The sequence below is a fragment of the Prionailurus bengalensis genome, chromosome B4 (assembly GCF_016509475.1).
Source record: "Prionailurus bengalensis isolate Pbe53 chromosome B4, Fcat_Pben_1.1_paternal_pri, whole genome shotgun sequence".
Taxonomy (NCBI): Eukaryota; Metazoa; Chordata; class Mammalia; order Carnivora; family Felidae; genus Prionailurus; species Prionailurus bengalensis.
In genome coordinates this window covers 92,587,512-92,654,236 of record NC_057358.1, presented here as the reverse complement: position 1 = coordinate 92,654,236, position 66,725 = coordinate 92,587,512, and the positions used below count along the sequence as shown (strand labels likewise).

General features: G+C 43.0%; 1 protein-coding gene across 2 annotated transcripts; it reads right to left on the bottom strand.

Annotated features, from left to right (window-relative positions):
• Positions 1 to 28,219: 28,219 nt before the first annotated feature.
• On the bottom strand, positions 28,220 to 41,908 carry DYRK2 (dual specificity tyrosine phosphorylation regulated kinase 2). Of its 2 annotated transcripts, none has more exons than XM_043564844.1 (3): positions 41,521 to 41,908; positions 40,756 to 40,904; positions 28,220 to 33,750 (listed from the first exon to the last, which is right to left on the bottom strand). In XM_043564844.1, the coding sequence occupies exons 1-3, from the start codon at positions 41,567 to 41,569 to the stop codon at positions 32,143 to 32,145; spliced, it is 1,806 nt and encodes a 601-aa protein (XP_043420779.1). In that variant the 5' UTR covers positions 41,570 to 41,908; the 3' UTR covers positions 28,220 to 32,142. The 2 variants fall into 2 exon arrangements, with proteins under 2 accessions (XP_043420779.1, XP_043420780.1); XM_043564845.1 differs by lacking the exon at positions 41,521 to 41,908 and adding an exon at positions 37,170 to 37,219 and having other exon boundaries at positions 40,756 to 40,868.
• Positions 41,909 to 66,725: the final 24,817 nt, after the last annotated feature.

The window sequence follows — 66,725 nt, the reverse complement described above, 5'->3', positions numbered from 1 at the left end:
GAATTTTTAGATTTACAAGTACTTGGATGTTGATTGTTGAGGTTCAAGTCAGCCTTGTCTGGCATCTAAATTGCTTTAGTAACTTACAAATGTTTTGAAAAGTTTGGGGGTCTTTGGTTGATGACTTACTAATATGACTAATTGTATAGAGGATTTTAACCTGCTAGAATTGTATTAATCAAATAAGTGGAGGAATTGTTTTAAATTTTATGAAAATTGCTTGGCTTACAAGTAAAATCAGAATTGCAAAGTGAATGTAAGGTCCTAAGAAAATTATAGATTCAAACTCATATGTTAATTAAATATTATTTAATTACTCAAATATTATATTCCTTTCTGCGGACAAAAGCCCTCATTTCCCAAACACTGGAAAAAAAAAAACACATCGACACACATGGTAAGGAAGATCATTATAGACGCAAAAGCCCAAGATACAACAGTGCTTCCTGTAGAGAATGAGAAATATGTGGCTTGCAAGGGGCATGAGGTCAGGCAAACTGTAAAAATCTTCATAATAAACAATGATGAACTAACTGGACCAGCTTCCAGGAACTAAAATCAAAGCAAGAATCACAAATGGAAGTATAATAACCAAATGTTCACCCATTCATTCATTTATTCTTTCATTCAACAAATGTTTAGTCAATATGTACTACATATCAGGCTCTGTTCTAGCAGTTCTAATATATAGATGAAGAAAGAAAAATATAGATTGTAGTTTGGGTGTAAAAAAGGCAAAGAGAGTAAAGCAATTGGAAATGAAGGAGAGATGCCAACAGCAGATTGCTTTGATAAGGCAAAGCCCAAGTTGTCTTATCTCAGATTCCTTAGCTTTGCCTGATGTCAGCAAGCAGGGAAAATAAGGAGCGAGAGCATCTCAAGACATCCATAGAAGAAAAAGAACAACTAAAAGGAAAATGGAATAACACAATCAGTAATAATAGACTACAGACACAAAAGAAGAAAGGCTGGAGGGGAAAGTAATAGAGCCTAAGAGAAGTAGAGGAGGCATCCAGTACAGCCATCAATAGAAAGTAATGGGGTTGGTGTTCAAAAGAAGTCTTATAGGACTAACTAATTAAAATGACACAAATATGGTAAAGTACAGCATAAAGTAGGAACAAGCAGTACAATTAACAAGAATGAGGAAAAAAAAGAAGGGGTAAGTCTGTAGGATCCTGAGAAGAAAATCTGCACATGAGTTGAGGCACAGGAAATAAGACTGAACACCCGAATCCAAAGGACTGGTGTTGGGCTCCTCCTGTCCATCCAGAGAGGAAGAGAGACACATGGTACAGCGATAGCTCAAGAAGAGAAGCAACTAATCATGCTTTAGAGAAAGGAAGGTGAGCTTGATCCTGGGGCCTTAGTGCCCACTAAAGTACAAGCTTTTGCAAGCCCTGTTGACTACACCTCCGGCCATGCCTTCCAGCAACCCATGGACAGACAGCCAGAAAAGTGGAATAAGTAATATAAACGATGATTGGGGGGGGGGGGGGGGGAAGGTATAATTTTGTTCTGATTATTTCAAAAATATTCCCAATAAATATATTCATTCTAGAAAAATTAGAAAATACAGATAACCAAATCAAACATGAAAAGAGAAAAATCACCACTATAACCAGTGATATTTCTGAGGGATAAAGAGCCATTGATTTTTCAAATGAGTCAAAGGTTTTTGGACCTTACCTACCCTGAAAGTTGGTAGCAATGGTCCATATATAGGAAAGGTAAAAAATAGAATTGCCAGATCCCAATCAAGAAAAAAGCTTTTATTAATTAATTAATTAATTTTGAGAATGAGAGAGAGGGGCAGAGGGAAGGAGAGAGAATCCCAAGCAGGCTACACACTCAGCACAGAGCCCAACATAGGTCTCGATCCCATGACCCTGGGATCATTACCTGCACCAAAATCAAGAGTTGGTGCTCAACCGACTGGGCCACACAGGCACCCCAACAAAAAAAGCTTTTAATCAGCTAATCTAAGATATTTCCTTCAAGTGAATTCAAAGATATGGTGGCAAGATCTGTAAAGTGTTCTCTCAAGTGTTTGTCAGACTACTGGTTAGCACATGTTCATGAGGAAGCAACCCAAGACCAGGGAAAGAGCCATCCTAGAGGATTAGAAAGTATCAAATGCTCACATATGGCTGGGCATAATGCCTAGTCCCACCAGCTAGACTGGAAAATCTCATAATTTATGGATCATTGGGTAGAGTGTTCAGAAGGGTCTTGCCTCAGAAATGGGGCAAAATTAGCCCTAGACTAAACACGCTCTGGCCCTACCTAACAAATCTTAAAGGTATGACCAGAAAGAATCAAACTGTTTCCAAGTAATTTAGCTGCATCGCAAAACAAAGCTCAAGAATGTTTATAGGAGTAAAAAAATCCAACACTCAGCAGGGAAAAGCACCCGCTGTCTGGCATATAGTAAAAAAACAAAAACCAATAAAAAAGCAAAACAAAACAAAAAAACAAGGATGCAAAGAACCATGATGAGGAAAAAAAAGTCAGTCAATTGAAACCAAACCAGAACAAAGGCAGACGTTAAAATTAACAGCTGAGGATATTAAAACAGCTATTATAGCTATATATCCTATGTTTACAAAGTTAAATAGAGACATGGAAGATATTAAGATACAAATCAAACTTCTAGAGATGGAAAAAATATGTTTGAGATGAAAAAATAACACTGGGGTGCCTGGGTTTCAGTCAATTAAGCATCTGACTTCGGCTCAGATCATGATCTTGCAGTTCATGAGTTCAAGCCCTGCATTGGGCTCTCTGTTGTCAGTGCAGAGCTCACTTTGGCTCCTGTGTCTCCCTCTCTCTCTGCCCCTCCCCCACTTGCATGCTTGTGCTCTGTCCAAAATAAACATTAAAAAAAATACTGGATGGGATTAACATCAGATTAAACATTGCAGAAGACAAGATTAGTGAACCTGAAGACATAGCAATAGAAACTATCCAAAATGAAATATATAGCATATTATAAAATGTATCTCTTGGAGGTAGACTATGATAAGTTAAAATGTATAAACACACAACTGATATATACATTTTTTTTAAAAAAAGAGCTCTTTTCAAAAAGAGCTAACAAACCAAAGGAGATAAAATTGAATCATAAAAATAATTCAGTTAATCCAAAAGAAGGTAGAAACAGGAAAAAAGAGAATAATGGATGGAGTAAATAGAATGCAGATAGCTGTTGTCTGAAGTATTTTATACATGTCAATTAGGTCATATTGGTGGATAATTTTGTTCAGGTCTTCTATATCTTTACTCATGTTTTATTCTATTGATTATTGAGAGAGGAACATTGATACTTTGATCTTTGTAGATTTTTCTGTTTTCTTTGTGCAGTTCTATGAGTTTTTGCTTCACATATTTTGAATTACTTCTGTTAAGAATATAAACATTTAGGGGGTGCCTGCATAGCTTCCGTTGGTTAAGTGTCCAACTGTTGATCTTGGTTCAGGTCATGATCTCACGGTTCTTTTGGTTTACCTGAAAGTAGAGGGGTGGTTGCAAAGGTCTTCAGGGAAGGGAAAGAGGGAGTTGCTATTCAATGGTATAAAGTTTCAGTTACGTGAGATAAGTAAGTTCTAGAGATCTGCTGTACAACATTGTGCCTGTAGTTAATCATACCATATTATGCATTTAAAAATTTGTTAAGAGGGTAGATCTCATGTTAAGTGTTCTTACCACAACGATCTTTTAAGAAAGCTGAGGAAAAGGTGAAAGATAGAACCTGAATAGCCCTATATCAGTTAATGAAATGGCATTGATAGATAAAAATCTTTCTACAAAGAAAACTCCATACTTACAGCCTTGGTGGAAAATTTTGTCAAATCTACACAAGCTCTTCCAAAAAAACAAATATATAAAGACAAAGGAATAATTCTCAACTCATTCTAAGTGAGCAGCATTACTCTGATACCAAAACTAGACAAAGACATTAAAAGAAAAGAAAACTACAGGTCAATATCTTTCATTAACATAGATACAGAAATTCAAAACAATGTTTTAAGAAATCAAATCCAAAAATACATAAAAAGGTTAATACATAGTGACTAAAAGTGGTTTATCCTAAGAATGCAATATTGGCTTAACATTCAAAAATCAATGTAACTCATCATATTAACAAGTTAAAAAGAAAAACCATATGATTATATTAGTAGTTTCAGAAAAAAAGCATTTGACACAATTTAACATCCATTCCTGAGGAAAACTCTTACCAAATTAGGAATAGAAGGAAAACTCCTCAACTTGATAAGGGGCATATACAAAATACTACAGCTAATACCATGTGTAATGGTAAAAGTCTGAATGCTTTCCTTCTAAGAAATAGGAACAAGACAGGGATGTTCACTCTATTTAACCACTTCTGTTCAGTGCTGCAGTTGAAACTCTACCCAGCAAAGTCAGAAAAGAAAAAGAAATAAAATGTACCTAAGTTGAATAAGAAAAAGGAAAACTGTCTTTATATGCCAACAACTTGATTGTCTAATTAGGAAAACTGATGGAACCTATAAAAAAGCTAGTAGAACTAATAAATGAGTTTAGCAAGTTTACAGAATACATGATCGATATGCAAAAATCAATTTTATCTCTTTTATACTAGCTACAAATAATTGGAAATGTAATACCATTTATAATATGGTCAAAAATATGAATTAGGGATAAATCTAACAAATATGTGCAAGACCTATTCACTGAAAATTACAAACTGCTGAGAAAAATTAAAGAAGACCTAAATAAATGGAAGAGAATTACAGATATACCTTGTTCAGGGGTCAGAAGATTTCAGTGTTAACATGAATAGATCTGAAGATCTAATGCAACCCCAAACGAAACCCGAGGAGAGTTTTTGGTAGAAATTGACAAGTTGATTCTACAATTTACATGGAAATGTATAATAGCCAAAACCTATAATAATAGCCAAAAACCTATAATAGCCAAAACAACATTGAATAACAAGAATACAATTAGAGGACCAACACTACTGTTTTCAAGTGCTATGGAGTGAATTATGTCCCCTTCCCTAAATTCATGTGTTGAAGCCCTAGCCCCCAATGTGACAGTATTTGGAGATGGAGTCTTTGGGAGGTAATTAGGTTTTAGTCATGAAGGTACAAACCAGGAAGAGGACTTTCAACAGAATCTGAACATGTTAGCACCCTGATCTCGGACTTTCAGCCACTAGAACTAGAGAAAATAAATTTCAGATGTTTAAACCACCAGTCTATGGCATTTTGTTATGGTAGCCCAAACAGACTAATACATCAAGACTTCTTATAAGAGTACCCAAGGAGTGTCTGTGTGGCTCAGTCAGTTAAACGTCCAGTTCTTGATTTCAACCCAGGTCATGATTTTATGGTTTGTGAGATCAAGTCCCACATGGAGCTCTGTGCTGACAGCACAGGACTTGTTTGGGATTCTCTCTCTCTCCTTCTCTCCCTGCCCCTTCCCCACTCACACACGTGTGCTCACTCTCTCTCACTCTCTCTCTCTCAAGATAAATAAACAATAAAAAAAAAAAAGAGTAACCAGGATAGTTTGGTATTGGAATCAAGATAAACAAATAGATCAGTAGAACAGAATAGAGAGTCCATAAATAGACCCACACTTACTTGGACAATTCATATCTGATGAAAGTGCCAAGGTAATTAAAAGAAGAAGGGACAGTCTTTTCAACAAATAGCGTTGGAACACTTGAGTATATACGCAAAAAAAATTAAGCTTGTTCTATACGTCTCACCCTGTACTCACCATAAGGATTAACTAAAGATTGATCAAAGACCTAAATATTAAGCCTAAAACTATACAACACAAGGGAAAATCACAAATATTTCATAAACAACACCAAAAGCATAATCCATAAAATGGAAAAAGGTAAAGATTGACCTTCATTAAAATTAAAAATGTTCTTTATTTTTTTAATGTTTATTTTTGAGAGAGAGAGAATGAGAATGTGTGGGGGAGGGGTAGAGAGAGAGGGAGACATAAAATCTGAAGCAGGCTCCAGGATCTGAGCTGTCAGCACAGAGCCTGATGTAGGACTCGAATTCACAGGTTGCAAGATCATGATCTGAGCCGAAGTCAGACGCTTAACTGACTAAGCCACCCAGGTGCCCCAAAATGTCCGTTCTTTAGAAGACACTGTTAAGAAAATGAAAATAACACTCAGAGACTTGGAGAAAATATTTGTAAATCATATATTTGATCAAGACTTTGTATCCAGAATATATAAAGAACTCTCAAATGTCAATAATAAGAAACCACCTCAATATTTTTTAAATGACCAAAATGTTTGAATAGATACTTTTCCAATGAAGATATAGATAATAAGTGAGAAGATGCTCAATATCAGTAGTCACCAGGGAAATGCAAATTAAAACCCACAATATGATGTCACTATACTTCTATTAGAATGGCTGTAAAAAGACTCTGCTGAGACAAGAATGTGGAGGAACCGGAACTCTCATACACTGCTGATGGGAATGTTGGACACTTTGGAAAACGGTTTGGCAATTTCTTAAAAATGTAAACTTATGCCTGCCATGTGATCTAGCCATTCCACATTTATTATCTATCCAAGAGAAATGAAAGCCTGTATCCCATACAAAGACTTGTATGTGAATATTCACAGCAGCTCTATTTGTAATAGTTGAAAATTAGGGGGAAAATCAACACATTTCCATCAACAGTAAGTTTGTTCATCGTGGTTTATCTACACAAGGAATGAACTGTGGATACACACTTTAATGTGGGTGAATCTCCAAATAATTATGCTGAATTAAAGAAGTTGGACAAATGAGTACATAGTATATGATTTCACTTATATAAAATTCTAAAAAGTGTAAACTACATTATTCTCACAGAGAGTAGAACAGCAGTTGCCTGAGATCAGGGGAGTGGGGAGAAATGGGAAGAGGGGATTCCCAAGGGGCATGAGGCCCCTCGTAGGCATGATGCATATGTTCCTTGTCTTGATTACAATGATAGTTCCAAGAGCATGCACATATGTCCAAAATTACCTAGTTATACCCTTTAAATATGTGTAGCTGATTTTATGTCAATTATACCTCAATAAAGGTAAAAAAAACTAAATAAAATTAGTATATGCATATGGTAGAAAAAAAAAAAACTCAAATAGGACAAAACAGAAAGAAAAGTCACTCTCCCTGCCCTTCCTGCAGAATTCCACTCACCAGTGATAACTGCTTTAACTATATCTCTTTTGTAGTTCTTCTGAGGATTGCCTCCATAACTCTGATTATGGGTATGCCTCTTTCTAGATTTGTCCACTTAACATATCTATTTTTTTTTAATATATCTCATTTTAAAAATATGAGAAAATAAACTTTCTCAGACCGCATCTTCTCCTTTCAGTCTCTGCCCAGTGAAATGTTAACTTTTAGCTCTTTGTTGTTTTTTCTTCATCATTATCATCTCATTGAAAACTTTCACTTTCAATGTGCCAGACTAATATAAACACCAGATAGGTAGACAGATAGATAATTGATAGCATGTATCAGCAATTTTCCCAATTGAAGTATGGAGGAACTTACAAGCCCAGGTGTTTTAGCTCCAGGGTCTGTGCTCTTAACAGCTATGCTATCCTGCATTCATGTGATGTCAATATAATAAACAAATTGAAACAATATGTTTAAAACCATGACTTCCCATAGATACAATATCTCTTAGTTCACTTTATGTTTGATGAAGAAATCCAAAATCACTACATTTTCCTCCACCTCTGTACCCCCTCTCTAAACCTCCATTCTAGCATACTATTGTTTTTACATTTGTTCTGCAACTACAATTAAATTTTGATGCGTCGTCTATAAATTGATTCTTTTAATTGAAAACTAAAAGGTAGTATTCACAATAATATTTCTACGGAAATATCCACTGCAGAACCAAGTAGTACCATTAAACCTATAGAGGAGGTGTAACTCTTATCAATAAACCTTTGATATTAGAAGTAGAAAGGAACTTTAAAGTTGGGAGAGGGTTAGGGTGGCACCGTAGCATAATGACCCAGTATGCTTTTGCCTTGTCACAAGATTACTCAGCTTCTTAACCACTCTGTTTGTTAGAAGAAATCCATATTCTCCTGAGAAACATTCTTCACAGAGCTTCTGACTTTTTAACGTTTTACTATTTATTTTTGAGACAGAGAGAGACAGAGCATGAACAGGGGAGGGGCAGAGAGAGAGGGAGACACAGAATCTGAAACAGGCTCCAGGCTCCGAGCTGTCAGCACAGAGCCTGACGCGGGGCTCGAACTCACGGACCGTGAGATCATGACCTGAGCCGAAGTCAGCCGCTTAACCCACTGAGCCACCCAGGCGCCCCAGAGCTTCTGACTTCTAATTAGTACTGATGGCTGTCTAGGCCAGCCTCAAAGTTCTCATCCCGGAATTACTTTTCACTACAATCCTGGGTTTTGTTTTGCTTGAGTAATTCTTTCAGAAATAGTCTATGGGTGGTAAATGGTTCGAGGTCTTGCTTGTTTGAAAATGCTTCGGTCTTGATTGATAGTTTGGCCAGGTAGGGAATTGTAGGTTCAAAAACATTTTTCCCTCAACATTTTGTAGTCATGCTTCTTAATTTTTTTGACTAATGTCTAGGATTGCTGATGATCTACCTAATGTCAGTTGGACTCTCATTTATTTTTGAGTGACGTACTCTTTTAGCTTTTAAAATCTTCCCTCTCTTGTCGGTGTCTAAAAGAACATGTCTTGGGGTAGGTTTGTTTACTCATCCCGTTCTGCATTTTCTAGGCCCTTACAAACTAAAGTCCTGTTTCTTCATATCTAGAAAATTCTCTCTTGTTCTTTTTTTTTGTCTGTTTACTTATTCTAAACATCCTTTCAGGTATTAGATCTTTTGGACCATTCTCTAATCTTTTAATTTGTCTCCCATATTTTCCATCCCTTTAAAAAAACGTTCTGCTCTATATTGAGAGAATTTCTTCCATCTTTTTTCCATTGAATTTTTAACTTTGATCATTTTTTTTTTAATTTTGGTTTTGATTGTTCTTTTGGCCTTGATTGTTCTTTTTCTTAGCAACCTATTTTTGCTCTACGAATGGTTTTTCTTGAAATTTTATTCTGTGAAGAAACTAAATAGAATAACTTTAAAGATAATTTCTACTTCCTGAATTTCCATTTCTTCCAGGGTCCGTTTATTTCAACCTTCACTTTTGTCCTTACTTTTCCCCAGATTTTTATGATCCTTGGCCATCAGTTCATACTTATGACTGAGGCAGACCAGCTTGTTTAATACAGAGAGCACTCCTTGCCTAGGTCCCATCTTCTATCCACATGGGTGGGCCTTTTGACTAGCAGGCTTTACCTTAGACCTTGAGGTGAAAGAGGAGGAAGCAGGTTGCCCCCCTTCCTGCCTCCCCCATTTGCCAGCCCAAAGGAGGAGAATTTTATTTAGAGTGGGCATCACCCCTTTTAGGGCTCCTTCTCGTGCAGGCTAGTCTCGATTATTTTAAAGATTAGTCCTCTGGTTTTAGCCTGAGCATGTGACACAGGGAAGGGGAATGTGGGCTGTGACTCACAGTTATTCCACAGTTGATTTCCTTCCAACTTCCCTCTCACACTCCACAGAGCCTCTGTGGGTCTGCTGCCAGGAAAAATAGCTCCAGCCCCTACTTCAGCCTTCTCCTGTGAATATGATTTAATCTGTTAATATATTTCCAAGTATTTTTTACTTTCAAGAAATTTGTCTGTATCTCTAGTTTCCAGATGCCTCTTCTCCGGCTCTGAGGGCTGTCTTTAATTTATTATTCTCTGTTCCTCTTTACTGACATTTCTATGTTTAGAGCAGAAAAGAGATATATGTATGTGCTCTGTCTGCCATCTTGAACCAGAATCCCTATTGCATCTTTGGACATCTTTGTGATTTCTTCTTTATTTGGGGGCACAAGACTCCATATAGCTTCCACATAGGGCCATAGGACCATACAAGCAAGGCAAATTTCCCTTCTCCTTGTCAGCTGTCCAGATACTTGAAGCTCCTTTTGTATCCTCCTATCCTCCTCAGGTCAAATATTTCTAGTTCCATTAGCCATGCCTCATTGAATTTTTACTCCTCCTATCATTCTCATCATTTTCTTCTGAACTTCCTCCATCTCTAAACTAACCCAGTGCAATGCCCAGGGTACTAATGCTGGAAGCTATTTCATAGTGATCTAATCTTCCCTACCATATCACACATCCACATTGTCCAGTTTTTCTTTCTTTGCCCCGACACCTGCTGGGAGGCGCTCTACACAATAGCGATATTATTTAAAAGCCATAAAATTTGGGGAAGATAGCCGGAGGAATTTCTATCCAAGAATTTCCAGGCTGTCTACCACAGCTTCCAACTTATACACAATTACTTTATCACTTAAATAAAGGTTATTTAAAGGCTCTTAATTTTAGTCATTTTGTAAAGAATAGTACTATGTACTGAAGAAGACATTTGGGATAAATTGTACCTAAACCGACTGAATCACACAACTGAACTCACTATACACACACACACACACACACACACATATACATACATAAATACATATATATATGCACACACATTTTTTTTCAAGTATGTGGAATGCAACTTCAGAACTCCAACACATTTCCCATTTCTCATTAGCAAAAGTGAACATTTTTTCTAAGAGCCTCAGACTGTGGTAAAACCACTACTAATTAAAATATGTACAACACTTAAAAATCAATAAAAAGAAGATAAAGGCAAGCATTATACCATCTAAAACATCACAGCTATGGTGACATCACCTTATAGCAGACAGTTTTAAAATTTAAATACAATGTTGTCTGATGAAATTACACGGTATAGTTCTCAGCTAACACAAAGGTTTTTCTGATATGTGCAACTTGCTTGAATATTTCCTGCCTCTGGTTCCTTGAAGAGCATATTTAAAAACTGTAAAAGAAAAAAAATGTTTCTGACTATATATTAATATATAAGGAAAGATTTATAAATTAGATGTATTAAATGAACAAAAATCTTATAGGAACGTTATAGAAGTTTTCAAAATCTAGAATTATTTAAGAAACTGCTGTGTGCTAGGCAGTAGTGGTTCAATAATACACTACAAATCTACAGTCTCTATTTTCATGGAGCTTAGTTGAGTGAAAGATGCTCAAATTTGTTAAAGCACCTTCTTTCTACAACTTTGGTGATGGAGGATAGATTCAGTTGTACATGAAATGATGCCACAGCCTCTAGAAAGCAAGAAGCCTAGCATCTTTTCCATTGTCTGAGCCAAGTGGACCCTGTCAGTGACACGGAATGCTGACTATGAGAAATCAAAGCTGAAAAGTTAGCTGGAAATTAAGACGCCATCTCAGGAAACATCCATTGGTTATTCCACCCGATCAATGTGATCAATTGGTTATTTCCTCTGATCAGTGGGAACTTGAGAGAGGGCATTGCAGTTTGTACAGGTGTTTCTGCACCTGCTGTACCTGGTATTGGTGGGCCTTTGGGATCTCCTGCCTTTACAACTGAACCTCCTGCAAGCCTCATAAAACACACAGTGCTCTTGCCTGCAGAGCTATTTTTAGTTCTCCACGCACACCATGCTCTTTCACACTTCCTTTCCTTTGCCTGAAATGCCCTTGCTCTCCTCGTTCAGCTGGAGTCTTCCTCCTCAGGTTGCAAGGCTCTGCTCAAACTCTGCTTCCTCTGGGAAGCCCTCACTGACCCCCCGGGCTGGTTAGTCCACTTGTGAGGTTGTAGCAACAACTGTGAAAAAAGACCAGGGAATAGATCTTGATTCTAGCTTTTACCAGATGTGGAGTTATGTAAACATTCTGAATCTTACTTTTTCCCATGTATAAAATACAGATATTTGCCTTCCAGGGCTGTTTTGAGGATTAAGTAAAATGGTAAAGGTCAAGTCCCTAACCAGAGAGCTTGGCATACAGCACTCAATAAATGCTGCTTTCCATCCCTTTCTCTCTAGTCACATCTTGGAGTTGTCATGGACTTAAGTATGCTTAGATCACCCATGGTCCTTACAAAAATCAATAGGGCTACAATAATATATAGTTTCAAGTTAAAAACAGCATTAGAAATCAAAGCTTATTAAAGAGTTCCCAATTACTTACAAAGATGCTTTGTGTGAAGAATGACTATAAAGTCCTTAGAATGATCTTCTACTTGAAGTGCATGTGTGCAATAACTTTGAAAGATTCTGATCAAAAACCTCAGCACTGTGTGTTCCAGGCCTATAAATTTTACATAGAGGTCAATGCTATATTCTTAGCAACCACATCTGCTCTTGTAACTATTTTACAAACTCAGACTTAGGCGAAGAGCACAGTAAATCCATAGCAAAGATCTCAAAAAATACAATAATGTTATAAAAGCAATGATTTAATACGAATTTCCCTTTCTTCTGAGTCTTTCACCCATGCCTCAAACATTCTACACATATTCATTACCTCTCACAACATCCTCTGTGGCAGCTCAGTGGTGCTGGAATCACTCGGTTGTCCCAGTGTCCGAGGCTGTGTGCAGATGCCCTTCCACATCAGTGGAGCAGAGTGACAGAGAAGATGGAGTAGTCCTAAATAGGCCACAGAGTTTCATTTTGGGGTCTAGTTCTCCCTCTGTTTTTAAAAATCTGGCAAAATTTGAAAAATTTGCCTTGCTCAGTCACTCACTCAGCAACTGTTTGTAAACATAGTGGTTAAAAGCACAGAATCTGGAGTGAGTTGTCTGGGTTCAGATTCCAGCTCTTACCACCTGTAGCTATGAGGCCTTGGGTGAGTAACTTCCTCCTCCTGTGGTTTAGCTTCCCCATCTATAAAACGGTGATAACAATAGTAACTACATCATAGGACTATATGGAGCGGGGCCCGGCACATACTTAATGTTCCTAATGATTTGGAACTATTAGTGTTAACTTTTATGCCTATCCTAGGGACTGAGATGCAATGGTGAACAAAGGCACTCAATAAATATTTAGTGGATGAATAATGTACAGCCATAATAGAATGAAGCCATAAATACAGATTTTTGGATACCCAGGTGGTTTCCATGAATGGCTGATGTCAGAGGACAAAAATGTAAACATGCATGATTAAGTCTCAAGAACATGCTCATTTGCCCGGTGGCAGAAATAAAAAGATATAATGAAATTATCACCTGATGTCACAACAGGCAAACCAATGACAGTAAGCCAAGTAGCTCTGTGCACAGTATTCTTTTTTAACTTGGCTGTGGTAGGAATCTTTTTTTTTTTTTTTTTTTTTTTTTTTAATGAGCTTGTAAACCTTGTTTAATTGTTAGCCAAAAACACTGGCTCTCCAGTGAGGTCACATTTGGAAATATATGTATCAATATTTAAACAACTCAAAACCATAAGAAAATCTTAAATACCTCAACCAAATTGTGTCTTAAAATTGAAATAAGATGTAAAAATTAGAGGAAGACATATTCTCAATTGGATCGTTGCTTTTTTGCTACCCTTTACATATAATAATTATGTCCAGAGTAAAGGCACTTCAGGATACCATTAAAACCGTTTGCAGCATAAGCCCCTTCTAACCACTGCTAAAACTTCTAGCACTGCTTGAAAATACTCAGGAGAGAAGCACTACAATATTTACATCTGCCTACATGCACATAATCATCTTAAGTCTTGATTTTAAAGACTGATATTTTCTTTTAGAGTCTTTCAAAACGTATGTTCTGTGAAAAGGCAACTTTAAAAAGCATTAATGTCTAAAGCTGCAGGAAAGAGCAGGGGCTGTTAAGGAAGGTGTTGAAAGAGTAAATGGAAGCAATTGATACAAATCTAAAATGGCAGGACCAGAGAGGACCAGAGAACAGAAAGGGCCTGAGGAAGAGATTCACCTCCTTTCAACTGCAAAAAGGAGAATGTGTACACATGACCAGAAACACTCTCATTTATTATTTTCCCAGAGATAATGAAGTATTAGGATCCAGGAGAACTCAGAAAGTTGATCAGTTCTAAGACAGGCCTTTTCAGAGGTAGGCACAGATTTAACGGTTGTTTTAACAATGAATGAAAACAGAGTACTGACAAGAGAGACTAGAAAAGCCAGAAAGAAGGGTGGAGCCATTCTTCAAGATACAGTAATGGGAAGCTGCCTTCAGTAGCTGGGCATCCTGAAACCACAAATGATCCCAGATTCGTTTTCTCTCTCTCTCTCTCTCTCTCTCTCTCTCACACACACACACACACACACACACTCCAAAGTAATGATTGATAAAGGAGGAAATTATCTGTTATTCAGAAGTTCCTTTGCAGGCAGGTATTATGTTGCCTTAAATTTTGCTTTGTTCAGATAGTGAATTGCATTTACATACAGAGTCCTTTCATATTTTTGCCTCTGGTGAGTTGGTTCGGTTGTGGCAAAGAAAACAAAAGAACGCGGAAGTGCAAGTTATATGCTCTTTGGTTCTAGTGTTCTAGCAGCAGTATATTCGGGTTATAGATGGAATATAATTTGTCACCTTATTGTTCTCTACATCAATTTTTCTTTCACGAGGAAATGAATCCCAAAGATATGTGCATATCCAAAATACTATTTTAAAAGTGTTAATAGATGTTATGCCTTAACATGCTAATATTGATTTTTCTCTTGGTGGCCAAATACCGCAAACTTCATGGCCTAAAATAATACAGATTTGTTGTCTTACAGTTCTGTTAGAAGTACAGGTCTCACTGTACTAAAATCATGTCAGCAGGACTGTGTTACTTGTTGGGAGGTTTTAGGGGAGAATACATTTTTTTACCCTTTCCAGCTTCTAGATCTCACCTGTATTCCTTGGCGCATGGCCCCTTCCTCCATCTTTAAACCCAGCCTGCATCTCTCTAAATTCATAAATAATCATTATATCTCCTTCTGACTCCTCCTGCTTCTTTCTTCCACTTCCAAGGACCCTTGTGATCACACTGGGCCTACCTGGATAGGCCAAAATACTCTCCCCATCGAAAGGTCTGTTGAGTAACACTGAATTCCATCTCTAGTTTTAATTCATCTTTATCATGTGTATTAGTCTGCTCTGGCTGCCTTAACAAAATACTATAGACTGGGTAGCCTAAACAACAGAAATGTATTTTCGAATAGTTCTGGAAGTTCAAAGCTTAAAGTGTAAGATCCAGGTGCTGGCAGGGTTGGTGTCCTGTGAGGCTTCTCTCTTTGGTTTGCAGATGACCTGCCACCTTCTCACTGTCTCCTCTCCCGACCTCTCCTCTGAGTCTGTGGGCAGACAGAGCGCTGGTGTCCCTTCTTATAAGGACACTGGTCCTATGGGAGTAGGGCCCCACCCTTATGACCTCATTTAGTCTTAATGACTTTTTTGAAGGCCCTGTCTCCAAAATCAGTCACATTGAAAGTTAGGGCTTGCTAAAGAAAACTGTTTCCCCACTTATAATACTTCTGACACCAAAAGCATGGGGGTTTCCCTCAGCAACAACCAATTCTCCAAACTCTCCAGATACCAGTGAGGTGTCCTAGAATTTAATTCAATTCTGACACTAACTGTTAGTATTAGTGCAGACTTATTAACAACATAGGTTAAGAGCTCAATCCCACAAGACTGTTCCCATTTCCGATGTCAGTCACATGTCCCAGATTGTCACCTATGCTTCTGACCAAGCAGCTGTAAGGGTTTCCCACAACACCCTCTTCAGGTTCAATACTTTGCTGTAAACATGCACAAAAGTCAGGGAAACACTTCCCTTACATTTACCAATTTATTATAAAGGATATTAATGAACAGCCAGCTGAAGAAGTACATAGGGCAAGCTCCAGAAGTGTCCCAAGTGTACAAGCTTTCGTTCCTGTGGAGTGGGGATGCACTAACCTGCCTGCACATGGGTATCCATCTTCGCCAACCTGGAAACTCTGAACCCTGCACTTTAGGAACTTCTAATGGAGTCTCCATCATGTAGGCATGACTGATTACTAACTCAGTTTCCGGCCACTCTTCCTTTCCCAGGGGTCAGCGTGTGGGTGATGGTGGGGAGAGGGGCTGCAAGTTCATGCCTTGGTCTCCCTGGGGACCAGCCCCCATCCTGACACTATCTATGGGCCCCCAGCCACCAGACATCTCATTAGCATACCAAAAGATGTTCTTACCTGTGTGAGGACTCTAGGGTCTTAGTAGCTCTTGTTCTCAGGCACTGGGGACTAAGACCAAATGTTATAACAAAAGATGTTGCTATCGCCCTTATCACTTGGGAAATTACAAGAGTTTTGGGAGTTCTGTGTCAGGAACTAGGGACAAAGACCAACCATATATTTCTTATTATATCACAAGCTTCTACATAGGAATTTATTTTGGTGGGCGCACATTTCAGTCTGTAACGTCATATAATCTATATTCACAGGTTCTGGCAATTAGGATGTGGATATCTTTGATAGAGCTTTTATTCTGCCTGCCACAGTGCTGCACTTTGTTGGTTTTTTGTTTTTATTTTTTGTTTTGTTTTCTGTTGAAAGATTGTTCAGATTGGCTAAAAAAGGACATTCTGTGCTATACTCTAATTTTTTTCTTTATCTGATGCTTTTTTTTAATATAATGTATTGTCAAGTTAGCTAATATGCCGTGTATACAGTGTGCTCCTGGCTTCAAGAGTAGATTCCCATGATTCATCTCTTACATACAACACCCAGTGCTCATCCCAACAAGTGTCCTCCTCAATGCCCGTCACCCATTTCCCCCTCTCCTCGTGCCCCCCCCCCCATCAACCCTCAGTTTGTTGTCTGTATTTAAGAGTCTTTTATGGTTTCCCTCCCTCTCTGTTTGAAACTGTTATTTCCCCATCCTTCCCACATGGTCTTCTGTTAAGTTTCTCAAATTCCACATATGAGTAAAAACATATTGATATCTGTCTTTCTCTGACTGACTTATTTCACTTAGCATAATAACCTCCAGTTCCATCCACATTATTGCAAATGGCAGGATTTCATTCTTTCTCATTGCCAAGTAGTATTCCATTGTATATATAAACCACATCTTCTTTATCCATTCATCAGTTGATGGACATTTGGGCCCTTTCCATATTTGGCTATTGTTGATAGTGCTGCTATAAACATTGGGGTACATGTGCCCCTACAAATCAGCACTCCTATATCCTTTCGGTAAATTCCTAGTAGTGCTATTGCTGGGTCGTAGGGTAGTTCTATTTTTAATTTTTTGAGGAACCTCCACAGTTTTCCAGAGTGGCTGCATCAGTTTGCATTCCCACCAACAGTGCAAGAGGGTTCCCATTTCTCCACATCCTTGTCAACATCTGTTGTTTAATGAGTTGTTAATTTTAGCCACTCTGACCGGTGTGAGGTGGTATCTCAGTGTGCTTTTTGATTTGTATTTCCCTGATGACAAGTGATGTTGAGCATCTTTTCATGCCTCTGTTGGCCATCTGGATGTCTTCTTTGGAAAAGTGTCTATTCATATCTTCCGCCCATTTCTTCACTGGATTATTTGTTTTTCAAGACACGGTGCTGCACTTTGAACTGTAGACCCATTGTGGTGATATGCTCCTGAGGTCAAATGAGGGATCAACAGTGAGCCTGATCCTAGATAGGGCCAGGAAGAAGGAGGAAAGATACTGCATTGCACAGTGGATTTGGGGCCGTTTTTCCTAAAGTGGTTGTAATTGCTGCCTGAGCCACTTCCAAACAGAGAACCAGTCTTCCTTCTTCTCTGGCACTGGTTCAGGGGAAGATCAATGCGAGCACTTACTCAGAGTAAAAGGTGGAAGTGGCAGGAGTGGCAGGCCCTCTAAACCTAGGGGCTAGGACACTTGCAACACAGTGGCCACTCACGGTGCCCAGAGGTTAATCTGAACACTATTAAATGGCCTGCGCTGATCAGATCCTGGTGTAGAGCCTGTGGGTCAAGCACTCCATACTGGGTTTTAAAATCACATTTCGAGATAGCATGATGCATGAAAGAGGCAAGACATAAGTGCAGAGCACGAGTTGTCATAAAGGAGTATGCCTCTGGAAAGTCCAGAGAGAAGCTGATTCTCAGAGAGCAGGCAAAACCTCACGTCTTTATATTCTCCTTTTATCATTCATGAAGGTCACTGGGTTAATCAGCCCCATTATTCATCATTTGTGTGCCAGGACACACAGGGATGTGGCCATCTTGATAAAAGGCCTTACCGTTCTCAAGAGGAAATAATTAGCCCAGGGAGTAAGAGATTTGCAGATTCCAAGCCTAAAAGGAGACGGCAAGTATCAGAACAAAAACAACTCACCTGCAGCTTCCCCTCTACTTTCATCTGGTACTGTTATCATCTCTACTTTCTGCTGGCCTGAGGCTTGCCAATGAATTTTTACTCAGAATTAGCTACCATTCTGACATCAACCAAAAGATCGAGCAATGAAAGTTGCAAGAAAGGAGATTACGATAACAAGGAAGTACTTTCTTGTCCTCCTCTCATCTACTGAACACACACATACATCCAAATGTCTTAGTAAAGAACAAATAAGGGATGCCTGGGCGGCTCAGTTGGTTAAGCACCTGACTTCGGTTCAGGTCATGATCTTGCGGTTCGTGGGTTCAAGCCCCACATCGGGCTCTCTGCTGACAGCTCAGAGCCTGGAGCCTGCTTCGGATTCTGTGTCTTCCTCTCTCTCTGACCCTCACCTGTTCATCCTCTCTCTCTCGAAAATAAATGAACATTAAAAATAAATTAAGGGGGGCGCCTGGGTGGCGCAGTCGGTTAAGCGTCCGACTTCAACCAGGTCACGATCTCGCGGTCCGTGAGTTCAAGCCCCGCGTCAGGCTCTGGGCTGATGGCTCGGAGCCTGGAGCCTGTTTCCGATTCTGTGTCTGCCTCTCTCTCTGCCCCTCCCCCGTTCATGCTCTGTCTCTCTCTGTCCCAAAAATAAATAAACGTTGAAAAAAATTTTTTTAATTAAAAAAAAATTAATTAATTAATTAATTAAGGAATAAATTAATAAGCTGCAAGTAAGATATGAAAAACTCTAAGATATAAAAAGCATTTATGCTCTTCGTGTTATATTGGTTCCTAAAGCCACACACGTACACACCCAAACCCAAACCCCTGTATATTAACTAAGTCGCAGCCATATCCTGAGCACAGTGTCCATGTGTGAGACTAGAATTGAAGCGGTACACACTGGAATACAGAAAAGTCTATTAAACCACTGAACTGCCCCTTCTTATACCCATGGCAGACCTTGCTAATCAATGATAGCATTATTTCCTACGGAACCCAGAGGAAACTTCATAATCCCAGGACAGGGTTCTAGTTAGTCACTCTAAAGCATTCGGGGTTGATACCTATTTGCCTTCTGGCATATAACATTTCTAATGTCCTCCTCCCTACTAGTTTCTTCCTCACTTCCTCCAAATATACATAGGCCTTACTCTCAACAGCAAATATTTGCGTGCCAAACAAATACTATGTGCCAAGTGCTGTTTAAGGCAATAGGAAATACAGCGGTAACAAGAATTTACATGATCCCTGTTCTAATGGAGGTTATACTTACTGGGGGACACAGACAATAAGTAATCATTAAACAAATAAACAGGATAGTTCAGATGCTGATAAGTACTTTAAAGGAATAAAACAGGGTGATGTGATGGAGAGAGACGGGGAGCGGAGAAAACCACCGGTAGGGAAGTGCTGTGTGAGCTGTGAGTGGGTCTGTACCCACATTTCCTCATTGCCAGCCTCCTTAGCCACTTAATGTTCCGTTCCATTTCCTTTACTCTCTTGAAGCCTCTTTCTGAAAGGACACTGATGGCCTCTTTTGTGCACATCTTTTTCTGACCCTTTCCACATACTCAGTCAGAAGTCTTTATTGAGGCTCCGTTTTGTCCCAAACTCTATACTGGTCACTGGGGATACCATAGCAAGCAAGAAAGACAGTCCACTGCCCTCATGGTACACAAAGGTTAACAATTACACCAGTTCTAACAATGAAGTTTAAGGTCTATGAAGGCAGGCTTTGCGGTCATTATGGGAGACCACAGCAGGGGCATCTCCACTAGTCCAAGGAAGGGTGACTGAGGTGGGGGACAGGGAGGACAGAGGAAGCACAGTGGGAATTAGCCAGGCCAAGAAGAGAACACATTCCAGGTGGTGGAAACTGGAGATAAGAGAGAGCTCAGCAACTAGTAGGAGTGGAAATGGTTCAGCAATAGGTAATGAATACAGGAAGTCACTTTCCTCATTATTAAAGTGTTCTGCTCACCTAGTCCATAGCCGTCTTCTTTTAGTTTTATCCCTTGCAAATATTTTTCTGTTTAATGACATATTGTTTTTTTTTAATATTAAAATGTAAGTGCTCATGAAAATTGATGAAAAATAGCTAAAGAAAATGAAAATGAAAATCAACTCCCTCTTAACATATTGGTCTATTTCCTCCTGGTAGTTTATCCTGTGCTGTCTCTCTGTCTCTGCCTCTTTTGAAGGGGACAGAATTCAGTTGTATGTCCTATTTTCTTTTGAGGAAGAGCTTTCTGCTTACTATTACACTGTGAACATTTTGTCCATGAAAACATAAATTTATCATAAGCTATTAAGTAATCCTCTGTTGAGGGATACAAGTTGTTTTTTTTTCCCCCCTGTGTTTGTGATACTAGATATGATTATCCTTATACATAAATCTTTGTTTACATCCTGGATTATTGTGAGATAGATTCCTGGAGGGAGATTTGTCAGGTAAAAGCAAATGAGCATTTCTGAAGCTCTTAGTGCTGATTGCCAAGTTACCCTCCGTTAATTACACCCCCCTTGCAGTGAATGGGCGTTTTGTGCCACCACACACCCTTGCTGTCATGGCACATCATTGTTTTATTCATTGTGGATACCCCTTGGGTTAAAAATAAACTCATTGTTTGGATTTACATTACTTTGATTCACATTTATAAATTGTTTTTTGGGGTCAATTTATGGTTCTCATATAAAACTTTTTTTAAGTTTTTAAAAAAAATTTTTTAAGTTTATTTACTTTTGAGAGAGAGAGAGAGAGAGAGAAAGAGTGAGCGAGCATGAGTGGGAGAGGGGCAGAGAGAGAGGAAGAGAGAGAATCCCAAGCAGGCTCTGCACTGTCAGCATGGAGCCCAATGTGGGGCTCGAACTCACAAACTGTGAGATCGTGACCTGAGACGAAACCAAGAGTCAGACGCTTAACCGACTGAGCCACCCAGATGTCCCTCTCATATAAATTTTTTAAACATGTCATTTACCCATTTATTTCACTGACTTCTTAGTGCTTTTCTTACTGATTTAAGAAGTCCGTAATAGATTTATTAAATGAATCCATAAATCTTAAGATTTTGTAGGGAAATAGTCCTCTCAATTTGTCAGGTAAAACCTTTCAATACTTGTTGATTTTTTTTTTTTTTTTTTTGAGAGAGAAAGAGTGAGCGAGCCTGGGGGAGGGGCAACGGGAGAGAGAGAATCTTAAGCAGGCTCCGTGCCCAGTGTGGAGCCCAATGCCAGGCTCAGTCTCACAACTGTGAGATCATGACCTGAGCCAAAATCAAGTCAGACGCTTCACCAACTGAGCCACCCAGGTTCCCCATTTGTAATTTTTATATGGTCACATTTATTTATTTTTTTTTTTTTAATTTTTTTTTTCAACGTTTTGTATTTATTTTTGGGACAGAGAGAGACAGAGCATGAACGGGGGAGGGGCAGAGAGAGAGGGAGACACAGAATCGGAAGCAGGCTCCAGGCTCCGAGCCATCAGCCCAGAGCCTAACGCGGGGCTCGAACTCACGGACCGCGAGATCGTGACCTGGCTGAAGTCGGACGCTTAACCGACTGCGCCACCCAGGCGCCCCTATATGGTCACATTTAAAACACACATTTTTTCAGCCTATTCTACTTGAGTTTTATAACAATGCAAATGGCGTCTTCAGAATCATGCATGGTCTTATCCCCCCCTCACCTCACCTGAAACAGAACACAGGGTCTGGGACCATTATTAATCCTATCAAATGATCTCTCCCTAACTTCTTGGAGCCAGTTAGGGCTTCTCTGTCTCATGAAATCTCACCATTTCCGCTTGGTCCCCTCAGTTTTTCTCCACAGGAAACCAGAATGACTGTTTCAAAATCTACTTTAAATGCTTCAGCGGCTTCCTGGTGTAATCAGACCCCTCAACATGGTCTGTGCTGCCTTCTCCTGGGCTGGTCTTGCTTTCTTCTCCCTCCTCATCTTGTGCCACCGTTTCCCTGGCTCACCAAATTCCAGACACACAGGCCTTCTCTCTGTCCTCAAACTCATGTTCTGGGTTGTTCTTCCCGGGGCTTTTGAGCTGCCCTCATCCTTACAAACACCACATAAATGGCACTGTACCAGATGAGGTATTTGCTGACTGCCCAGTCTATTGTTCTTTCTCACAAAATCTAGCTACCTTTCCTTCCTGACACTTCTCATAATTTAAAACTAACATTTTTGTGGTTATCTGCTTAATATCTATCTCCCCTACTAATGTGCTATCTCTGGACACCACTCTGTTTTATTCGCAGTATATGTCCAACGCGAAAGATGGAGGGAAACAGGGGAAAGGATCCCACTGCTTTCCTCCATTCAGTTCCACTCACCTTCTCATTGGAATTCCTTCCAGATGCGAAGAAAAGCTTGCCAGGGTCAGCTTTTGGTAAGGGCCACTTTGCCCAACCTCAGGTAAACGATGGCTTTGTAGAGGAAGTGACGTCTGGTCTGAGTCGAGTTCCACATGAAGAGGCGGAGATTGGAAAGGGCATTCTTGACAAAGCACCTGTGCTGTGAGAACATGGTGAGAACACGGCACATTTGAGGAAACCGTAAGACAAAAGCCTTTACCTTTCCAAAGGAATTATCTCCAGTTCTTCACTCTGCAAAAGCCTGTCTCTTTGCCTTATGCCAAAAATCATATACATAAGTGCTCAGTAAATATTAGATGACCAGATGAATGAATGATACGAGTTGTCTTGATTAGGGAAATTCCCTTCTCATAGAATGCTCTTTTTCTCTCTACCAGTCTGAATTCCATCAAGATCTGGCTAGACCCGAAAAACAAATAACCCAGTGAAGAAATGGGCAGAAAACATGAATAGACACTTCTCTAAAGAAGACATCCGGATGGCCAACAGGCACATGAAAAGATGTTCAGCGTCGCTCCTTATCAGGGAAATACAAATCAAAACCACACTCAGGTATCACCTCACGCCAGTCAGAGTGGCCAAAATGAACAAATCAGGAGACTATAGATGCTGGAGAGGATGTGGAGAAACGGGAACCCTCTTGCACTGTTGGTGGGAATGCAAACTGGTGCAGCTGCTCTGGAAAGCAGTGTGGAGGTTCCTCAGAAAATTAAAAATAGACCTACCCTATGACCCAGCAGTAGCACTGCTAGGAATTTATCCAAGGGATACAGGAGTACTGATGCATAGGGCCACTTGTACCCCAATGTTCATAGCAGCACTCTCAACAATAGCCAAATTATGGAAAGAGCCTAAATGTCCATCAACTGATGAATGGATAAAGAAATTGTGGTTTATATACACAATGGAGTACTATGAGGCAATGAGAAAAAAATGAAATATGGCCTTTTGTAGCAACGTGGATGGAACTGGAGAGTGTGATGCTAAGTGAAATAAGCCATACAGAGAAAGACAGATACCATATGGTTTCACTCTTATGTGGATCCTGACAAACTTAACAGGAACCCATGGGGGAGGGGAAGGAAAAAAAAAAAAAAGAGGTTAGAGTGGGAGAGAGCCAAAGCATAAGAGACTGTTAAAAACTGAGAACAAACTGAGGGTTGATGGGGGGTGGGAGGGAGGAGAGGGTGGGTGATGGGTATTGAGGAGGGCACCTTTTGGGATGAGCACTGGGGGTTGTATGGAAACCAATTTGTCAATAAATTTCATAAAAAAAAAAAAAAAAAAGATCTGGCTAGAGACATACCTCCCTGAAGCTTTTCTTATCCACAGTGACCTTTACTTGCTCTGAATTTTGTCTTTTGCCATTCTCACATTGTTTAATGTTTCCTGCTAATCTCATCTTCCCAATGAAACATAAAGTCCTCAAAGTAGAGACTCATCTCCTTCTCCTTCTCCGTCTTTTTTTGAAAAAAAAAAAAAAAAAAAAAAAAAAGTCACTTTGTTTTGGTTTTTGCTTTGGCATACCCAAATGCCCTACAGAGCACATGTTTGATTTCTATGGAAGGAAAGAGGGAGCAGAGCCCAAGAGAGTAGCTGTCCTCATGGAGTATTTGGCTTAGTCATGACCTGTACAGTCCCCCTTCTCCCTCATTACTTATTTATTTTATAATCTCTTTTAAATCTAAATAATTTCCTGACTTCACAAATGAGATTTTACTCCAAGGCTTCAAATTTCAGCAAAAGATAAATAGCTTACTAAGATGTCACATTCTGTAACCAAAGGCATTAATTTTCACCTTCTCTTTTCTAGAACAAATGAGATACTATAATTCCCTTTGATGCAGTGTAGCAAATCAGACACTAAAATAGCACTAGCTACTTTTCATATACAAAGAAACACCGCTGTTGTTTCTACCTTAATATTTCTGCATCTTAAAGAGCCTTTCAGCCCATCTTGTGTAAATCTCCATCCCTGTTCTCTGGTCTGCTCTATTCTGCCATCTTTTGCAAACACTTCCAATTTGTCTTCCTTCGTCTATTCTTGCCCTTCTAAATACATTCTCCTGAAGACATTCAGGGAGAGCCAGGCTGTTCACAGCATTTCCCTAAAACCCCTTGGTTGCTGCCCTTGCAAACAGGATAAAGACCAGAATCATTAACAGCATCTACAAGACTTGGCACAGTCTGGGGCCAAACCACTTTGCCAGCTTCATTTCTCACCAAGTTCTCTCATTCTTGTGGTTCTAGTGGGCTCCAGCCACAAGGACCTTCCTTTAATTGCTCGTGGACACCTTGCTTCCTCCAGCTCCAGGATTTCAGTCCATACTCTCCTTCCTCAGCTCAAGCTATTTCTTTCCTAAGGAAGCCATTCTTAATTCACACAAGACAACACAACCTGTACTCTTCCATTATATACACACACACTCAGCAACACATGCTTTTTTTTACTTCATAGAACTTATCACATTTCCAATTATGATTTGTTCGTATAATGACTTAAGTAACACCTTGTGTTCCCAGCTAGTCTAAAAACTCGGTAAGGATAGGAACTACATCTGTTTTGTTCACTATTCTATATCTGTAGTACATAAATGGTACCTGGCAGATAGTAGGCATTTAATAAATATTTGACAAATGAATGCCATCTGCAATAGATGTTATTAAGATGGAGTCTGTCTCTTTTTGTCTTTTTCCTTTTTCCTTCTTTTCCTTCCTTCTCTTCCTTTCTTTCTCTCTTTTCCCTTCCTTTCCCTCCCTCCTTCCCTTCCTTCCTTCCTTCCTTCCTTTCCTTTCTTTCTAATTTAAACGTATCTAAGCCACAATTCCAGTGATTTGAATTCTAGGGAAAGGGAAAATAGGTTGGGTATTCCTGTTAGGACAAAAGGTTAACAAATTAACTCAAACTTACCCATACACTTATTTCCTATGTATACACAAATTACTGGTAAACTAATCACATTTTCCCACAAACAGCTAAAAGCAACTCCATAAGCTCTTATTTAAATGATCTGGGCCTGTTCATGGGTTTTTGTTTTGTAAATAAACACTATTTTTACCACTTAAGAGTCTGGATATTTAAAACTCCTCAAACTTAGGAGGGGAAATAATTTGGGATAAAAAGCAAGGAAAGACACAATATTTTAGTTTGTAAAATTGGTTTATTTACAATTTGGTATTTTTAAATTGTATTTGGAATTTTAATTTTTATATATTTGCCCGGTAGGCATCCTATGTTCTCTTAAATATGGAGGCAAAGAAATAGGAAACCTGAGTAAGTTTGAATTTAAGAGGTTTACCTGTTGCTTCAGTCAGTAAATTTTAACTTTTAATCCCTGAGAATTAGTAGAGTCAAAAATATTTTCATACATTCAAATGTAAAAAGCGTATTTTAAGAACAGAAAATAATAAAGCTACTATAATTAACCATACTCCCCGAATATGGCAATATAAGGAGTCCCTCTTTCACCAATTAACTGAGAGGTGTGTGCACAGTGCCTTTTAGTTATCAGGTGCACCAATGAGACAAAGATGCTCTAGTCCTCAGTTTTTTGCAGTTTCTCCCCTTTTAAAAAATATTCCTGGGAACTGATACACAATTTATTCAAGTATTAGACATGCTCACTGCTCAGAGCCCTCCCCTCACCCCTGCTTCTAAATTTTTCTGTGTGGTGTATAGTTAGGGGTTTTCCTTTACTGTCCGAGACCAAAATTCCTTATTGGATTGCAACCTGAGGCCCAAACTGTTTTTGCAAAGTCACTTTGGAACAAGCCACTTCAGTTTCCTCAAATATCAGGTGAGGGATAATTATAGCTTACAGGAACGTATAAGGCTGCACTGATGTTCCTACAACGCCACGAGACCTGCTAAGTCTTTGTAGGGAACAATGCTCTATAACATTATTATAGTTATACCCTGCTGCTCCTTATTATAGATGACTAGTTAATGCTCCTAAAATGTCAGCTTTCTTTGGAGGAGTAAATATTAATTCATTAGTTTGCTCATTAAACTTCCTTGAGAAGCAAAGAAATGGCAGTTTATGCCCTCCCCAATACATATGAACTGTAGCACAGATATTAAGGATGTGACCACAGCACAACAGTAAGTCAAAGTCAAACCAAATAAACCAAAAGTTTTGCAGTAAGATGCAATCTTCTTCTGTATGTGTATCACACTGGCAGTCGCTTTCCATTTTGGACAGTGTTAAGCATCACTGACAAGTGTTTATTTGCCTAATGACTAAAAAAGAAGCAACGTAAGTAATTCAAACTTTTAAAAAACAACGAAACAAAGTCACAGATACCCTTTCTTCAAATCTCTTAATGCTCTCTTTCCGAAAGAAAATAAACGAATTTCCCTTTCTTTAAAAGGCCAATACCAATGCCAGCTAAGAACATTCTCTAGTGCTAGTTTAAAGGCAACTTTGAAGTTCCCAAAATAGTTACTTGTATAGGTGTTGATTCCCAAAGCAAAAAGATTACAGAAATTCAAACAGAATATAGTATTACTCAGTTTAAGAAAGAGCTTTAAAAAGACCTGATAAAAGAGAATGAGTGGGAATTCTAATCTGCTCTAAGTCAGATCTGGACAATTTTAAATTTAAATTGCTGCTTTAGCATCAACCTTCAATTTTATACGTAATGCACGTCTTAAATTTTTTTTTTCTATAGATATTGAGTTTCTTGGTCAGTTGGTATGTTTTTCAATTGGTAAGAACTCTGATTAGCAAGAGAAGCAGTAATGGGCAATTATGGCATAGGATATGGCAAGCCTGAGTCTGGATTTGGGAATAGTGTCCCCTTGTTTTAGCAAATCCCACTTTTGTTGAAGGAAGCCACACTAAGTAATTTTTTGGCTGCTGGTGGCAAGAGGGGTGTAAATAAAAATGTGCGGTAGTTCTTTCCACAAGAGGGAAATCTTTGTCTACATAACATCCCTACGTCTGACAAATTACTAGGGCATCTGCTCGCTGTCTTCTGTAAGCAAACTCTTGGCTTGGTATTAACCAAACCTGACAAATCATGAGCTAGGTGCTGTTTCCGATCAAGCCATGGAAGAACGAAGACACTAACACCCAAAAGACATGAACCGTAGAGACCACCAAGTAAAATAACTACAAAAGCATAAGCATTAAGAAGCACGACGTGGGGGAGCTGGTGAGAGCACATATGAAGAATTTGCCAGAACTTGCGCACAGAAAAGAATAAAGACCGGTGGGGAATAATTTACAGACTCTGCTCCCACAACTTGTTACCTTGAAGATTTAAAAGAAAAAAAAAAAAAAAAGATTTGAAATTCTAGCAGGATACAGAACCTGGCCGCAGAGGCTATATAAAGGAAAAGTAACATAGAAACATTACAGGTGAAGGAATAGGGTATCCTGAGAAAAGCAAGAGTTGCCTGTTAAAACTTTATTCTTAAGATTTGCAAATTTATATTGAACTAACAAAAAAAGCCAACTGTAGCTGACAATGTTTGCCTTCTAAACTCTCTCCAGGCCACCAGACCAAGAATATCACCAGAAAAAATCAGGAGTTAAATTATAGTTAGAAAAGGGGAGAAAAGTAAGGTAGGACATTAAATTTTTATTCTGAAATTATCTCTGGCCACGACAATAAAATGTAACAAATATTCACTGAACAGTCTTACTCCTGTCTTCAGCTGTACAATACATACAGTATCATAGAACTGGCCACTAGGATTAAAATCCACCAGAACATATTTCATGTTAAGTGGCGACAGCAGCATCTCACAGAAATGTTTACATACATATGTACACAGTCCACATTCAACCATTTTCACATATTTTCAGTACACACAGTTGCAGCATATTTCAGTCACGTGTCTAAGATGTTGCTCGATAAAAACCCAAGCCACTGCCTAGACAGAACTGTAGCAGTTGAGCTGAGTATAATTACAATTAATTTTATATATGTCCATAGCAGAGAGATGTACAAGCCCCTAAGAAACAGAGTTGACAAATACTTTTTTTTTAAATGCTACCACAGCATTATGTTGGGCGATATTAAAACCTTTACCAACCAAATCAGTTTTTTTTTTTTTAAGTCTTCTGCTTACCAGAAATATTCTTGATGAGAAAAATTACAAAAATGAATGCTCTCTTTAAAATAATTCACACTTTGAAGATTCCAATATGGCCCAATGCTACTGATGCCTAAAGTGTTGCCTAACCTCCTGATGGAGTCCTTTAACACGACTCCAAACCACCCATTAAGTTTAAAAGTGGCTTAAGTGCCTTGCACCCAAATTGTAAAAATCCCTGGCCATCCGTACTAGAGCCAGGCACATATAAAAGGAATGCACTTTGGTTCATACCAAATGCCCTGGGATTAATCACACTATAAAATTAAATGGTTTGAGGTAAATTTTTACAAATACAGTTGATTTTTGTCTAGTGTTACCATAACAAAAAAATATCATTTAAAAAATCAGTCTGATGTTAAGATACAACAAAGACCATCTTTAACCCCTTAAACATAGGAATTTCCTGTGTAACTAACCAAATGGTTACCTTTTTCAATGCCTGATGACGATTCACGCCTTATGGTTTCTATTAAGGCCTGTAAGTAACTGGATATTTAAGACAGATGTATCTGTGCAGAGCTGGGTTCCATCCTTACTGCCGGGTATTCAAAGAGTTAAAGAGGCCAAAAAATGCATGCCCTACAACATGGCATTCAGAACAAAAGGCACATTGTTAACACTAAGGGCACAACTTCTCCTCTACTGTTGATCTGCACTGTCCTGCATCACGGTGCTGTTCCCCTGTCGTAGCAACGCACTTAAGAGGTGATGCGCACTGTGGAGGTGCCAGAAACGGAGCCAGATGAGACTGCAACCAAAGACAAGACACTGTGCTAGTCTGAAATCTGAAAACAGCTCAGACATCCCTAGACACTGGTAACCTGTGAGACCAAGGACTGTTTCCAGGCCAACTCCTAGTAGCCTATTAGAGCCCTTCATTTGTTTTCAAATCACAGAGATGCAACGTTTTTCTTTTTTTGATATAAATAAGCCAGAATTTTTTAAAAGCAGCCCTACCACTGAACACTGAACCTAGTGGCTCTTATGAATGAAGTAAATCTCACCGTATTTGGAGGGCGGGGGCATAGCGCTGCCCATTATAGTTTGGCTTCAAAGTTTCCGGTTGCATTTGTGAATATCATCACAAATGCACTGTTGGCATCTTAAGTACCAGTTTTATGTGGTGGGGAAAAGACAAGCAGTACTAGTCCATTTATAAATTTTCACATGTATTTTATAGGGAAATCGCTATCAATGGCAGGCTCAGGTTCACGTAAACCTAAATGTGAAAATGAGGGTGGATATGGAAGAGGAGAACTGCGAGGGAAAAACAGCCTTTATGTTTTTGTTTTAAAGAAGCTAACCATCATTCAGAGGCTTATGGTTTTACAAAGCCACCATACCAAGTCTTACACTTCTTATGCCTTTTAAGTCAAAATTTTAATAATAAATACACAATCTTTAAATTCTATAAGCCACTGATTGGGGGTATCGTCACATGAGCATCATTTAAAAAGCAACTTACTAACATATTATTGCACTTCCACAGATTACACAGAAATGTGTACAACAGGCTAAAGAATCTGACTAGGGGAAAGAAGCTATAATCTCTAAGTACAGAAGTACAAATTAATTTATCAGTGACACCCTTAAATAGTAAAGCAAATATCAACATCACTATCTTATTAATAAGCTAATCTTATTACTGTTTTTTGGCAAATATCTGTAATATTTCCTGAGCGTTTTCTCCATCAAACGACAAAGCCTCAAGATAAGAGTTTTGTTCAAAACTACTTTCTTTTTTCTTTTTTCCTAAGTAAGAGAAACTGTAGGACTAATATTAAAAGAACTTAAACCGGAAACTTTCCTGGCCTCGCTGGGGACCATGCTTTAAGTACTTGTAAATCAATTTACAGGCAATACAATAATATCTGTGCATATAAAAGAGTATTTATCCTAATTTATACTACCCAAAACCTATTGTCCAAACAGGCAAAAAAATCTTTCTATATTAAATTGCACATACTAAAAAATTTCTTCCACGTGCCTTGAAATTGATAAATATCACTGCTCATACATTAGTGATAAAATACTTAATTTTTCACTTTGAAAATAATTATTATTCAGAGACGAAAATATTCTTTTACCTCTCAGTTAACTTTTCCAGGTAAAGTGTCATTCCCACAAATACAGTCAGTGCAATCCAAAAGAAAGTAAACTAGAGGAATGCGATCCGTGATTTTCCTAATGATGCAAGTAAGTCAAACCATTTAACTTGAGATTGAACTTTTCCTCCTTTAACTACGTTGTTTAAATTGACCTCACTGAAAAGTCACAATGACTTCTGTTCAGCAAGAGGATTTTCAAGCATCTTTCTTTTTAAAGAAAGAGTTGATGCTTTCCCAGGCGAAGAGAACCTTACAGTGGCACCTGAAAAGTGTGAACTCACTCTAACTTGCTAAACCTTCTTTGGAACTATGGAAATCCCCACCTTAAGTAGCTAGGCTGCTGTTCTTTTTTAAACTGGGATATGAAAACAATGGTCATAATCACAGCTGAAATGTCTCTCTTCTGTATTAACAGTCTGGGATATCTATGTGAAGGAAGGAAAAAAAAAACCTGAATGCAAGCAACAGATGTGTAGTGAAAGAGGAACAGAGAGGAGAAAAGCAAAGAGGAGGAACAGTTTATGGAATACATTTTTGTATTTAGGTGCAAAACCAATTCCGTACTATGAGGCTTCTTTACAAACAGGTCGCTGATCATATTAGAAAATTTGGAGGAACGCACACGTCTCCATTTATCCACCCAGGTCTGCTTGGCCAGCTTTTAGGAAGTCAGAATGCTAAGTGGGCATGTCAACTTGGGGACTTTGTGTTTGTCTGACCACTAGTTTAGGAAAAAATTCTCTGAGGTCATGTCTGCTCATTAATCATTTTTGTCCTGGCCATTCTTCTCCCACCCTCACTACCACCCACGTCACTTATGGGAAACGGAAGCAGGACGTGCTACACCTGTGCGTGAACCAGGAGCATGGCGAGGGAAGGGGGACCTTCCGGGGGGGCAACTGCCTGGGGGAGAATATACTATGAACCATAGAAACAGTGAATGTCTTTGACACCAATCTGTAAATGCGCAGCAGTCACGAAGTAATCAATGGCCTGCCACTGATGTTTATTACTCTGCCACACTAAATACAGTAAGGCTCATCATACTTTTAGAACACAAAAACAGTTTCAGGAAGTATAAAAACTTAAAGCATTGTCCCCATGTATTTTATAAAAACAAAATGAACAACTTTCTTACGTTAAAATAAGTGCTGAAAAGATACAAATGAGTTGAGTTATTGAGCAAATAAAAACAGGTCTGAGCTACTCCTTTTCAACCCAGTAAGGCTCAGCAACGTCGTATCTTTCAGATTACCCAGCATCAGGGGACTCAGCTCAGCTAACCAGTTTTGGCAACACTGTCCTCTGCTGAATATTCCCATTGGCATCTGTCATCTGTGCCAAATTAGTCCTCAGTTTGGAAGCTGAGCTGGAAGGTGGAGGTAACTTGGAAATGGATGTGATAGCACCAGTGCTCTCGGTTATCCTTTTCACTGACGTCTTCTCCCCAGTGGGAGGCTTTGGCAACCGCCTCCTCAGCCAGGGATGCCGTAAAGCCTGGCCAGGGGTCATGCGAACCGCAGGATCCCATTCTAAACACTGTTTCAAGAAGTCAAGGAAAAGGGGATCGTCACACCCCTTCAGTGCATTCCCCCACTCTCTGCTCTCCGGTGGGCCCCTCAGTTTCCCCCTCCTGGAACGGCCTCCATTGAGAACCACAGAGCCATCTGAGAGTGTCGTGACAGTGCAGTAACGGGGATAACCCTTGGAGCTCACAAAATTTTTGGCTCGTTTGGATGCATCCAGCAGTTTCTGGGAGGGCATGCCCAACAGTTCAATCATACAAGCCAGCTGGTCCCCTTCATCTTCCCCAGGCAAGAGGGGGTAACCGGTCAGGAGCTCTGCTAAAATGCAACCCAGGCTCCACATATCAATGGGCATGCCGTATCTGGCGCCAAGGATCACTTCCGGAGCCCGGTAAAAACGGGACTGAATGTACGTGTAGACGCGCTGATGCTCATAACAACTGGAGCCAAAATCGATCACTTTAATACCACTTCTACCCTGCTGCTTTAATAAAATGTTCTCGGGCTTAAGGTCACAGTGAATTATTCTGTTTTTGTGCAAAGCATCCAAGCACTGCAGAATCGAGTGGGCAAACTTGCGAACCAAAGGCAGGCTGAAGCCCTGGAACTTATTCTTCTTGATGAGCTCATAGAGGTTCATGCTCAGCAGCTCGAACGTCATGCAGATGTGGTTTCGGAAGGTGAAATTCTCCAGCATGTGGATGACATTCATGGTGTTGTCCTTGTCCTGCTTCCGCAGGTGTTCCAGGATCCGAATCTCCTCTGCTGCCTGCCGGTGGAAACGCTTCTCGTTCCGCACCATCTTCAGGGCCACGTGCTGGTGGACCTTGTGGTCATAGGCCTTGACCACCTGCCCAAAGCTTCCCTTCCCAATGACCTTGAGGACCTCGTACCTGTAAGCCACGTGATCGTGGGGCACCTGCACGTATGATCCCTGGTCATCATCATAGCCACCATTGTTGGGCCCACCTGTCATGCCCTGGCGCTTCTTTGCGTTTGGACCCAAGAAGTATATTTCAGGGTAGCTGAAAATCTCGTGGTGTTCAAAGGTGGTTAGTTTTTGCATGTATTGCTTCATTGCTTGTTCGGGTGTCATGGGGGTGGCTTTCACCTTCCCCATGCCTTCCATAGACTTCAGAGAGGTGGAGCTCCCCTGCCGCCTATGGATGCTCTCCAGCTGCCGCTCCGGCACTACCGGCAAGCCCGTCTTACCCACTGTCGTAAGCCCGTTTGGTTGTGTCGTGAGCACTGTCCGCTTGTTACTATTATCCTCAAACAGCTGCTGAACCTGGATCTGTCCGTGGCTGTGGCTGCCGACATGTAAGTGATCGTTCATTGTGTGCTTACTGCCGCCAATCTGGAATTCAGAAAGCAAACGTGAATACAACGGAAGAGGTCTGTCTGTTCAAATGGGGTATTTTTTAAGTCAGCCCCCACCCCACCTTTACAGTCCAAATCAGGTTCGCTAAATGGAAAGAGCTGTACGCCCAGGAGGGACCTCATGAACACCCCGACAGGGAGAGTGGATATGGTGCTGACAGTCTCTGATTAAATAAAGGAAAAAGACTAGTAGACTTGGGAAGGCTAGGAAACTTGGGATCCTGAAAAAAGGGACCCCATAAATGCCATACCTACCACACCCCGGATCTTTACAGTAGGTTCCCTGTGGAGGCAGAGGCATCTGTCTTGTTCATTGGTCTACACCTAACACTTAGCACAGGGCCCGGCACACCCCAGGTGTTCCACTCAACCCGTAGGTAAAATGAAACAGGATACAGAAAAAGCTGGAACATGTCATCTTTGTGCTGGCTCCACCTCCTCCAGATCACAGCCCCTTTCACACTTCATTTATTCTCTATTACCACGAGGGCAGAGACCATAGCTGTCTTGTTCACTACTCTCTCTCCCATGTCTAGCTAGTTCGATTCTGAAAACACTAGTGTCTTCCATTCTTGATCTTCTCCACTACTTGGAAAACCGACTACACCTAGGAAGATGTATGATCCACTGACAAAAAAATGTGCACTTTTAGGCTTGAAAGATTCCCATGTGGATATGCATTGTAGAATCTTGTAAACTCCTAATCTATTTTTAAAAAATTTCTGGGCTTCATAGACTGTGATGACCATTTAAGGCCATTCAGCCCAACAAACCAACCACCACAGTTTGGGGCCTTCCTTTGGTCAATGGCTCCACTCTCTTAACAGTGTATTTCTGTGGGCTGCTGGGATACTCAGCTTTCCAACAAGGAACACAAAGTAGCGACTTCTATTTCAGGCACACATACCATCCCTGAACATTCTTGTCTAAACAAAACTGATGGTGCAAGCCAAGGGGCCCCCAGTCTTCTACCAAGAATCTGCTTGGGATTTCCTTCAAGTATTATTATTGCAAAGATGTGAGGGGTGGGAGAGCACTAGCAGCCAGGATCCCCTGGGTTAGGAATTCTTCCCAGCCTCAGGCAACCACTCAGAAGTCTTAATGCATCCTGCTTGGTGATTTCTGTGTAAATCTTAAAGATCAATTTGTCATTCACAACCCATCTCATTCACTCGACCGGTATTAGCTAAGGTCTAGGCACAGAAGTGGCAGAGTCCCTGCCCTTTAGGAGCTTATAATCCATTAGCTGAAATCACATGCCAACAGTATTTTTTCTGTTAGTTTCTTTCTGAATCCTACCTTTTGGGCTCTATATACTACCAAAGAATAAAAACAGTCTGTATAGGTAACACAGCAATTCAAAAAATGGCTCAGAATCACCCGGATTATAAACTGAAATTTCAAGTCCTCCTTAGCAGCCGACCAAGACCTTTGAATTTTCTTTAACTGACATGTAGCCTGCACAGTGACTATATAAGGAGTGGGCTTTCTCTCTGCTTGCTTCTAATAAAACAGAGTAGAATACTGTATAGTACCTGGGCCTGTCTGAAGTGTGATTTCCTAGATTGAGAGATTTTACTACTCAGGCCAATTTTTTGAAGACTTCTGATCAAACCCTTTTATTAAAGTCATTGATGATATTTCATGCTAAGTGATCTTTTGTCGGGTAGCTGGACAGGTTATTTTATGCCCATTCTATGCCAAAAGCAGAACAGTCCATAAAAATGAATTAGGAACTCATGAGTATATAGAAAAGTAGAACAGGCCTGTCCACAGCTTTCGTTCCCAAGTCCTACTCTCTGTACCCCTCCTCCCCACTGTGATCTTTCAAGCACCAGGAAATAGAAAGATCTGAAATTTGAAATACCTCTCTTCTAGAGAACCATTCTCTTCAGGGTGGGAAAGAGTGATTCAAAAGAAAAACCCCGCTACAAAAAGCATGAGGCTTCACTAGGGACAAAATTAACCTTGAGGCTTTAGGAACTCCTACAAGATAGCAACGCAAAGCATTTTGAGCATCAGAAATTCACTCCAATTATTCCAACAGCAATCTTAATGTTTTGCACAATTAAAATACAATCACACAAATTTAATTACTAGAGCCAAAGAGGGCTTGACAATTAACTATCAACTCCTGTCTCTCCGACTGCCTTCTCTCGGTCTTCTCAGCTGTCTCGACTATTAGCTCACTTACCCTTGGATGGGTTCAGGGGTTCCTCAGCATTCAAGCCTCAACTCCCCTGGCCTCTTAATTCCCATAATTCTCCTTAGTTGATCCTGACCACAGCCAGGGCTTCAGCAAGCACCCAAGGACTGACGAGTTCACAGCTCCACTTCCAGCTCAGGCCTGCCTGATCTGGTCTCCTGAGCCCAGGACCCTTGTGTCCAACGACAGATCAGCCGCCTTCCCCACAGGCAATTCAAACTGAACTCATGATTTTCCTTCCCAAACCGCTTCCTCCTCCCATACCCTCAATTTCTGATAAACAAAAGGCTTCTCTTCCACATAGTCACTCAAGCTTGAACATCTGGAAATCCTTCTGAGTGTCTCCCTCACCTTCTGAGTCCCCAATAAGCGTTGCTGTCTCTCTATCCTACTCCCTCTCCGCTGACCGGGCCTCACCGCCCGCCCACTCCTGAGGTCTCTCACTGGGACAACCCAAGCAGACTCCTCACATGGCCCTGTGCTTCTCAGTCTAGAATTCCTCAAATCACCTTCTCCAAAGTACTTAGAGAGTTGTCATTGAAAAGTGTCAATCTGACACTGACCTCCCTTTTGCTCAAGGCCCACATCTGCACCCCATTTCCACAATTAACCCAAGAATTTACAGGCCAGGACACCAGGTTCTAAAATGTAGCACATAAATGTCCTCAGTCCTTCCTTCCAATGTCATCTACCACTGTTACAATTCTGAGAGTAACAAAGCTGGGTTCCCCAAGACCTGTGGAAACACCATGTCCTCTTATGCTCCTCTGCTTTTGGTGAGGTCATGTTTCACAATGGTTACAAGTCGAGGCCTATTCAATTAAACACACGGGGGATGAAGCCTAGCTCTGTCACTTACTAGAAGTGCGACCTTGGGCAATTCATCTCTCGGAACCTCAGTAGGCTTGTCTGTAAAAAGGCAACAGAGCTCCTCATCAGAGCTATAGGATTAAATACGTTAAATAAAATGTATAAAGTGCTTAGTAAAGAAGAGCTGTTATCATCCTTCCCAAAGGCTGCTTGGAATCTCCTTCCTCACTATGTCTCCATGGCAAACTCCCACTCAGCCTTCAGGGTCCAGTTCAACTCTCACCTCTTCTGTGAAACTTCCCCTTTCCTTGCTCTCTTGCAGACCACTGTTAACACCTATTTCATCTTATTGCAAGTGTTTTAACACCTAATGTACCCACCTGGCTGTGAGCAATTCCAGGGCAGGGTCACCTCTTATCTTTGTAAGTCCCTATTAACATAAACCCAGACATACAGTAAGCACTCGGTAAATATCTGTTGAATGGAAGAACACAGGTCAATAAATCCTTGTTAACTGATACCTCTCTGAATTGTATTTGGGAACTACTCTTGTACCTTCATAAGAACACAGGAAGTTAATGCCCAGGGAATTAGGGATGGCCCTAGCGACCCAAGTCACAAGACCTTAGGTTAGGCTCACAGTGCATCAGCAGAGACTTAAAGGCAAATGATAGCCAGTTAAAAGGTACCTGTAGCAGGTCAGTTAAACACCTAAAAGCAATGTGTGGAATCTTAACAACTTTCCAGCGTTAAGGAGATTCTGTTGAGAGGCTATAGAAAAGAAGGTCTTTGATCTCAAATACTGTAGGACTCGAAAATCACAATGAAATACAGAAGCGCAATTAGCTGATTTATTAAAAACAAAAGGTGGGGGGAGATTTAGAGGAGCCACGGTATTTCCAGAACACGTATGCCAGGCCTACATAACCGTAAGAATATTAAAAGCCCCTTACTCTCAGCCTCTTGAGGTCTGAGCACGTGGCTTATTCCTGTTTGCCACTGCTCATCTAGCATGGTTGTCACATTTAAAAATATACACAGAGCGAATGCAATTGTTAGATATGTACAACGTAGGGGTTAAAACAGAGACCTACAAAAGCCTTCTCTGACCATGAAATAGTTCAGTATTAAAAATTATATAAGAACAATAGTCTAACCAGCTTAATCTCTTCCAACAATAAAGTAGAAAATAGGAGACTGTGTTAACATTTTGGAGCATTTGAAAACTTCCCTGAGGTCATCTTAGAAATGCTGTACAGTGTTATGGGAACAGAATTGAGTGCAAAAAGGTTGGAATTTTGGCTCCTCCTCAAACACAGAGAGCCTGTGTGGCTCTGAGTCAAATATCTACTTTTTCTTCTTCAAAATATTACTATTTTTTTAAATGAGAATACTCATTCTTCTTTTTTTAATCCCAATTATTTTATAAAGGTAAAGCTGGTAACTAGAGACTGCTGTAAACATTAGAACAGTTATGAAAGTGATAAAATACTAATATTTGGGAATTAAGTATATTATTATTTCCAATACAACATCAAAAGAAAAAAAAATCTTAATAGGAATCCACACAGTGACTGGGTACACTATTCAGACAAACAGAAATAAACAGAACAACTACATATACAATAATATATCCATGGAGACAGGGAACAAAAGGGCAATGGACTAAATAAATTCCAAAGTTCATCCTCTTTATAATCATATATTTACCCTCCTGTATATACTTTACAAGCGGAAATGTGGACAAGCTCCTGTGACAAGATCATTCTTCTCTCCTTAATACCCTTTTCCCCCTTATTCTAAACCCAAGTGTAATTGCTGTGGAAGAAACAACTAAAAACTTACAAGCACCTGAAAGACACACGGGACTATGGCTCTGCAAAAGTTCCTGCATTTGTAATGAAATGAACACAACTTCCTAGGAGAAGTGATGTCAAGCAAGAGGTAGAAGCTAGGCTCAGGAAGGCCTGGCTTTAGCTCCAGCCTTGATAGGAACTGCCTAGGGAATCTTGACCAAACCAGTTAACCTGTCAGACTGTTTCCTCATCTGAAAAATGAAGGAGTAGCACCAGAAAAATACTGTGTTGTTTTTTTTTTAAAAACTTCCCTTTTCTACAAAATCTGCAATGTTGTGCAAATAAAATCAAAACTAACCACAATCAAAATCTAACTTTACGCTTTCCAAACCAAGTTTCCAACGATCAATAACAGCACGGGGATTTCAACTGGAAGTTTAAAACAGGTAAATCAGCCAGATACCACAGCAAAACACAAGCATCCATTGCTGGGAGTCCTGAGAAGGAACGTCACATTTTTTTCATCTCTGGTGCACCACGGCCTGTTCCTGCAGTGGACACCTTTTGTTTTCTCTAATCTGATTACATATTTCTATTGGAGAAAGGCTCTGATCTAAGAAAGCCCACTCTTGGAATCCAGATGAAAAACCTAGTACTTCCTTCCCAGGGCACATCAGGTCACGTGATTACATCCACACACACGGAAAAAAGTGGATGCTGTATTTTAAAATTCTCAGATGATTCCAAACCAAACAAACCAACCAACCCAAACCCCTAAAACTAATGGCAATTCCTCAACTAAAACGTCACCATAACAGGAACGTTCAACCATAAGGTATCAACCAGCCTACTTGACAAATTCTCTTCCACCATCAACAGTGCAACACAGATCAGTTAACTTCTGTGTAATGAATTCTCAGCCCCTGGTCACATGTTTGGAGGGGGGAGGGTAGGGAGAAGGAAGAGAGAGAAGGGAGGGAGGGAGAGAATGAATATCTAACAGAACGGTTTCCTATAAAACTGGTACCCATCTGTCCAGGTCTAAGGGGAGATACCCCACTGGAGCCATCCTCTCACAAAGTCTCCTCTAATAAAGAAGTTTCCCCATAACACATGACCCTCAGAGCTGCATCTCTGTAGGCTGGAAATGGCCTTTTTCTACAAGAACTCAACTTTCGCTAGGCAAATGAAGCCATATCCCTACCAAGCATCCCTCACACAGAACCACCTTAGGCCATTCCTATGGAGGATCCAATCGGAAATAAGACCTGGGAAACCGTCAGCTCCTCCAGAAGTGCACACCTTCTCTAAGCTGGCAGTCACCTTCCAAGGGCGATCTCTGGGAGCTGAGAAAAGGTACATGCTGAAGTCAAATCCAGTTTGCCAATCGGCAGCCACTAGTCCCGCGATGGGCTGTCCCCTCCCTCTCCACCTACAGAGGGACCGCAGCACCTGCCGGGTGCCCTTCCCTTCTCACTTCCAAAGCAAAGCCAGCTCTTTCCTTTTGAATAATATCCAAATGCAGAATCCTACAGGGGTGGCTGGTTGTTTTGACTGCTGCTGTGGCTCTTATTTTTGTTAATGTTAATTACAATTTCTGTTGTGCTCAAACCTGTAGCACTCATAAAACATGCTTCCACACGCGGGGGACAATTGGCGGTGCTCCCTGCTGGCTGGAGCCAGGCCTGGGAGGCTCTTTGGGGGATCGATTTTCCGGGCAGGACAGCCTGACTGTCCCCTAACACATATCTGTTCTATAAATACCCACTACCCAGTGGTTGGGGGGAGGGGAGGGGAGGGGCTGGGGGATGTTTACCCGGTCAAGGAAAGGAGCTCTGGAAAGCAACGACGAAAAAGGAGGGAAAAAAGAAGGAAAGCAGCAAGGAGGAAGTTCCGAGGAAGAGGAGCGCAGGGGTGGGCGGGCTTCGGAGGGGAAGTGAGGGGCCCACGCCACGAATCTTCCTTTGTGGCTGCAGCTCTCGGTTCGCCCAAGTTGCATAGGGTGGCGTCCAGGAGAGGCCACTAGCCAGGGGCGTGGAGATACTCGCACTTCGACCTCTCTTCTCCCGGCGTCAGAACCCCACAAGTCCGGGTGTTTATGCCCCGGGCCCCTCCCGCACCCCTGCCCCCCCCCCCCCCCACCGCGGCCTCCCGCGGGGCTGGGTCTCACCGTGTGGGCTGCGGCGGCCGCGTTGCTGGCCCGGAGAGGCGGCAGGGCGATCGGGGAGGGCGGGCCGGTCCCCACTCCGCTCCGGGGAGCCCCCGCACCGAGCCCCGGGGAAGCCTGAAGCTGACGAACGGCGCTGTCCCCTCCTCTGCCTGGGAGCCACGCACGGGAGGAGACAAAAGAGGGTCAGGGGGGAGAAAGTCACCCAGAACCCGTCGCCCCGCCCCACCCCTCTGGGTAGCTAACCCCGCTCTCCCTGAGAGAGAGACGGGACGGTAAAAACGGGCGTCCGGGGAAATGAAAGGGCGCCCGGGTCACGGATCCCCGGCGCGCACCCCCAGGCGGGGCTCGGGCAGCTGCAAAGTTAAGTCGGGCGCCGGCGCTCGAGTTCGCGACCCCGCGGCGGGGCCGGGCTGGGCCGGGGCCGGGCGGCCCACGTTGCAAGCGGCCACAGGCCGGGAAAGGGGTTGGACCGCCGACAAGGGCGCGACGGCCTGCCTCGCCGGGCCCCGGGCGGGGGCAGGCCCGGGACGGCCCTCGCCGGCCGGGTCGGAGGGCTCCACTCGCAGGAGCCCCGGGGCCGGGGTGCAACAATGAGCGGAGCCGAGGCGAGGGCGCGCCGTCCGCCCCGGGGCCCCGCCACCGCGCAGACTTTGTTCGAGGTCCCGCAGGCAGCGGGCGCCCGCGCCACGAGGGCTGGACCCGGGGCGCGCGGGGTGCCGCCGGGGGCGGGCGCCGGGGGCGGCGTGGCGGCCAGGCCCTGCTTACCGGTCGGGTAGGCGGCGGGAGCGGCGGCCGAAGGTTTCCTGGTTAACATGGCCGCTGGAGAAGAAAATGCATTTCAGGGCTGCCGTCTCCGCCGCCGCCGCCCGTCCTGCTGCTACTTCTCGCGGCCGCCGCCGCCTCCGGGTCGCCCCTCTCGCGGGTCTCCGGCGCTTCCTCGCCGCCTCGCGTCAGCTACAGCCAGACACACACAGTCCGCTGCATCCCCGCGGCCCGGGCCCGCCGCCGCGAGTCCCCCGCTCTCCTCCTCGCCGCCGCCGCCGCCGCCGCCGTCCTCCTCTTCCTCGGGCGGCTGCAGCACCCCCCGGCCCGTGCACATGCCTCGCCCTCCCCTGCGCGCCGCTGGCCTCCCCGAGTCCCTCACATAGGGCGCGGGGGAGCGGGCTGCGCCGCCAGGACCGACTCGCTCGGGAGCCTCCTCCCGGGCTCGCGCGCGCGCGCCCCCGCGCACACTCGCACTGGCGCCCGCGCGCGGCGCGGCCCGGGAGGGCAGCCCCGCCCCCGCTCCCCTCCGCCGCGGGTGCAGGCCCCGCCCCCGGGCTCCCCCCCGGCTGAGCCACACACGCTCACGTACACCCCACCCCCACCCAGCCACCCTCCGGAGTCCCTACCCCACCCAGTCATCTGCATAGCCACCCCTCCACTCCCCGGAAAAGTCTGCAGTCTCCGCTCGGCCTCCGCCTCCCCCTCCGGCCATCTGCGCGGCTCCCCTCGGCTCCCCTCGGCCCCGCTCGGCTCCCCTCCCAACGACCTTTTCCCCTCCGCGGCCTCCAGCCCCTGCAGCACCCCGCCTTTTTTCCCCCCAGCGCAACCTACCACTGCTTCCCTCCACCGAAATCTCTGCAGAGACCCCTCCCCTTCCACGAGCGCCCCGAAACACATACATTTGCAGCTTCCTGAACCCAATGGCTGCTCACAGACAATACTGTCCCCTCCTTCCTGGTCCCAGTGGCTTAACCACCCCGTCTCCCCATTTTATCATGTAAAAAAACTTAGTTGTGCGAGGGTCACCTCGGTAAGTCAAGCCCGAAGGAGGGCCGCAGCTTAGCTTGGTGAACCCCCCCCCGAGCGTGGGCGAGGGAGGGGGCTGCCCTCCCACCTCCACCTCCACGACACACACCCTCCCCGATTTACTGACACCAAGTGACCGCTTGCCAGTCTCTAGGACAGGGGAGGCAGAGAGGCGCTCGTGGATGGCTGCTGGGGAAGCAGTTGTCTGTAGGTTGCTAGGCAAAAATAAACATCAGAGACACCTCCCATTTCCTTACAACTCCGAGCCTTTTCCCGGCGCGGCCACTGGGAGAGACACACCTTCCTTTCTGCTCTCCGCCGTCCGGAGGGACACCTTTAATTCTTCTCATTCCCAGGGCCGAGTCTCTCTCCGCTTCCCTTCCAAGACACGTGGAGAATTTCCCTGCCCTTTTCACTTGCCATCTACAGCCTCTCATTCCCTTGCAGACTGAAAAACTGCTTGCCCGTCACACACCTGCGTCCTGTAGTGTGTGGAACATCCTTTGTACAGAGGTCACAGGTTTTGTCACCTCAACAGTTAGGAAGGAGGAAAGAGCCAGGCAATCTCGGACGACAGGCCAGAAAGCTATGGGGGCGGGGGGAGGGCATTTCCTTACGGAGTAGTACCCAGTCTCTGAAGTTCGGGGAGACCTGGGTCCATTATGCTCTGCCTCCAGTATCCTGCAGGGCCTCTGGCTGGACCCAGTTTGCAGGCCTGAACTAGCGCAGACTCAAATCCGAAAGAGGCCACCTCCTGCGGAGTCCCATCGCCCCTACTGTTTGCAAATTGTCATAGCAACCTCCCAGAGAGATCACACTCACTTTATACAAATGCCAAAACCATGGAGTGTTTCAAAGATACAATGTGACCCTGTAAGAGTCTCCAGGGCATTAAAGATAGGGAGCATTGGCAGAGGGAACAGGTGGCAGAGTGGAATTTTGCCTAATGGTATGTCCCTCCAAAAAAAAAAAAAATCTTGGTGCCTTTGCCTAATCAAGTAGAATCACAGTGAAATAATCAATTTAATAATATGCTTAATCTGACCCCAGCAAGAACTGTTCCCTTTCGCCTACCTTCCCATTCAGATTCACTTAGGGAAACATGTAGTGTTCAGAATTAACTAAAAGAGGGGTGCCTGGGTGGCTCAGTCTGTTGGGCCTCCGACTTCGCTGGGGTCATGATCTCACGGTTGGCTGGCTCTAGGGTTCGAACCCCCAGACGGGCTCCGGGCTTCCCGCTCCGAGCCTGGAGCCCACCTTGGATTCTGTGTCTCCCTCTCTCTTGCTCCTCTTCTGCTCACACTCTGTCTCTCTCTCTCTCTCAAAAAGAAATAAACATTTTTTAAAAAGTTAAAAAAAGAATCAACTGAAAGAAAAGGGGCTACTTAGTAGCAGAGAGGAAGCCAGAACCCATTCCCAGGCTCCTGGTCTAATTTCGCTATGCTTTCTATTACCACCGTGGATTTTTAAGAAACTCACACCTCCTTCCTTCTTTCCATTTCAAAACGATTATTTTCATACTGTATTCCTTTTTTTTCTGTAAATGAGTACTCCATATAACTCATATTCAAATAAAAAATTTGAAGCAAAAAATCAATTTTAATATAACCTGACACCCTTTCACTTAAATCATTCTTGCAATACTTGAATAGGAAATAGGCACTGCTTTTTCATGAAGAAGGAAAATGCTAACTACTCGAAGTCATGGTTTGTAAAATCCAAGTTAGTAATATTAATCTACACATTAAACATGAGGAAAGGGAGGATTTTTTTTTTAATTTTTTTTTCAATGTTTATTTATTTTTGGGACAGAGAGAGACAGAGCATGAACGGGGGAGGGGCAGAGAGAGAGGGAGACACAGAATCCAGGCTCCAGGCTCCGAGCTATCAGCCCAGAGCCCGACGCGGGGCTCGAACTCACGGACCGTGAGATCGTGACCTGGCTGAAGTCCGACGCCTAACCGACTGTGCCACCGAGGCGCCCCATTTTTTTAATAGAAGGACACAAAGAATCATTAACTTTAATCAAAGAAAGAAAAAGATACATGTTTGGGGAACTTTTCCTAGTAAATTGTTTTATGACAGATCAGGTATAATTTCAATTTTATATTTTTGTTGTTTCTTGTCTTAGGGAAAATTTGCAATTAGTCCAATCATTGGCTGTTTTAATTATAAATGGTACACCTTTCAAACTTACATTCTTACTTAGCTCAACATGAGTATTTGCAGTTTCTTGGATTTCTCTCATTATGTTAAATATTGATGAGTTCAGCCTGAATTAACGTCAAATACACGTGCAAACGTATTTGACAAACTCCTTGAGCTTTCAAGAAGAATGAACTGGGTTAATGCTAGGAGTTATCACCCTCAAGCTTATTAATTATCCTGAATATTTACCTCTTTATAAAATTCTTTCACAAATATCCTCGTGTTTCATCTTCACAACTCACAACCTGACCAGAGTTGTGTTGATGTTAATAGTAATCTCCTCCGGGGGCTCAAGTCCCTCAGTTAATTAATAGTAATCTCCTCCGGGGGCTCAAGTCCCTTCGTTAAGTGTGTCTGTCTGCTCTTTGATTCTTGTCTGTTGCAAAAATTCCATCTGTTTTGTATGTTGGTCAAATCCAGATTCAAATAACAAGTAGGTAGGCAGGATGGGGCTGGATTAGAAAGAAGGAAACTTTGGGGAACTCAGAATGGAGCCGTGTGGAAGGAAGTTGTTTTCAGTGGGAAAAATAGTGATGGATCACAGAGAAACTGGAAATGAACAAGAAAATTGCTGGTTCTGAAACACATTCCTTCCTTGAATCCCTTTGTCCCAGAAACATTTACAAAGAATTTAGTATGTGTAAGGCCTGCAGGATATGATGAATCATCAGATGTGGTGCGCTGGGCTTCGGTCTGGCAATCTATTAGGATCTCGTTCTTTTATCTAATTAAGCAAGAAACAGTAAGCACCTAACATATTTTTGACACTATTAGTTCTGGGGTCACAAAGTTAAATAAATAGTCTCTGATTCTGGTCATTGTTATTAAGAAGCTCCCAGCCCAGGAGAGGCGACAAGACATTTAATGACGTGATGGGGCAGAAATCGAGGTGGGTAGGAGGTACAATGGAGGCACATGGAGGGAATGATGATCTGTACCTAAGTGGTGACTGGAATCCAAGAGTCTGTGCTTCAGTGAAGGTTTAAAATTTTTTTTGCTGTTTATTTATTTTGAGAGAGAGAAAGAGAGAGAGAGAAAAAAAAAGCATGAGACGGGAAGGGACAGAGAGAGAGGGAGAGCGAGAATCCCAGGCAAGCTGCTCGCTGTCAGCACAGAGCCCAATGAGGGGCTCGAACTCATGAACCATGAGATCATGACCCGAGCCAAAACCAAGAGTCGGAGGCCTAACAGACTGAGTCAGCTAGCGCCCCGTCATCCAGGCTTTAAAGATGCTTAGGAGTTTGCCAGTCAAACGGGGCTAGGACATTCTAGGCAGAAGGAATAGGGTGTGCACAGGTACCAAGGTATAAGAAAGCATAGCATATTCTGGGAGAAGGGTCAGCAATTCAAAATAGAGGAAGTCTGGAGTGGCAGGGAAAGGGTTGGTACTGTCACCTTTGTGAGGTCACGGTTATGGATGGTAGAGGCAGGTTCAGAATTATCTGAAGTTTTACCAGCTGTGGAAATGTGAAAACAAGGTACAAGGTCTTTTAAAGCAATCAGGTAAATCACCAAGGAACTGACTCATTTTGGAGAAGATAGGCTTGCGGGTTAGTCAGGCCTAACTCCCCTCAGTAGAACGCTTTTTGCTGATGGTTACCTTCCATATGTCCATCACCAAGGTCCAGGACCACTTAGAGAAAAGCATGACCTTTATCACCCAAAGTCCATGATGTAACGTCCTCAGATGTAGGAGGCATGGATGTCATAAGCTAATGGTCACTGGGTATTTCCACTTAACTCTGTGGCCATGGCCAGTGTGGAAACAAGAAGAGATTTCCACACCAATGGAAAGTTGGTGACCCAAAGTGTTTGGGCAGGCTGGTCATGTTTTGTTTAGTGTCCTCACAGAGCCAATTTCCTTAACCCTAAGTTGGGGAGAGAGCCCCGAAAGCAAGCTAGGTATCTAGAAAGGCTGAGGATATTGTTCAGCATTTCTTGGGGACAGTTCATCTGCTTTTCCCAACTATACCCTAAGGACAGAGTTAACGTGAAAACCAGTAAGCAAAGGAAAGAGAAAGCTACATCCTGGAAGTGGGGAGTAACTCCATCTTCGGCACCAACAGGACAAATGCAAGCAGAGTGGTGGCGAGTGTGTCCAGGAGCTTCGAGAGGATAGGAGCGCCACGACCGGATAGAGTCCCCACCAGCTGGCCACGCTATTGGCACAACTCACAGAGCAGGCCAGTGTTTCTCAGCCCTCTGGAGACAGGCTGAGAAGGCTGTGCTGGGAGCAACCAGCCAGGAGCAGGTGCCCTGGAATCACGTTGGGCCCCGCTCCAGCAAAAAGTGGCAACAGAAACTCTGAGAGCAACTCTACTAGGGGCTCTGTGAGAAGAGAAAGAGCGGCGTGATTCTGCAACCCAGACAAGAGCAGGAGGGTCAGTGACATTCCAGGTCGTGGGATCTTTGGTGTCACTGGAACCACAAGTAGTCTCGTCTAGTAGCTAGGAAGGGGCAAGTGGGAAGGAGAAGACCCTCATGAGCATCATGAGGGTTACACTGGGTATTGCCGCTGGTTTGCTTCACTGAATGGAAATGAATTTATTTTAGCCATGGATAAGGAAAACCATCCACCGTTCAAACTGTCAGGACTCGGGGCGCCTGGGTGGCTCCGTCGGTTGAGCACCCGACTCTTGATTTTGGCTCAGGTCATGATCTTGCAGTTCGTGGGATCGAGCCCTGTGCGCGACTCTGCCCTGAGCTTGGAGCCTGCTTCAATGGATGTGAATTTCTACCGCTCTTCTAATTCATACCGTACTAGGCACTGTGGAAGGCAAAACACAAACACGCCTTCTTTTCAAGGAACTTTCGGTCTAGCCTGGGAGAAGACTCACATTCCAGGAAACATTCAGCAACACAGTAAAGAGCAGCTACTTTATATTTTCCTGTTTCTTCTTTGGATCCATTCTTCCACCCTGCTTGGTGCCACAGGAAGCTTTACGGAAGGCATTGGTGGTCTTCCCTGCCCATTAGCGTCTAGTTCGGTTTAACCATTGGAAGGTCTTGGCAAGACACCCAAGGTGTGTCTTAGGTATGTCTTGAGGACAGTGAGGTCAGACTATCTCCCTGGTTCTCCCTACACCAGCTCACCACAGATTGGCTATGGCCCGTGATCAAAGACCTCCGCTCATGTCCGGCAGCCCTTTCCTACAGCTGTAGCTACTCCCTTAGAGTTCTGGACCCTGTTCACACCCCTTGCCCCTTCAAACCTACGGGCGGTAAAGGTTTCCTGCTGTTGCTAGTTCTATGGGCTTGATTTTTCCCTCGCTTATTTCCCTTTATCCCATCCATCCTCACGTAGGTAGTCCTTTAATTAAACTCTTTGTTGGGGCGCCTGGGTGGCGCAGTCGGTTAAGCGTCCGACTTCAGCCAGGTCACGATCTCGCGGTCCGTGAGTTCGAGCCCCGCATCGGGCTCTGGGCTGATGGCTCGGAGCCTGGAGCCTGCTTCCGATTCTGTGTCTCCCTCTCTCTCTGCCCCTCCCCCGTTCATGCTCTGTCTCTCTCTGTCCCAAAAATAAATAAACGTTGAAAAAAAAATATTAAAAAAAACTCTTTGTGCCATGTTTTTTTCTGCCAGATCCTGACGTATACAGACTTACACGGACTTACATATATTGTATATCCTATAGAGTGTAGGTTATGGAATCTAAATGCCATAGAACCCCAGAGGGCTAGGAGAATCAGGGCTTAGAGGAATCAGAGGGGAACTCCGGGTGAAGGCAGAATTTGATCTGGGCCTCAGAAAATGAGCAGACTTGTCTTAAGCGGAAGAAAAAGCTCCCCAGGCCCGATGGAACCGTGCGCAGCGGCAGCCTCTGGAGCAGAGAGGGTTGCTGAGGAGGCCTAGGGAACAGCAGGGTCGTAGGGTGGGGGGCACATCCAGGTCACTGATGGCCACGAAAGCCAGAGAAAGGAGTTTCCACATGGCGTGGATGGAAACAAAGGCCACTGGCGATTTCTGAGCAGTGAGTTGACCTGGAGAAAGTGCTTAGCAAGGAATGTAGATCAATCTGGCTGCAGCGTGTTAGAGAGACATGAGTGGGGGGAGGGAGTAGAAACAGAAAAGACCAGTTGGGAGGTGGTTTCTGGAAATAGCTGAGGGGGGTGGCACAAGGAGCCTGGGGCAGATACTGGTTACTTGGATGCTCTCTCCAGAGCCCAGGAGAGGGGCCTTGAAAGTAAGGGGAAGCCAGAAATAATGGAAGCACCACATGCTTTCCTTGCTACCTGTGGGTCTCAGAAGCATACAGAATTCTTAAAGCTGCTTATCAAGGAATTTCGCAATGAAGCCTATTGAAATGATCAGCTAGGGGCGCCTGGGTGGCTCAGTCGGTTGGGCGTCCGACTTCCGCCCAGGTCACGATCTCGCGGTCCGTGAGTTCAAGCCCCGCGTCAGGCCCTGGGCTGATGGCTCGGAGCCTGGAGCCTGCTTCCGATTCTGTGTCTCCCTCTCTCTCTCTGCCCCTCCCCCGTCCATGCTCTGTCTCTCTCTGTCTCAAAAATAAATAAACGTTAAAAAAAAAAATGATCAGGTAAAGTGAGACATAATTAGGAGGTAACAAGTCAGGGAAACCTGGAATCCAGAAGGATTCCCCCATCACGTCTCCCCGCCCAGTAATCTGGAGACAGGATTTGTTGATCACTCAGGGAGAATGAGTTATCATAAATGAGGAGCAAATAGTGTGTTCCAGAGCCCAGTTTCGTTGGCCGGAGTCCCATCTATTATGAGGACTGATGCACTGGCTTCTGACCGACGTTGGGTACAGACTGTTTAACACATTCGGACTAAGGGGTGCCTGCCACTAAAAGAAAATGCAAAAATCTGAAGACGCTCCCCTCTTCCTTTCATTATCTTGCTTTTAAAGAGGTATTATAAAGAGGTGAAGGAGAGGAGAGGATCTGGAATCAGCCATGCTCCAGTTTGCTAGGTAGCCCTCAGCGTGAAGGTCTCCTACACCTTGAAAGCATGAGCCGTTCCTGCATCTTTGGACCTTCTAGCTCCAGGCCTCCGCAGACCAAGTCTGGGGACACAACTTTTGGCCCCCTCAGATGTAGGTTTGTTATAGGGCAAGTTCAGAAGAGTTTGGTTCAGTATATTCCTGCTCATCAGAGAAACCCAAAGATGCTAAACTGACTCCAGTTCTGAGGGCTTCTAAGACCTCAGTTAGCTGGAAAGAATGCAGCATTGGGTCTAAGGCTAAGGGAACTTCCCCAAGAATAATGGTGCCATTGGCAACACCTTAGCTACCTAAGTAGCCTCGAAATAATAGCTAATAGTTGTAGAAGACGTTCACACGTCCAGGTAGTATTCCAAGAACTTTACCCGTGTGAACTAATATAATTTCCACAACCATCTGCCTGGCCGATGCTATTATTCCATTTTAAAGGTGAGGAGACTGAAGCACCGAGAGGTTAAATGACTTGCCCAAGGTCACACAGCTAAGACGTGACAAGGCAGATATTCTGGCTGTAGAATCTGTGCGGTGACCGCTTTCAGCGCTAAGTGGAGATTTTACCAGCTCGCCACCACGATGGCCTCAATCTCATTATCACCATCAATAACATTTCATGTCACAAAATAAACTTTTCAGAGAAGGCTTGGAGGTTTATATGGTCCTTCAGCTGTGGTCATTCTCAGTAACCCATTACTCATGGCCAAGTGCTTCACAGAACAGTGAGACGGGAAGCCCAGAGTAGCACCCCCGGAGCCACAGGTGGAGCCAGAGGAGGCATTAGGGTCAGAGCCCAGGTTTGTTGACTGCTAACAATTTTTTCTCTCTTTTTCAAACCAAATTATTATAAAATTCCCTTAATTTTAGAGATGAAGGGATGGGGATTCCCTAAAAGCAGGGCGCCTGGGTGGCTCAGTCGGTTAAGCGTCCGACTTCGGCTCGGGTCACGATCTCACGGTTTGTGAGTTCGAGCCCCGTGTCGGGCTCTGCGCTGACAGCTCAGAGCCTGGAGCCTGCTTCCAATTCTGTGCCTCCCTCTCTCTCTGCCCCTCCCCCGTTCATGCTCTGTCTCTCTCTGTCTCAAAAATAAATAAAACCTTAAAAAGAAATTTAAAAAAAAAAAGCAGGTACCACAAAACGGACAAGTTTTGATCTCTCAGGACTTTGGGGGCAAATTCCTGTTTTGACATTTCCAGGAATGATTTGAGTCTGGTCTTTACTAACACCCAGCTTAAAGAATTAACTTTACTGGATTCACAAGAAGTCCAAACACAAGTGAATGATTTCCTGTTTAACCCATTGTAGCAAATCGGCCCCTTGGCCTCGAGCAAATGGAAAAGACAAGGAGTCTTTGGCAGTAGAAGGGAGTCCTCTCTACCAAGCCGGCCACTCCATCTAGACCACCCCGGATCTCTGGGGCAATGGCTCGTTACATTATGCTTTTACAAATAGCCACACTCTTATTCAGGTTAAAGGGGTTGACGGTGTGCTTGCTCACGAAGATAGTCTAAATACTCCCTGGATAATCTAAGCCCCAAACTCAGTTTTGTTTGTTTGTTTGTTTTCAATTAGCTCTGCACAAGTAAGAGAAATTACTTTTGGCGATGGATGAATCTGAGTAACTGTTAAATAGTCCTGGATAGTTTGAACACTTTTGTAGTCAAAAATAGCTTTGACTGAAGAAAAGCTACTTGAAATTTCATTATAGACAATGCATTGTACTTGTTGGTTACTTCTCATCAGATGGTGCTGGACAAGTCCACTGTTTACACAGCAATGTTCTCTAGGGAAGGTTTGAAATACAAAAAAAAAAAAAAAAAACAACAAAAAAAAGACAAAAAAAAAACAAACCTAAAAAACAAAAAATCTAAAGGCCTGTAGGCGAAGGTGTGCATTTAGCACAGGTGCAGGTGAATGGCCCCCGATCGGCATTTCCAAAGGCCACAAAAAATAAAAATGGCCCAGGAAGTAATGAACGACTCACATGTAAATACATAAAGAAGAGATTAAGAAGGAGTTGTCGGTCAGAAGAGGATGGCTTTTTGGGAAAGGAACAAATAGTTTTTCTCATGACTGGGAAGGGACAACAGAAATAAAGCAGCTGAAAGGCTACAGACAGCAACACTTGAACACAGGACAGCAGAAGAGTGATCAGTCATAGTGGAGGTACCGGTAAGAAAGAGGAGAAAGGAAATGGGGGTGGGGAGACAGCAAGAGGCAGAGAGGTGGGAAGAACTCTACAGAAATTTTTGTGAGGAGGGAGCCCGGGTGGCTCAGTCAGTTGAGCGTCCAACTCTTGATTTCGGCTCGGGTCATGATCTCATGGCTCGTGAGTTCGAGCCCCGCGCTGGCCTCTGTGCTGACAGCAAGGAGCCTGCTTGGGATTCTCTGTCTCCCTGTCTCTCTGCCCCTCCCCCACTCGTGCTCACTCTCTCTCTCTCTCTTTCAAAAATAAATAAACACTTGTAAATATTTAAAAGAAGACATTTTTTTTTTAATTTTTTTTTCAACGTTTATTTATTTTTGGGACAGAGAGAGACAGAGCATGAACGGGGGAGGGGCAGAGAGAGAGAGAGAGACACAGAATCGGAAACAGGCTCCAGGCTCTGAGCCATCAGCCCAGAGCCCGACGCGGGGCTCGAACCCACGGACCACGAGATCGTGACCTGGCTGAAGTCGGACGGTTAACCGACTGTGCCACCCAGGCGCCCCAAGAAGACATTTTTATAAGGACCAGGAGGAAATGTTTGAGGCGGGGTTGCACGTGGGGTGCAGGGGAGAAAACAAAACAGGGGTAGGACCAGAATGCTCAGTCAGATGATGTTCTCAGGAGACACATGGTTATGGCTTACCTTTCTAAGTGAGCTCACCGCCTCTTTCCACTGAGAGCCCTGTGTGTGCTCTCCCTCCCCCACACCATACTTGTGTTCTGTTCTCCTTTCCTCTCTGCCTAACCCACGGCGAGCGAGGAACCTGACAAACATTTCCTACAACGCGGACTTCAGAGAAAACAATTTTGTGACAGTTTTGTCCTTGAGCTACGTGTCAAGCTCTGTGCTGTTTTGCCTGCGCCGGGTCCTTGTAAACCTCACTCAAATGAGGCAGGTATGTTATTTTCTGATTTTAGAGAAGACGGAGACTGCAAATGGTTCGGTGACTTGTTAGTGATGGGCCATAATCAGATGGGAATTCAGGGAACTCTGGTGCCGAAGCTCACTCTTACCCACCCAGAACGATCTGCAGACTGCTCTGGGGCATGAAGAATGCCCACACAATTCCATCTGACCCGACAGTGGCATCTTCTGCTGCTTCTGCTTCTTCTTCTTTTTTTAATGTTTATTTATCTATTTTTGAGAGAGAGTGAGAGCACAAGTGGGGTATGGGCAGAGAGAGGGGGAGAGAGAGAATCTCAAGCAGGCTCTGCCCTGTCAGCACCGAGCCCTACGTGGGGCTCGATCCCACAGACTGTGAGATCGCGACCTGAGCCGAGATCAAGAGTCGGACACTTAATCGACTGAACCATCCGGGCGCCCCCGTCTTCTGCTTCTATAGTGGTACTTCTGCATTCTCGTCAATGGCTGGGGAGTGGAAAGGAAGGGAAATCTCCTCCACAGAAGTCCTGACATCAGCATGCTCAACCCAAGCCAAATCTAGGGTCTCTTCCTCATTTGCTGTACTGTTTCCATGGTGCTGTTTTCCAGCTCAGCCCGTATGTTGCCTTTCTGTATGTGCCTATCTGTGTTGAACAGAATTGCTTCCTCTAACTACTGCGCTATTAAGACAGCATCTGGGGCGGGGAGCGGGGGGCGGGGGGAAGCAAGATCCAGGGAATGCACGCAAAGAAATGATCTCTGAAGTATGTGAACCAGGACAGGATTCCACATTCTTGATGTGATTCAGTCAAGTACCAACGTATTTGTAAGTGGGAATGTTGACTAGTCATCTAAGTTGGTAGAGAAAGGTTATCCAACAGCAAGAAATTCCTGTCTATTTCAGATCTTTGGAAAAAACCGAAGTGTCTGTGACTCGGTATTTGGTGAGTTTTTCGTCCTTGAGAAATGAAAAATCAACATACTTTTTTGATGAAGGCAACAAGGGGTTGTATGTTGTGAGCACAGTCAGATCTCATTAACTGACTAAATGAAATGTGGCCAGAATAAAAGGATTCAACGCCCCTCTAGAAGGAGATAATATTCTTTACTTCGAGAAGGCAAAGGAAAGGAGAAGGACACCTCTTCCCACCCCCCCCTTTTTTTTTTTCAGTAAAAGGAGTCTCATATGGAACTAACTGTTAGCAAAGGGTGCTTAAAGGGACTGTTCGCAAAGAGTAAGTCAGGGGGAACACCACCATCCTGACACGCGACAAGGTCTTACAAAGTGCCAAAGAAGTCACTGAGCAGTCACGTGACTAGCTGACACTTGCACCAGGACCCAGAGCGAGACTAAGAACTTCCTTATTTGTGCGAAGGCACCCATTTTTCAACAGCAGCTTCCGACCTTGGGCTTACCCCTCCTAACCTATGTCAGCAAATCACTCCGAAGTTTGCAAAGTAGGATCTGGGTTTACGGGTGAGTGACCAAGATACGTTGGTCTGCCAGCTTCCCCTTGAGCCCAGCTCTTCCAGTCTCTTTCTTGTTTCCAGGGCTTTCCACGCATCTTGTCCCTGGTCACGAAACGTTTTCCTGAAAGGATTGGGGATTATGTAGAAAATGGGGGCGTAGGTGAAATTAACTGAAATGGTCATGCCTCTGTCTGAAGTCTAAGTCGCTTTTCCCTTTCATCTCAAGCAATAGATGATTTTATCTTAATCCCCTAACAAAAACCTGAGGACATTTTGATTTGTTGCTGGTGAAAAGTGATTTGAAGACTCCAGCTGCACTCTTGCTCTCCCAGGAACAGGAGCTAGCACCAGGCAGAACTTACTGATACCCTCATGCCTCCACGTCCTCCTCCTTCCAGACTTCTGGAGCTCTGCCATTACTTATGGTCTTGCTTTCCTAGCTCGCTGCCTCTGTTAGGGGAGTAGGAGGGAAGAAGACACTCTCCTACCTAAGGTGTTAGCTGGTAAGTGTTTTAAGATATTACCCCACTCTGGGGATATCCACTCTCTTGATTCTTTTAGAAAAAAAAAAAATGAGGGGAGCCTGGGTGGCTCAGTCGGTTAAGCGTCTGACTGCAGCTCAGGTCACGATCTCGCGGTTTGTGAGTTCAAGCCCCGCGTCGGGCTCTGCGCTGACAGCTCGGAGCCCGGAGCCTGCCTCGGATTCTGTGTCTCCCCCCTCTCTCTGCCCCTTCCCTGCTCATGCTCTGTGTCTCTCTGTCTCTCAGTAATAAAGAAATGTTAAAAAGAGAGAGAAAAGAAAAAAAGAAAAAGAAACAAATGGAAACTTTCCTTCTCTGCCCACCCCCTCACCCCCTGCCACCAAATCTATTTGTAGGAGTAGACATGAAGCCACTATAAGGCAAGAGTCTCTTAGGAAAGTTCCCGGGAAGATGGAACTCTTCCCAGACCCCTGCTCAAATCACTGAACAAGGGGCCAGCAGCCTGCTTAGACTCTCCTAGGCTTAGAGGTTATCACAGGATCCGAACGACTTGAGTTCAAGCATCCCCCAAATCTATTCAATCATCCAGTATTCTTGCTTTTCAATGAAAATGTCTATATGGAATGATGGAGAAAAATGAGTTACTATGAAAAACTGTGAAGACTAGCCTTAATCATAATGGAAATCTCTCCTTCCACTTGTTCATTCCAGCCAGAACTAGTTCTTTCCCGTCAGCCTGTATAATTTCTGAAGCCGAACACCCTGAAAGAGAAATTCCAGGAGAATCTTGTAAAGTGTCAACCTATTTTGGAAGTAGCGGGACATGACTCTGCCTTATTCAACATCATACTTAGACAACTTGATCATAAGTAGACAACTTTCATTTGAGAAGATTTGTGCACAAAGAGTGCCCCAAATCAGTAACTTGCCTTTTGAACAAATCTGAAAAGGCAAGTGTTCGTTGTACATATTATTACGTTGTTTTCACTCTTCCGTATTTGACTTTTAGGACTTCATATGGAAACAGAAGCTTCAGGTCATATTATATTAAAAATGGTTTCTCCTATGTAGAAGAAATACCTGCTATAACTACGTTGGAATTTACTGGTTTAATTTAGCCAACAATTAAAACAATTTGTATGCAAATGGCCATGTTAGAAGTTGCCATGTGGCCTAAAGACCGAAGGCAGCTTGTGGATATAAATATATATATAATATATATTATATATATATAAAATATATATTTATATATTTATATATATATATATTATATATATATATATTTTTTTATATATATGGTGGGTTCACGCCGTGCCTTTCGAAAATGTGAATTCAATACCAACATTTAAAAATCAGGAGCTTCCAGAAAAAGATCTCGATTTCTGGCTTTTCTGGGAATAAGGCAAGGTCTGGCTGCACGGTGCTCCCGGTCCTGCGTAGGCACCGAAGGACCCCCGCACCACCCCACACCACCCCACCCCACAACATTCTCTTTCAGAGGAAACCTGTCCCTGCCAGTCACCGCAGTCCCGCCCTGCCACTTCCTGTTTATTGCTTCAGGCTGGCTTTACCCATTGACATGACCTGCCTTTCTGCAACAGGCATTCCGGTTTGTCACCCCCTACCTCGAGTTTTGTATTTCCTGAAATTTCCCCGCCGCCCTTCCCTGTTGTTCCAGACTTATCCCTACACTTCCCTCTTCCTTTTCGTCTCCTGCCTTCCCTTTCTCGGGGCCACCGCCGTGCCCGCCAGAGGTCAACTGCGACTCAGGTGTTGGTGCTGAGGCCTCTCAAACTCGTTTCGTGCAAAAACACTTAGCCGGCACGGGACGACGCATGGTTTTCCCGCGTGCGTGAGAATCCGGCTAACTCATCCGTGGTACTAAAGAGCGCGGAGACGCTAAAAACTGCCGCCTACTTGAGACCTAACTGTAGTTAGGCCTGCCCCCCGGGTGCCCTTCGGTGACCTGTTGCAGCTGCTTGTAGACAGGTCTATTTTGGGATTCCCTCCACCGGGTGTAAGCGCGCAAGTTACAGTCTTCCTGTGAAAGGAGGTTACTTTCTCTGAAAGCAGGGTTGAGGTTCTAAGCTTCTAACAGAAGTTCATAAACATGTTCTATGCCAAGGGGCAATTCAAATATGGGTCATGTACCGCAGAAGCACTTAGCTGTAGGGCGTATGTTCAGGACACAGAAGAATCGTGAAGCAAACTGCTTACCCCACACCGCTGCTTAGATAGCTAATCCATAGGTATCTCGAACTTGGCACGCAAATGAGACACCGCAGGTCTGATTCCATCTCCCCGAACCTGTGTAGCCCAATGTGCTCCCTATCTCAGCAACTGGCGACTCCGGCCTCCCAGTTGCGGAGGCCAAAACCCTTAGTGTCATTTTTCTGTTTCTCTCTGGCTCTCACGCAGCCTGTGCCAACCATCTGCAAATCCTGTGGCTTCTACATCCACAAGTGTCCAGAATCCACCCGCTTCTCACTACGGCCACGGATACCGGCATTATCAAAGGGCGTCATCTCTCAACTGAATCACCGAAAGAGTCTCTTACTTGGCCGTGGTTGCCCCCTCTAGTCTCTTCTGAACACAATAGCTGTACTGATCTCTTTGAAAGGTAAGTGAGATCATGTCACTAAGCCCCAAGTCTTCCGTTAGCCAGAGTAAAAGCCACATTCCTTAGAGTCGTCAAAAGCTCCTGTATGATTCCCATGCTCTCCCTTCATCTTTAGGTCTATACACGTATGTCCTCTTCCACCCTATCTTGTGCGCTTTGCCCCAGCCACACTGGTCCTGTTGCTGTCCCCCAGACACAGCCATGCCCTACCTTGGAGCTTCTGTGTTTCTTGGGTCCTTTGCCTGGAATGTCCTTCCTCTAGCAAGTCCCTATCCCCTTGAGGTCTTTGGTCAACATTGCCTTCCCGGTAAGGCCTTCCCTGCCCACTCTATTTAAAGAGTTCTCTCGTCCCATTGTGGGTTTTACTTACTCGTTTTCGCTTCGTCACCCTCCACAATGTATACTCTATGAGGGCAGGGACTCTCGTCACTCTTTTCACCACTGCTGTTTTTCGGTACCTAGAACATTGCCTGAGACATAATAGGTCCTCAATAAAACTTTGATGCATGAATTGGGTAGAAATGCCATCAATTTAAATTTTTCTATTTTCAACATTAAAGTGGAAGAATCATGCTTCCGATCATGAGCATATGTGTATTATCTTTAAAAGGATAGAAGCCCAACTAAAAAGATTTACTTCTTCGGTTTTCTGGACGTGACCAGCAAAATTCCTGGTTTCTCAAAGCTAATCCCTACTGTTGAATTCCAACCAGGTGGAGCCCTAATTTCTAAATAAAGGAAAATTCGCCATTTCAAGTTGTAATAATGAGGGGTAAAGGATTCAGTTTGGATATTATGGAGACTCTCCTTGCATTTGTCGACCGCACAGAGGATGCTAAAGTATCTTAAATAAGGCCCTTTGGGGAGGCATGTTTAGGCCATCGGTCTGTGGGGCATGTTTCTGGGTCTGAGCTCCGCTCTATTAATTCATCATCGTTGACTGCTACATTTGTTGTGTTAAATTAATTAAACAAGGAGGCCATTAGACCGAGGTGGCTCTAATGCCTTGGTGGCCTGCATATGTAAGTAAACCAAATCCTTAGCCTGTAAATCCCTCAGGGTTAAGAAATCGAAACCTAAGAACAACTAATCAGAAACAGCCGACTAGGGTTTTCCAAATGAGGCAAACGGTTCAGCTATCAACCAATCAAGTAATTTCAAGTAATTTCCTTGCTTTGCTTCTGAATCTCCTCTATGCAAATCTTTCTCCTGGCACCTGTTGGTGGAGGGCTCCTAGCCATTTCTCTTTGGCATTGCCTGATTCAGATCGATTTTTGCTCAAACTCTTAAAATGTTTAACATGCCTCAGTTCACGTTTTAACAGTTCTAACACCTTGATGTGGGTTAAGACGTTACAACGCCTAGACGTGTTATTATTTCAATGTGGCATGCTTCTTCCGAACTTGAAAAAATAGAACTGCAGGAAAAAAGGCAAAAAAAACCCCACAATAGACAAGTCTCCTACTTTAGTAGAAACAATCACAAAATATAACAAAATGGACACTACACTGACCATCTTTTTTTTTTTTCAAGGATAATGTTGTTTTTTTTTTTTTTTTTTTTTTTCTTTTTTTTTTTTTTTTTTTTCAACATTTATTTATTTTTGGGACAGAGAGAGACAGAGCATGAACGGCGGAGGGGCAGAGAGAGAGGGAGACACAGAATCGGAAACAGGCTCCAGGCTCTGAGGCATCAGCCCAGAGCCCGACGCGGGGCTCGAACTCACGGACTGTGAGATCGTGACCTGGCTGAAGTCGGACGCCCAACCGACTGCGCCACCCAGGCGCCCCAAGGATAATGTTGTTTTTTAAGTTTATTTATTTTGAGAGAGACAGAGACAGCGTGAGTGGGGGAGGGGGAGAGAGAGAGAGAGAGAGAGAGAGAGAGAGAGAGAGAATCCCAAGCAGGCTCCGCATTGTCAGTGAGAGCCCACCAAGGGGCTCAAACTCACAAAACTGTTAGATCATGACTTGAGCCAAAACCAAGAGTCAGATGCTTAACCAACTGAACTACCCAAGTGCCCCTATGTTGACCGTCTTAAGGTTTTTGCTAACTGTTCATTTGTTAGGGTTAATTTAGACATGGGGGTGATCATTGTTCACTGTATATGCCATCAAATAAGTCAGGTAAATTCGTGGAATGCAGTGAATTGTCCAAAGTGATTATTAATTCTGGAGTTGGTATTCACCTATTTCAGGGAAGTTTTTAATGCAGACTTTTATTCAAAGCACTAGGTAGATAATAATAGCTAATATTTACAAAGCTCTCACACTGTACAGGAACTGTTCCAAGGCTTTATATATATTAACTAACTACAATGCTATGATGCGGAGGCTATTTATGGGAGGAAGTTTCCCTCAACTGTCTTAGAGTCCCTGGCTGGGTCAGAAAATTTAACTGACAAAGACAGACTAACAGGAGAAAAGCATACACATCTGATTAAATTTTTACTTGTCCATGGGAGCCTTCACAAGAAAATCAAGACTCAAAGAAGTGACCAGAGAGCGTTCATACCTTTTAGACAAAGAAACAATACATTTGTGAAGAATTGATAAGACAGAGGGGTTTGGACTAGGGGTAGTAAATGGGGGAAGAAGTAAGCAGGAAGGTAAGAGAGAGTTTAACAAAGTTTGTGTAGACTTCTTGGTCCCAAATCCCCATCTCTGGTGATAACAATATCTTCCTTTCTCTTGGCACATGGACGCACCTTTTACTTGGGAGTTTTATCACTTGTTTCAAAGAAGGACAAAAAGAGGTCAAAGTGACCTTCCTACTTCTGTCATTAAAAAAGACTTTCTTCAGGGGCGCCTGGGTGGCGCAGTCGGTTAAGCGTCCGACTTCAGCCAGGTCACGATCTCGCGGTCCGTGAGTTCGAGCCCCGAGTCAGGCTCTGGGCTGATGGCTCAGAGCCTGGAACCTGTTTCCGATTCTGTGTCTCCCTCTCTCACTGTCCCTCCCCCGTTCATGCTTTGTCTCTCTCTGTCCCAAAAATAAAATAAACGTTGAAAAAAAAATTAAAAAAAAAAAAGACTTTCTTCAGTTTACAATATTTAATACACCCAGGTGCCATCAATGAACCTCATCATTGTTATTATCTCTATTTTTTTTAATTTATTTTTTAAAATTTACATTCCAGTTCGTTATCATATATTGCAACAACGATTTCAGGAGTAGATTCCTTAATGCCCCTTACCCATTTAGCCCATCCCCCCTCCCACAACCCCTCCAGCAACCCTCGGTTTGGTCTCCATATTTAAGAGTCCCTTATGTTTTGTCCCCCCCCCCCCCGCCTCTGTTTTTATGTGATTTCTGCCTCCCTTCCCTTTTGTTCGTCTGTTTTGTATCTTAAAGTCCTCATGTGAGTGAAGTCATATGATGTTTATCTTTCTCTGACTAATTTTGCATAGCATGATACCCTCTAGTTCTATCCAGGTAGTTGCAAATGGCAAGATTTCATTCTTTTTGATTGCCCAGCAATAATCCATTATGTATATATACCACATCTTCTTTATCCATTCATCCGTCGATGGACGCTTGGGTTCTTTCCATACTTTGGCTATTGTCAATAGTGCTGCTGTAGACTTGGGGTGCATGTGTCTCTTCGAAACAGCATACCTGTATCCCTTGGGTAAATACCTAGTCGTGCAATTCCTGGGTCGTAGGGTAGTTCTATTTTTAATTTCTTGAGGCACCTCCATACAGTTTTTCAGAGTGGCTGCACCAGTTTGCATTCCCGCCAGCAGTGCAAGAGATCCTCTTTCTCCGCATCCTCGCCAACATCTGTTGTTGCCTGAGTTGCTAATATTAGCCATTCTGACAGGTGTGAGGTGGTATCTCACTGTGGTTTTGATTTGTATTTTCCTGATGATGAGTGATGTGGAGCATTCTTTCATGCGTCGGTTGGCCATTTGGATGTCTTCTTTGGAGAAGCGTCTATTCATATCTTTTGTCCATTTCTTCACTGGATTATTTATTTTTAGGGTGTTGAGTTTGATAAGTTCTTTATAGATTTTGGATACTAACCCTTTATCTGATATGTCATTTGCAAGTATCTTCTCCCATTCCATCAGTTGCCTTTTAGTTTTGCTGATTGTTTCCTTCGCTGTGCATAACCTTTTTATTTTGATGAGGTCCCAGTAGTTCATTTTTGCTTTTGTTTCCCTTGCCTCCGGAGACGTGTTGAGGGAGAAGTTGCTGCGGCAAAGGTCATGGAGGTTATTATCTCTATTTTTGATGAGGAAACCAAGACAAAGGAGGTTCAGTAATTGACCTGAGGTAACAGATGTAGTTAGTTGCAGTGCCTGATTTGGACCCGGGTAGCCTGGCTCTAGAGTCCAAGTTCTTAACCAGTGCTATATAAAAAAAAAAAAAAAAAAGAGATTACTATGAAAAATGTATTTGATTTTTATCCCGTGATCCTGGCAGAGTTTCTAAAATCCTTGGAATTTCCTGAGAGGCAGGAGTGTCTTGCGTTATTCATAAGGCGCTTCTTTAGAGCACACCTGAGGTGACTTGAGTGGAGGGGGGAAGCTCCTGGATCACCTCAAAAAGGGGCTGATCACCCGAAAGACTATGTGATTAGAAGGCTGGAACTTGCAGCCCCACCTACCAATCTCTGGAGTGTGTGTGTTGGGGGGTGGGAGGTTCTGGAGATTAAGCTCTCAGCCTGCGGGAGCTGACAACAGTCTCCAGGTAGATACTGTTAGAATTAAGTTAAATTCATAGGACCTCCAGGAAGTGTCTGCTGAGAATTGGACAATGACTTACTTGATGGTGCTGGGGAAACATGCCAGAGATACAAAAAGAGTACTCAAATAATTAAGTTATTTATAGAGTCTTTTTCAAAGATAGGAAGTTCTGGGGTAGGTACCCGATAAAAATCTCTCTCTTGCGGAATCAGTCGCGCTGTTTTGAATTTGGCAATCTTTGAACAGGTAGAACCAACCAGGAATGTAAAGATTTCACCTCGAGCAACAAAAACTTGTGGAAATGCCTTTCATCTCACCACAAACCCCCACACTCTGATCGGAAATCCCAGAAGGGACTAAATATCATGCAGCGTCAGAAAGGTGGTGTAAGGGCAGAGCAGGATTTTTTCATCGCGGCAGGTACCAGCACTCTCATGACGCCTTTGGACACGCGGGAGCTTCTCCACGCGTCAGCTACACCCATGGCAGGATATGACACCGATGACAGGATGGCTGTCCTTCCCAGGCAGAAAAGGCCAGGAGTTGGGAAGGAACGCAGCCTTGCCTCTTTATAAATTCTAGTCACGCGTATCAAACGTGCTTTCAGAATCCATAGCGACTTGCTTCTGCTGCACGTTTCTGAAGCAACAGCCGGGTCTCCTGACATGGTTAAAGTTGTAACCATATTCCTTTACCTTCTCGGTCAGCTTTTTGAACATGTTTTTTAGCTTGTAACTTTAAGAACTAAAGAAAATTGGGTTTCTTTAAATTATTTAATTTAGGGGCGCCTGGGTGGCGCAGTCGGTTAAGCGTCCGACCTCAGCCAGGTCACGATCTTGCGGTCCGGGAGTTCGAGCCCCGCGTCAGGCTCTGGGCTGATGGCTCAGAGCCTGGAGCCTGTTTCTGATTCTGTGTCTCCCTCTCTCTCTGCCCCTCCCCCCGTTCATGCTCTGTCTCTCTCTGTCCCAAAAAATAAATAAACGTTGAAAAAATATTTTAAAAAAATTATTTAATTTAATAATTTAGAAAAAAGAAATAATTAAATTTTAAAAGAGTTTTGTGCCTTCCCCGGCATCAACACATTGCGATTGACTTTGGAAAGATAAAACCCTTTCAATACCCCTCATTCTAACGCTTAACACGTAGTTTATCAACATAGTTAATTTTTTCCCCCTAGATCTATCATTATAATTTCCCCCAAAGCACAAAGGAAGAACATTTTGATTATAGTAAGTACTCGTTAAATGCCTAACACACCTGGAGAATCAGAGGACATAATGATCTAAGATGTACATCTGGCCGTGTTATACTCTACTTCAATTTCCATGGCTCCCTACTGCTCTAGGATAAGGTCCAACTTTCTTAGCCTAGAATTTAAGGTTCAACAGGAGCCACATCGTGGCACATGGCACTGTGGATATGCTAACTCCATCTGGAATGCCTTCTGCACACTCTCCCTGCACCCTGCCTCTGGCCTCTTCCACTCAGCTCTCAAGTTGGCCCTCTCAGCCCTTCCTGACGCCCCCCTCCCCCCCGCCCCCACCACCCACAGCGAGACTTGGTTGGATGTCCTCCTCTGTGCTGCTAGGCTACACATCCATTGAAGATACGGATTATATTTTCTCTCTCGTATCCCTGATGTCTAGCACAGTGCCAATGCATAGTCTATGACTGCTAAATGGTCATCCAATCAATGACTAAACGATATCATTTGTATTATCAAAAGGGTGACTAGTTACCCAGTCAAATGCCATCCATAGCGCACTCTTTATTTGTATTTCCCTTTCAACATGGTTTCTTTTCATTCCCCCAAAATTGTTTGAGTGTCTACTGTTCATCAGGCACTGTCCTAAGTCTTTGAGATACCTACTGGCGAACCAAAGATCCTGCCCAATTGGAACTTCCATTCTAACAAGAAGACTGACCATAAACACTACAAAGAATTATATATGATGTGAGACGATAATTGTTATGGGGGGAAGAAGTAGAGTAGGGTAAGGGGAATCAGAAGAATGGGAGGACAGGGTACGTTGCAATTTTAAATAGGGAACCAGGTGGGACGCACCGAGAGAGTGACATTGGAGCAAGTATCAGAAAGAGTAGGCAAGCATTGGCCCCATGGAATGTCCAGGGGAAGCAGGTTCAGGCCGAGAACAGGTGACACCAGTTCTCAGTCTGAGGTAAGTGTTTGCTTAGCTTCTTCCAGGAGCAGCCCAGAGGCCAGAGTGGTTGGAGCAGAGTGAACGCAGGGGACGGAGGGGAGGTGGAGGCAGGGAGGAGATCGCAGAAGTAGACACGCTGAGGGAGGGAACGGGTGTGGGGCCTCAGTTCTCCTCCAAGTGAAATGGAAAGCCAGTGCAGGAGCCCGGGAGAGGAGCGGCATGTTCTGGCTTACATTCTGAAGATCTGAGCCCTATTTGGGGAAGAAGCTCTATTTTAGTAAACGCGAAAATGGTCTTTCTTAATTGATAATTTCCTCTCTCATGTTCTTTGAACATTTTCTGATGCAGCCAGATGTGTGCCAGAGGCAGAGTTTCATCCGATATGAGTGAATCTTATCCAGTACTTCTGGTTTTTTTAAGGTTCTGTTTTTATTTATTTTGAGAGAGAGAGAGAAGGAGAATGAAGGTGAGTGGGGGAGGAGCAGAGAGAGAGGGAGAGGGAGAATCCTGAGCAGGCTCCACACTGTCAGCGCAGAGCATGATGGGGGGCTTGAACTCAGGAGCTGTGGGATCATGATCTGAGCCATCATCAAAAATCAGACTCTTAACCAAGTGAGCCACTCAGGTGCCCCTTATCCAGCATTTCTCAGCCAGGTTATTTTGGCACGCAGGAATAGCATGACCTGGGGCTAGGCTTTTCCCAAAACTCACAGCCAAGTTGATCTTTAGGACACTATCCTGAGATGCAATATAGAAAACAAAAAACTGTAATTTTAATTCTGATTTTAAAATATTATTTCAAAATAAGTAGCAGTAAGAGTTCTTACGATAAGGGGCACACGATTCATGATGTGCTACAGGAATTTATAATTCCAGCTGCCAATTATCCTGCAAAATGTTATAATATCATTGAATCAATGCACTATGTGGACCTTTGTTACAACACCGACATTAGAGAAATAATCAGTTCTGGACTTTTGTCAATTCTTATGATTATTGATAATCTCAATAACTAAATTTCAGAGAATTCTCTTTGGAAAGAGAATGTATACATTTATTGGAACTGGTTCTAAACATGTTTTGACACCAGCCAAAAGGCAAAGCCACATAAAGGCTATTTCCAGAGCAAACTAGAGAAAATGCTTTACATCAGAAGACTGTAAATGAGAAATAAATCTGACCAAAAAAAAAAAAAAATGTTGAACTGCTCTAGTGAACAAAGAAACGCAAAGCAGTAAAGCAGAACTTAAGATGAATTTCAAGGAGAAAAGAAAAGGAAAAGAAAAAGGAACAAGGGAGAATATTAGAATACTTGGCGGGAATACAGGGACTCAGTGAAGGGTACTCTCTAAGTGCTTGGGCGTGAGAGCAGACACCTTCTCACACTGCTGATGACAGGGAGTGGTACTGGGTGATAAATCTGGAGAAAGATTACATTATTGGGCTTTGTGCTTTTACTCCCAGGAAAATTTCTTTAGGAAATGATGCAGCAAAAAACCAAAAAACAAAAAAACCCAAAAAACAAAAAACACAACAACAGCAACAAAAGTTTTAGATAAAAATTATATACTTTTCAATAAAAAGTGGGTTAAATAAAATATTTTAAATTCATAATAAGGAATGTTATTCGACTTTTGGGGCTCTTGGGTGGCTCAATCAGTTAAGCATCTGACCCTGACTTCAGGTCACCATCTCAAGGTTCATGAGTTCAAGCCCCACATGGGGCTTGGTGCTGACAGTGTGGAGCCTGCTTGGGATTCTCTCCTCCCTTCTCTCTCTGCCCCTCCCCTGGTCTCTCTCTCTCTCTCTCTCTCAAAATAAATAAACTTAGAAAAATAAAAAAAATAAACTGTCTTAAAATTAAAAGAGAAATATTATAGGACTTTAAATATTTTATGAAAAATTGATATGGGAAGATACCTATGTTATAATGATAAGTTTGATGCAGAATGAAACAAGGTTCAGACACATGGCATCAGCATATACAAATATGTGATAGAAATAGAAACTAGGGGCACCTGGGTGGCTCAATCAATTAACCATCTGGACTCTGGATTTTGGCCCAGATCGTGGTCTCACGGTTCGTGGGTTTGAGCCCGTGATGTCTGGCTTTTCACTGACAGTGCGGAGCCTGCTTGCGATTCTCTGTCTCCCTCTCTCTCTCTCCCTACCTCTTCCTTGCTCATTCTCTCTCTCTCTCTCTCTCAAAATAAATAAATAAACTTAAAAAAAAGAAATAGAAACCGAGTAGAAATACACTAAATTATTAACAGTGGTTATCTTTGAATGGTGATGTCACAAGGGGTTTTATTTTGCCTTGTATTTTTGTACACGGAATTTATGATAAATTCTTGGTGCAAACTGTAGGGTATTTGGACATTAACCAAATTATTAATGAAACTGACTTTTTAGAGATCCTTAGCCCAGTCCAAGACTTGAAAGTGCTGTTATTAAGGAATAGATACATAGGATAAATATTTCACATAAAAATCAACAAGGA

Bases quoted from the DNA above. Each gene is read 5' to 3' on its own strand.
- DYRK2 (XM_043564844.1), bottom strand. From the start codon at position 41,569: ATGTTAACCAGGAAACCTTCGGCCGCCGCTCCCGCCGCCTACCCGACC. The intron at 40,905-41,520 runs GTAAGCAGGGCC...CGTGGCTCCCAG, and splicing joins TCCCGCCGCCTACCCGACCG to GCAGAGGAGGGGACAGCGCC. The intron at 33,751-40,755 runs GTGAGACCCAGC...TCTGAATTCCAG, and splicing joins CGGCCGCCGCAGCCCACACG to ATTGGCGGCAGTAAGCACAC.